Source organism: Squalius cephalus, assembly GCF_949319135.1.
Source record: "Squalius cephalus genome assembly, chromosome: 18".
NCBI classification, from domain to species: Eukaryota; Metazoa; Chordata; class Actinopteri; order Cypriniformes; family Leuciscidae; genus Squalius; species Squalius cephalus.
This window is the reverse complement of record NC_137139.1, coordinates 9993456-10065544: the sequence shown is the minus strand read 5'-3', so window position 1 is coordinate 10065544 and position 72089 is coordinate 9993456. Positions and strand designations below refer to the sequence as shown.

At 42.1% G+C, this 72089-nt stretch overlaps 1 protein-coding gene across 1 annotated transcript; it reads left to right on the top strand.

The window, feature by feature from the left end:
- The first annotated feature begins 38066 nt into the window (after positions 1-38066).
- On the top strand, positions 38067-61543 carry LOC307145681 (cadherin-like protein 26). Its single transcript, XM_079849073.1, has 17 exons — positions 38067-38155; positions 43513-43629; positions 43773-43928; positions 44038-44182; positions 44728-44921; positions 45075-45206; positions 45308-45490; positions 45771-46090; positions 46200-46342; positions 47130-47354; positions 47597-47818; positions 50991-51109; positions 57693-57797; positions 58111-58182; positions 58273-58305; positions 58399-58476; positions 59876-61543. The coding sequence occupies exons 1-17, from the start codon at positions 38120-38122 to the stop codon at positions 60074-60076; spliced, it is 2481 nt and encodes an 826-aa protein (XP_079705199.1). The 5' UTR covers positions 38067-38119; the 3' UTR covers positions 60077-61543.
- The last annotated feature ends 10546 nt before the right edge of the window (positions 61544-72089 follow it).

Sequence of the window (72089 nt, the reverse complement as noted above, 5' to 3'; positions counted from 1 at the left end):
AAAGCATAGAAACGCACAGGTGTCACGTTTCTATGCACTACATTACCCAGGATCCTCTTTGGCACACCTGCACTCACTCTCCGGATTACTAATCACCTGCACCTGTTCCCAATCAGTAACCTCATCAAGCTCTATAAAACACTCACCATTGCCCCAGTTCATTGTACAATGAGTAAAGCAGATAAACGAACATAAAATACATACATAAACAGCGACAAATTTACAGGTTAAATAAAAATTTTAACATGTTTACAGATTGAGACACACTTTGTAGCTTTCTTATTTTTCAAACCCAATATTGTGTTTAGGTATTGTAAAATTTCTGCTCTTAAAATGAGAAATAAAGGCTTGTTTCCTCCAAATTTACTCTTATGAATACTAAATTTCGCTAACAGAAGCAGCAGATTAATTAAGTAATATTCCTTATGAAAGGATTTGTCATAAGAGAAAAAAACAAATAATACATTTTTAAAGCACAGTTGAAAGCTGGGCATGACATGAGCCTTAATAAAGGAACAGGAACAGAAATCTGACCAAAAACAAATGGTATGAGGACAACTCCAAAATAAATGATAAAATGTTTCATCATGTAGATCACAAAATGTACAAACTGTATCAATATCACAATTAAATCGGTTCACAAGATAATAATTACATGGGTAATATTTATAAATGAGTTTAAGTGAAATTTCTTTGATTTTGTTTGTGATTAAATATTTGTGAGGAAGTTTCCAGATATTATTCCATAACAGATTATCAGCATAACCATTCCAAAATGATATAATAGCAGGTCTGGAGACAATATCCCTTTGGAGCAAAGCCCATACACAACAATTATTATTTTTACTACAGGAAAGAGAGAAACAGATACGGCCTACTTCAGTATCAGCAGGATCTAACGAGTATGGAGAGAGCAGAGGACAGGTGTTTTTAAAAAGCATGTTTAGACCAGAGGGAACAGCATCCATAACCACAGCAAAGTCCTTAGGAGTAACTGGAATATTATATTTAGAAAGGAATTCAGAGTAGGTCAACATAAGACCTTCATTGTTATACAGTTGTCTAACAAAAACTATATCATTACAAAACCAATTCATAAGAAATAAAGATTTAAATTTATACAGAATGTGCTTATTGTTCCAGATAAAACACCTATTTGGAGAGAAATTGTGTTTATAGATTAAATTCCAGGAAAGAAGCATTTGTTTATGAAAGTTAGACAGTTTTAAAGGAAGCTTGGTAATACTGTAGTCACAAAGCAAAATAAATTGGAGACCACCAACTTGTGAAAAGATAAAGTGAGGAATAATATTCCAGATAGAATAGCAAAACAACCACATCTCTTACAGTCGCAATTCTTAAAGGGCCAGTGCAAAATTTTAACATAATAAACATATTTCAATGTAAATATAGAGAATTATGTATCTAAATAGTACACACAAATAAAGAAAGTTTACAATCAAACACAAATATTCAAATACTGAAATGCAACACCTAATATTCAATAATTGTCACTGAACATAAGCAAATTAGGCTCCTACATTACCGGCCTCTAATTGTTCTCAAACTTTTTGAAACAATTACTTAAATTTAAACAGAAGGAGCCGTACTACTTTAACCCTCTGGGGTCTGAGCTGTTTTCTGGGCCCTGGAGGTGTTCTGACATGCTCTGACATTTGTGCTTATTTCTGTTACTTGTGACATTTTCATGGCTAAAGTCTGATTACACTGTATTCAGCACAAACTCTGCTACAATAATATATCAGCAGCAAGTATATAAAAGTTTGTAGTTTTGAGATAATAACATTTATGCGTGGTTTGTGAAAAAACAAGAAACAATTGTCACTGAAATAAGCTCATGAAACCCATAATGATTATTTCTTCATAAGACTTTTGAAAATTGTATGACGTAGCCTAGAATATTTGCTTCAAAACTATGTGAAAATCACCCTGACTGCTCATTCAGAGAAGAAAATATATTGATTTAAAAATTTTACGACGTGTTTTGTGTGAAAAAGCCTTATGCGGGAGCTCATTAATATGTAAGCTTTTCTCACCTGAGAAAGACAAAGAACCTCCCCTAACGGCCCTATTAGGAGCTATCAGGCCCTATCATTCTGAGCAACCTTGCACAAAGAATGAGGAGATTTAAAAAAGAATGGCTTTTTGATTGTTTTTAATTTATTTACAACACAACATAATCCAAAGATACACAAATGACAAAAAAAAAAAAAAAAACACATTATTTAACACACTGAACTAAAGACAGAGACTTGAACTGTCACACACCTTTGTGCCATTCCTGAAACATAGTACATACCTTTCATTTCCATGGTGTTTGATTTTTCACTTTAGCATGTTCATGTATGGAGACTTATGTGAATGTTGAAGTCAGCAGGACTTATTCAGTGGCATCTTGTTCCTCTAAAAACAACAACAACAAAACAGCTGTGAACATGCTGATATCAAGAGAAATTATGCTGCACAATTTGGGGAATACATTTTAGATTTTTCAGGTTAAAATAGCTTTTTAAAATGTACAGAATACACACACACACACACACACACACACATATATATATATATATTAGCCTACTTTTACCATGCTGTGTTTTATTATAGAATATATCAAACATCCTCGTGTCGAACATGTATACAAGCACTGAAAGGTTGCCTACCAGTTCACATTTCATGTTTCTGTCTATATATAGGCCTACATGTAGGCTACATATATGACATTAGGCTTAGCTCATGTTTTTACTCCAAACTCATTTCATAACATACATTTTAATCTGGCACGACCAGTTTAACATGTCTTACCTTAAAAGTCGTCTCATCTTCAAATCGCGTTCTTCTGAGGTAAATCCGAGGTAAATTCAAGGTAAACAGCACAGCACAGCACAGCTTACATTCGTCCAAACTCGATGAAAGCAGAGAGGAGTAAGTTACGAAGTCTCTGCTTCTTTGTTTTGAGGTGATGAGGGCGTTTACAGGTCTGCGTTTCTCCGCATGGATCATTTGCATGTCAATCGCTCGTGCGCGCGTGGGTGTGGTCACATTATAGTTAATTAGGACGCGTTTGAGAAACTGTACATGCCGCTGCTTTCGTATGGATTACTTAAAAATATAATATTTGTTTTTTATATAATTTACATACTTTAAAAATAGAGATTCCAAGCGTTGTATAGACATGCGTTTTAAGTCTGTGTGACAAACATTCGCTGAGTAACAGGTCATTTTCTGTCGCGTTTCAGAATGAGTTTCACATTGAGAGAGACGGCAGAACGCGCATCATGTTTATTTTCTTTGTTTTACGGAAAACACAACATTTTGTTTTTATTATGAGTGTACACAAATAAAAGAAGACATTTAACAGCTTTGAATGATGTACAACACAAGTATGTAAAATCAAAATCAACAGAGTATTTTGCACTGATAAAAAAAAAAACGAGCAGATCACGCCGGCGTGATTGCCGACCTCAGGGGGTTAATATCCTTAGTAAATTCTTAGTCCAAAGTAACACAAATTTGGGTTCTTAAAGATGTAATGCCTTTACTATATTCATTCTGCCTCCTGCAATAAGCAAATTTTCGTTATGGGTCTTTCCATAATGTTAGTTTTTGTCTTAATGCAGACTTGTCGGACGAGACCCTTCTTGTCAGGAATGGTTTCAATGACCCTTGCTAATACCCATGAATTCCTGGGGGCGGAGTCATCAATTACCAGAACAATATCTCCAACAGAGAAGTTTCTTGTTGTGTTATTCCACTTTTGTCTCTGTTGCAACTGCGGCAAGTATTCTCGACACCCGCGTTTCCAGAACAGATCAGAAATGTACTGAACCTGTTTCCATCTGCGTCGAGAATACATATCATCTTTGTCAAACAGTCCTGGAGGCAATGATGGCTTTGACTTGAGTAACAACAAATGGTTCGGAGTCAAAGCTTCCAAATCATTTAAATCACTTGATGCTGCTGTGATTGGACGACTATTAATTATAGCCTCTGCTTCACAGAAAACTGTTTGAAGGCATTCCTCGTCAAGAACTTGTTCTCTGATTGTAGCATTAAGGATCTTTCTTATTGAGCGTATCAATCTCTCCCATGCCCCGCCATGGTGAGATCCAGTGGGAGGATTGAAAACCCACTTAATTCCTTGTTGACTGAGATGGTCCTGAATCTTTTGGTTTTTCCATTTTCCAATGGATTGCCTTAACTCACGCTCAGCAGCTACAAAATTGGTCCCATTGTCTGACCTGAGAATTTTCACTTGTCCTCTTCTGGCTACAAACCGGCGTATAGCATTTAGACAGGAATCCGTGTCTAGTGAAGAAGCAACTTCGATGTGCACTGCACGAATTGCTAAGCAAGTGAATATAACGCCATATTTCTTGACATGGGTTCTTCCACGTTTAACCATGAATGGTCCAAAGTAATCTACACCTACTCTGGTAAAAGGTGGATCATCTGGCAACACCCTGTCTGATGGTAAGTCTGCCATTATTTGTTTTCCTGTTGAGGAATGTAAACGACGACAGATAACACATCTTGCCAGCATTTTTCTGATTGCAGATTTGGCACCAGGTATCCAGTATTTCTGTTGCAGTGTTGAAATCATGTGATTTCTACCACCGTGTCCTGTTTTCTCATGAACATTCTGGAGGATTAAGTTAGTGACATGAAGATCCTTTGGTATAAGCATAGGTCGCTTACTTTCTTCTGGCATAGCAGCATTGCTAAGTCTTCCACCAACATGTAAAACTCCATTATGCAACTGGGGGTTTAATCTGTAGATCGAACTGCCTCTCTTTGTGGCATGTCCACTTTGCAGTGCTGAAATCTCCTCAGTGAACTTCTCTCTTTGACAGTATTTCACAATTTCAAGCTCAGCCTCTTTCAAATCATCAGCAGAAATGTTGCTTCCTTTCCATTTGGCTTTAAACTCTACCATCCTTTTGTCCACAAGTTGCTTGCTTTTGCTTGAGTTGGTTAAAGTCTCTGCAGCAGTAAGAGTCTTTCTCTTTTGCGCAAGTTCCAACAGCATGGTTTTCAATTTTAGCATCCACGCTACAATGCGCTGAAGCTTTATCCAAGATGAGAAATGATTCATCAGTTGTCTAACTGAACTGTTATTTTGTTGGGCTTGTACTGAATTGACCAACACTGACCTCTTGATCTCTGGATCATCTGCAGATATCATCATTTGGTCCATGTTCTTTGGCCACTCATCTGTGAATTCGTAAAGAAATTCTGGGCCTGAGATCCATTCTTCATTTTGCAAGAAAGTGTTAACCTTCTGCCCTCTCGAGGCGCAATCTGCTGGATTTGAGGCAGTATCGACATAGTTCCATTGTTCAATCTTTGAGACTTTTAGAATATTTGTGACTCTGTTTGCCACAAATGTTCTGAACCTTGTGCTCTCGTTTCTGAGATATTTAAGCACAACTGTGCTGTCTGTCCAGTAAACTGAAGGTTTAAGTTTCAGTTGTAGTTCTCTTTGTAACATCAGATCCATTTTTGTGGCAACTGTTGCAGCTGTCAGTTCCATTCGTGGAATTGTAGATCTTTTTAGAGGGGCAACCCTAGCCTTCCCTGTCATCAATGCACAGTGCACTTGATCCTGATGATTACGTAGAAGAAGATAACTTGCTGTACCATACGCATCCTCACTCGCATCTGCGAAGTGATGTAGCTGTGCCTCAACAGCTTCTCCAAACCCTGCTGGTATAATGCATCTATTCACCTTGAACTCTTCAAGTTGATGTATCCCATTGAGCCAGTCCGTCCAACTTTGTTTTACTTGCTCTGGAAGATCATCATCCCATCCCAGGGCTCGCAAAATTTCAAAATTGCTGGTAGCCCTTCGGGCAGGCACTCTTCAGATTTTGGTAGCCCGAAATTAATTTTACTAGCCCAAATTAAAAGAGAATTTTTATTGTAGAAAATTGGTCAATTGAGTCCAAACATCAATCAAAAACTTTTTCAAAACACAAATATCAACAATCAGATATAAAATAATCAAATTTGAATCATCAATACAAATGTCTGGTTCTAACTGAACTGAAATTTATGAACAGTATGGAACATGAATCAGTCTGTGTCAGATTCTGAATCAGAGATCTCCACTGAAGTAACAGAGAAAATTCCACTCGACGTTGAGGGCATAGCATCTCCATCAGCTTTCTCCTCCTGTGCATCCATTTCCAATTCTCTGCTCTTTTTTGCTGGGGTTTTATGTTTCAGGTGTCTTGAACCAATTCCAGAAACCATCCAGTAACTAACTGCCTTGTCGGGGCAAAAAGATTCAACCTCTTCCCCGTTTATGGAGAGTTGCATGAGATCATTCAGTGTTTCAGACTGTAGAGAAGTACGATATGATGTTTTCACTCGGTTCATGCAGGAAAATCCTCTCTCACAGATGGCTGTCGATGGACTCAGTGTCAGCATTAATTTCACCAACAACAAGATATGAGAGAGGTGTTCTGGATTCTCAGTGATGAGATCTTTGTACAAGCAATCTTGCTTGATACCCCGGTGCTCTGAAAGCCACATTTTTAGATCCATCCATTCCTGTGGAATTTTCTCCTTCTCTTCCTCATTTAGCAAACTGCCAAATTATTGACTAGATAATCCACCTTTTCATCCCCATAATTTGCCAGCTCTTCTCTGGAGTGGGGGAGAGTAGAAGGGTCAAACACTTTGAAACAAGACAGAGGTTCTTCAGACAGATTTTTAAATCTGCTGTCCATGTACTTTACTGTGTTGTCAATAATCCTCTGAAACTCAGCACCAATGGTGTCTTTGTCTGAGCCCTCACCTCTTCTAGCAGGTCGCTGGCTTTTTGTGAGGTCAGTTCCACAGTAGCACATGCTACCATCATCTTTCACTGTGAACTTTGTGTCCAAGGATTTCTGGTATTCTCCTGATTTTGTTTTCAGGCTGAGTAAACGTGATGTGGTGCTCTCAACCAACTGACTGGTTCGCGTGATGTATAAGTTGTCATGTTGGAAACCAGTACTGCACATGGATAATATGTTGCTGTAGTCCAACATGAAATGTAGGAAACGAACAAATTTCTCAGTCTTCATCTCCTGCACCACCCCCTTTGCTTTGGCAGCATCCTCTGACTTAATATCACTTCCTCCTGCCATATTCTCCATATGCACAACAGTGGGAGTGTAATTTTTTTCAACAGCCTTCAGACATCTTAGCCTGCTTGGGAGCCACCTTGTGCTTTTCAGCCCACTGAAATGTGCCACTTTCTCATTAAGCAGTTCACTTATTTCAGCCAGGTCTCTTCGCTTCTTTGGGGAATAGTAGTACATCTTAAAGATGGTTTTCAGTGTATCCTCAAACTTTACCAGGTACTCACAGCCTTTCATACTATCCAGCACGGCTAGCTCTAATTTGTGTGCCACACAGTGGATTGTTATGATGTGGGGTATCCTCTGTTTCAGTCTCCCAGCTACACCTGTTTTTGCACCCATCATCACTGCAGCTCCATCAAAGTTTGCACACACTACTTTCTTCTTCCATGTGTCTTCCCTGATACCCATGGTGTTCACTGCCTCATCAATAGCTTCTAAAACACCTGCAGCATTTGAGCTCTTGACTGGCTGACATTTGATCATGTATGTGGATATGTCACCATTGTCTTTCACATACCTGACTTGAACCAACTCCTGTTCTATGATACCAGTGTCTGTACTAACACAGTCTCACCCCAAAACGTCACATACTGACGCGTCTTGACCATACGGCAACATACGACGAAAAGGGTACCCCTAAAACGTCCATATGTGACGTTTTGGGTTATGGGTAGGTTTAGGTATGCGTTAGGGTACCGCTAAGAGGCGCTGCTGGTGCGCTTATGTCTTACGTCTCATATGGACATTTTAGGGGTACCCTTTTCGTCGTATGTTGCCGTATGGTCAAGACGCGTCAGTATGTGACGTTTTGGGGTGAGACCGGGCTGTCTGTACTGCCATCTGCAAGAATTGTTAAGAACTTGCTATCTTGAATTTCCTTTTCAATCTGGTCTCTTGAGGTTTGTGCTATTGCTCCAATAAACTCTCTGCAAGCATGGTCATTATGGTAAGTGGAACCAAGGTCTAGGGCATTTGCTGTTTGAAGTTTGCAAAGAGTGCTAAATTTGGCCAACGGTAATTCATTTTTTGCAACATAGTATGCTGTTCTGAAAAGTTTTTTCAGGACTTCTTGTTGTGCTTTGCCCATTTTTAGTATGTTTTTTGCAATTGGCGTTCTTTCTGGGAAAGACACTGCAGACTGGGCACCAATGCACTTTTTGTGATGCAGGGATTTGTCATGGGTTCTGATGGGGTCTTTCCTAAAATTACTGGTTCCAGTGACAAAAACACTTGTTGAGTCAGAAATAGTGGGGAATTGATGACAAACTCGACAGAACATTGTGTCGTTTACCTTGTCATGTTCCAGCCACAGAAATTCTTTTGTCCATGACATCAAAAAGCTGCGCTTTCTTTTTGCCTCATAGGCAGATTTTTCTGAACTCTTCCGCTTTGCTGTATGTTTTTCTTTGTCTGTCTCTTCATCCTGACCTGTTTTTTTGGGCCGAGTAGAACTGAAATACTGCCGTAAATCCATGCTCCTCTTAACATCGTCACGCGCGCACACACAATGTTCGAAATGTTCTCAAGTGCGCACGCAATCTCTGTCGCTTAGCAACAATACATTGACAACAATAAAGGGGTGGAAGCACCAGTTGTCTTTCCCAAACGCTCAGAACTTGCAGTTGGATGCCGGATGGGATGGAGAAATAATTACTCTTTGAAGTTTTGATATATTTCTCTGTTTCGGTACAAGATTCTAAGCATCGGGAGTTTTGAAAACAGTGTCACCTTAATTTTTATTGATCAGGTGTTTCTCTTAAAACAGGCATGGAGATTCTTGAGAAATTGCGCTGCGAGTAAATCAGCATGATCAAAATCTTACGCGGTCATATTTTGCTTTAATTCTGTCGATTTTTGTCATACAGGCAAGTGTTAAACAGCATTTAAAACTGTTAAATGTCTTCTTTTATTTGTGTATACTCATAATAAAAACAAAATGTTGTGTTTTTCGTAAAATAAAGAAAATAAACATGATGCGCGTGCCGTCTCACTTTAGTTCATTCTGAAACGCGACAGAAAATGATCTTTCACATGTCTCAACTCTACACAGTCTACCCTAACTCAGCGGATGCTTGCCACACTGGCATAAGACATGTCTTTATTTTTAAATGATGTTAATTATATAAAAAACAAATATTCTATGTTTAAACCGTATGAAAGCAACGAGAGGTAGTTACAGTTTCTCAAGCGCGTCCTCATAATGTGACCGCCCCCACGCGCGCACGATCTGTTCAAAAGCAAAATATCCTAGTGAAGAAACCTTGTGGTTTTTATCGAGTTTGGAAGACAATAACTAGTCAATAATGTGAATAAAAGGAGGAATTTGATTTCACTATTTCAGATAGCCCGTCGGGCCGGCCGGTTATGCATTTTGGTAGCCCGACTGGATAACACAATAGCCCCGGGACGTCGGGCGGGCGATTTTGCGAGCCCTGCATCCTATTTTCAGTCTGCATAAGTCCTGCAGGATCATCTTTGCTGGTAAAACTACAGGTGCAAGAAACCCCAATGGGTCATAGATAGAACTTACAATCGAGAGCAATCCTCTTCGAGTGAGTGGACGATCTTTAATGACTATTTTGAATTGAAACGTGTCTGACTCAACATTCCAATGGATGCCCAATGCTCTTTCGATTGGCAGTGTTTCTTGGTCAAGGTCCAAGTTTTTCACTCCATCAGCTCGTTCATTCTCAGGGATAGCTGTTAAAACAGCACGACTGTTGCTTGTCCACTTAACCAAGCGGAAACCTCCTTTGGAACATATTGCTCGAAGACCATGATACAGCTCTATGGCTTGTGTCTCAGTAGCTGTGGACTTTAAACAGTCATCTACATAAACATTTCGTAAAACAGCATCAACAACGTCAGCTTTGAATAATGTGCTATGATCTTCAGCACACTTCCTCAAAGCAAAGCAGGCACAGCTGGGCGAAGAAGTAGCGCCAAACAAGTGGACAACCATTTTGTGTTCCACCAAGTCTCCATTATAATCTCCGTGAGGCCACCACAGGAACCTTAAAAGATTTTAATCCTCTTCATGGACGCGAACTTGGTGGAACATAGCTTCCACATCTGCCATAATAGCGATACTTTCCTGTCTGAATCTTGTAATGACACCGACAAGATTACTTGTGAGGTTAGGGCCTAGTAAAAGTTGTTGGTTCAACGATATCCCTTGAAAAGATGCCCCACAATCAAAAACAACTCTCAGTTTTTGTTTGACGGGATGGTACACCCCATGATGAGGTATGTACCATATGTTGTCATCTGTTTGCTTGTGATTGTCTTCTGTCAGCTTAACAGCATAGTCATTTTCGATGAGACTGTTCATGAAAGACGTATACTCTTTGTGGAACTCAGGATTTTGATGAATTTTCTTTTCAAATTCAGAGCCCGTTGTTCAGCCACCACTCGATTATTCGGCATCTGAATAGCCTTGTTCTTCAAAGGCATGCACAAGCTGTAATGACCATCTTCAAGTTTAGCTGACTCAGACATCATTTTCATAAATCGGTGGTCTTCCTTGGACATTTCCAGCTGATCATCCTTTTCTGCTTCAGGAAAATCCTGTTTGAATTGCTGTTGCCACAAGTCTTCTAATCTGGCTACTGATATGCGGTTTACAGATACTTGAACATTCCTTCCTTTTCTTGTGACATGATTACTGTTCCTGAGGGGTCCATTAACTGTCCAGCCCAACTTGGTTCTTACTGCAAAAGGTCCATTGTCTTTACTACTAATAACTTGCCAAGGCTCCATGACTTCAGGCACATTAGCTCCTATTAGCAATCCGATTTCTGCTTTGATGCTAGGTAGACAAACCTCTTTAAGATATGGCCATCTCTCCAAATCCTTTTGCTGTGGAATGTTACCCTTGTGAACTGGAATTGTTCTCTGTGTGAAAACATCTGGAAGTTGAATGAATTTATCATCATCTAGCCTACTAATCTCCAACCCGGACACTATATGAGTTTTGACTTGTTTTTCATCCCTCATTGTTCTCAGAAGTATATCAGTCTTTCTTCCATTCACATTCAGTTCAGACATCAAAGCTTCTGTACAAAAAGTATCTGAACTACCTTGGTCGAGAAAGGCATACGTTTTGACCAGATGCGTACCTTTCGTTGTCTTGACCTGTACAGGAACAATTGACAATGTACAGTCATTCTCACAAAAATCTATGCCTTCACTGGTGTCCTTTTCTGCACAGATTAATGCACTTGTGACATACTGTCTATCACAGTGATCCATTTTGTCTTTCTGAGGATGTGCAGTTTCCTTTGGTTTCATATGCAGTATGGTTGGATGAGGCAAAGAACATTCACTGCAGCTAAGTCTTTCTTTGCATTGTTTACTCATGTGACCATGCTTTAAACAGCCAAAACACAAGCCCTTGCTTCGCAAAAAGTCAATTTTCTCCTGATGTGTCTTGCTTCTCAAATTTCTATAAGATTCCAGGTTGTGTTGCAGTCCTTTACAAAGAAGACATGATTTATTCTGGCTGCTCGGATGTTTATTTTGTGATCCTTGAACTGAAAGTCTCTCGTCATCTTCAACCTTTTTGTCAATTGGTACAGCACTAGTCGTGAAGACCCTTTTTGTTACAGCCTTTTTATAAGCACTTGCTTCTGCATGTAACTTATCTTGTCCTTTAGTTGTTGAACTATCCTTTATGTCTCCAAAAACTGGATGAAGAGAAATCTTAGCTTGCTTGCTAATAAAATCAACTAAATCTTTGAACTTCACTCGAGCATTTTGCTTCTCTTGAATTTCACATGCCACAGATCGCCATTTTTCTCTTAATTTATATGGAAGCTTTAACACAATGGCTCTCAGATTTGCTGCGTTATCCATTTCTTCCATGTAAGTGTTATCTGACATTGCATTGCAGCATCCTGACAGAAACAATGAAAAGGAGTGAAATGCTTCTCCGTCTTCAGGTTTGATAGAGGGCCAATGTAGAGCTTTGTTCATATATGCTACTGCAATCTGATACTCATTTCCAAAATTCTCTCTCAGAAGCTGCTTTGCCTTAAGATAGCCTTCAGCTGGGTTCATATGTAGACAACTACGAATCAACTCCTTTGGCTTTCCAGTTGTGTACTGTTCCATGAAGTACAAACGGTCCTTATCATAATCCGTACGATCTTCAACACCGTGTTCGAAGGCCCGAATAAACAGCTTATATTCCAGAGGATCACCTTTGAAAATGGGTATGGTCAATTGAAGGAAGCATGGACATTTTTTGATGCTTCACTAAGCACTCAGTGATATTGGCTTGTCGTTCCATGGCATTACACAATGTATCAACTACATCTCCCTCTCTACTTGAAGAAAGCTCTCTTGGTATGGTGTTGTTAGTTGACTGTGGCCATAGAGGTTGAAACACATTATCAAGCAGACTTTCCTGTTTCAGTTCATCTTCATGAGATGTTAGGATTCTACCTGACTCTATTTCTTTGTTACATACAGATGATGACCGACTGCTTTCATATTGCTTAATAACTTTCATTTTTGCATCTGAAGCTGCAAGTTCTACTTCTAGCTCAAATTCCTCTCTTTTACCCTTTAGTTCTGCTTCTTCTCGTTCAATAGCTTGTTTCTTCTTCAATGCAGCATGTTTTACGAGTAGTGCAGCTCTTTCTACTTATACGTGCAGAAGAAGTTGTAGAAGCTGTAGATCTGCCATCTACTGATCCATGTTTCTTATGCTTCTTACCTGAAGTCACTGACACAGAAGAAATGCTATCTTCAGGATTCACTTCTAGATCACACTGTATCGCTTGTTTAGCATTTTCTGCAATCTGTTTCATCCACTTGTTGACTGCATTAATGAATCTTTCACATGAGAAGGCTCTTGGTTCAAACCATGTATGCTGGTCCTTTGCATAGTCTTCTTCAGACATAAATTCCTCAATTTCATGATTCAACTGACAGAAATCTTTATGCAAATCTTTGTATTCCGTTTCAAATTTAGTTTGAACAGTTTCAACATGTGCAGTATCATCCATAAGTTGTTCAATTTCCTTAGATTTACTTGTGAGCTGAAATAGTTTCGTTTTCCTTGATTGCACAAGTCTTTGCAACCTTTCGTCCTTTGCTTTCTCAGTCATTTTTACTGATCTTTTAGCACGAGTGCAATCCTCAGTTCTTTTCATAATATCACAGTCCTTGCCCTTATATTATTTATTGAACTGTTTCACGTTTCAATTTTTACCTCAGAAATCCTCCTGGAACAACGCCGTTAAATCGCGAGTAGATAATCGCGCTCCTCTGAGGTAATCCTAGCACATCCTTTTCCAACGAAACTCCACCTGGCATACACTTCAAGATCCATTGTTCCTTAAAATATCCATATATCTTCCTTTCAAACACGTCCTTATCCATCTGGAGTTAGTTTTCTTTACTAATGTGAGTGCGCATCGCAGGATTTTCAGTCAACTCGCTCCGTGTCCAATAATAACAATTCACATACACCGTTTTCTTCATGTAAAATCTTCCTTTAATCCACACTCGTTAGAAAATCAAACAAAATAAAAGAAAATAAACAAAATATAATTTTAAACCCTAAATATCACGGATGCGGTAAAGAAAACTGTGCGACTCCACTCTATTTCCTAAAGGACGAACAACCACATATCTTACAGTCGCAATTCTTAAAGGGCCAGTGCAAAATTTTAACATATTTCAATGTAAATATAGAGAATTATGTATCTAAATAGTACACACAAATAAAGAAAGTTTACAATCAAACACAAATATTCAAATACTGAAATGCAACACCTAATATTCAATAATTGTCACTGAACATACGCAAATTAGGCTCCTACAGGTATGATTAAGGGTGGTAAAATCTAAGAAGTTCAGGCCTCCATTTTCAGTTGAGTTCATAACCACATATTTTTTTATATAATGGGTTTCATTTTTCCATAAAAAGTTAAACAGTATTTTATCAATCATTTTACAAGTATTATCATTAACTGCTAAGGAGAGCGCTGCATATGTAAGTCTCGAGATGCCCTCTGCCTTTGTGATCAGTACTCTCCCCCTCAAGGATAGGTCTCTCAATAACCACTGATTTAATTTTTGTTTTGTTTTGTCTATGACTGGTGAAAAATTAAGTTTACATCGTTCCTCTTCATTCTTTACAATCTTAATACCTAAATATGTGATTTCATCTTTAATGGGGATATTACAGATTGAGAGAAGATTACTGTTTTTAAGAGACATTAATTCACACTTATTTAAATTCAGGTAAAGCCCTGAAGCTTTTGAAAATGTATGGATAATCTTGAGGGCTAAAGGTATTTCTCCTGCATCTTTTAAAAAAAGTGTGTTATCGTCGGCTAATTGACTAATAATTATTTCACTGCCAGCAGCAGTGATACCTCTTAAAGGGCTCTGTTTAATATGGTCGGCAAGAAGTTGTGAACAAAGTAAAAATAAATATGGGGAAATAGGGCATCCCTGTCTAATACCACGACTGAGATTAAATCTGGGTGAGGTGCCATTACGCAGTTTGATTGAACAATTTGCATCAGAGTATAAAGGTTTAATGGAATTAATAAAAAAATCACCAAAACCAAATTTGTTTAGGGCTGAATATATGAAATGATGTTCAACAGTGTCGAAGGCCTTATGGAAGTCTAAAAAAAAAATGAAACTCTCGTCTGGGTATAGATGTGGGTAATCAACAAGGTCTAATACCAAGTGAATATTATTCGAAATGTGTCTATTACTCATAAAACCTGACTGTGTGTCATCGATAATGAAATCCAAAGTTGTCTTAATTCTAGAAGCTAATATAGAGGCTAAAATTTTATAATCATTATTAAGTAGGGAAATTGGTCTCCAATTGTCTAAAATTAAAGTGTCTTTTTTTGGTTTGGGAATTAAGATAATTAGGCCTTGAGTCAGAGTAGGTGGAAGTTTACCATATGCAATAGACTGTAAGAAAAGATTTAAAAGGAAAGGAGCAAGTTCTTCTGAAAAGGTTTTATAGAATTCAGAGTTTAACCCATCTACACCAGGGGATTTATTTCATTTAAGCTCTGCAATAGCTTGAAGGACTTATTTTATACATATAGAACTATCACAGTGTTCTTTTTGATCTTCATTTATAGTTTTCAAATTAGTAAGACTATCTATAAAAACAGAGGAGTAATTTTCATTAAATCCTGATTTATAAAGAGTGCTATAAAAGGTTGAACAGTAATCTGCAATCATCTTTGAATCATGTGTTATCATACCATTAATATTCAAATGCAAAATTGTATTTGTTTTTGCATGAAATTTTTCTAATTGAAAAAAAATATGCCGAATTCTGCTCACCTTTTATCTCTGCTCACCGCTCATCTCTGTCTAGATCTAATGAAAGCCCCCTCTGCCTTCCTTTTATAAATATCATCTAATTGGCTTTGAAGCGTGTATAACTCAAGATATTCACTATCCGACAAATTTGGAGGAGATTTATGAGTAAAAGACGTAATTTTAGAAATGATCATCTCCTCTTCAAGTTGTTTAGCTTTAGATAATAAACTACCAAATTTTCTAAGAAATTTACAAGCTTCAAATTTAAATAACTCCCAATTGGTGCAATAGTTATTACTAATTTGAGCTATATTCCAATACTGTGCAATCAAACTGCGAATGGTCATCTTAACAAATTCATGTTCCAATAAAGACTTATTGAGCTTCCAATAAGAATTATGATAGCTGGAGGAAGGAGAGGAATGTAAAGAAATGTTGATAGACACTGCCTTATGGTCAGTTAATGGCGTGGGAAGAATATTAACAGAAATATCTTCTTTATGTAAATTGCACAGAGTTAACCAGTAGTCAATACGAGACATAACAGTACATGCCTTATTATTCCACGTGAAAGAATTAATACCAGGGAATTTCTCTCTCCAAATATCCATTATACTAAACTTCTGCATAAAGGCCTTTAGTGTGGAGTTATGATAATTTGCACTGCGAGGTGGCCATCGGTCAAGGGAGTTGTCTAAGGTGATATAAAAATCTTCTCCTATAATAACAAGTGAATTTGGGAATTTAGATAAACAGTGTGTAATGCGACTCTCTAACTTTTTGAGTAGAGCATCATTTTCAATTTTAGAATTATACCCATAATAATTTCTATAAAAATAATTATAGACACCAGATCCAGTTTAATAATTAAAATAATGAAATGGCCAAGGGAATCCCCCTCAGAAAATAAAATGTCCCCAGAAAATTAGTTTTTTAGAATTGCAACACCAGCTGTACGCTCAGACCCATGAGCAAATCAAACATCATTACCCCATTGAGCTTTCCAGAAATTTACATCTTTAGGAGTTGAATGAACTTCTTGAAAAAAACAAAAATCACATTTCTGCTGTTTAGCAAATAAAAACAAAGCTTTACGTTTAACATTAAATCTTAAACCCCTGACATTAAGAGTAACTAACGAAAACGACATGAATATATGAACAGAAGAAACAGGAACAATTTTAGATAAACTTCCATCCCCTTTGAAATAAAATAAAATAAGAATAAACCCGGTTATGAAATTATAGAAAACATTCACCCACAATTAACTTGCATTAGGCAAGTAATAAACCTTAGCGCAAATTTACAAGTTGGCTTAGAACAGGTCAGAGGGTAAAGTGTTCATATGACGCAAGATGAAAACCACTTGATTTCACGTGGGTGATTGCACCTCTTTCCCATCGATGAATACGCGCACACCGACAAAGAACGCTCGCTTTCCTTCCTTCCTAGCAGCTTCAATCAACGGCCACCTCTTCATCCTCAGCGACTTATCTGCTTGAGACAAATCTTCTGTGAATCTCAGCTTGTGATTCCTCAGATATTCAGATTGCTTGGCCTGCCGCCAGATCAGGTCCCGCGTAGATCTTCTTACGAAGCGAATGATCACTGGTCTAGGTCTATTGGCCAGCTCATTCAGCTTTCCCAGTCGATGTACAACATCTATGTCCTCTTTGAAAGAAAAGTTTGAGTCGGGAACAACTGAAACACAGACTCCGATTACTTTTGCTTTATGTTCTCCTCAGAATGTTCAGGAATACCGTAGGCTACAGACGGAGGTTCCATCTTCGCTGATAGCGCTCGTCGTTTAGTCTTTGCTCAAGTTCGTGGAGTTTGGTGCTGTTTAAGTTGGTGGTAGTTTTGCAGCTCTTCAAGTCTGTTTTTAAAGCGTTTACTTCTTCAAACACAAAGTCAATTGATTTCTTAAGTCCCTCAATGCTCACCGTGTTGCTGGTAATCATTTTGCCGAGGTCGTTTGCACTTTCTTTAATCCGGGATGTCAGTGCTTCAATGACATTATCTTGCAATTCCGTCAGGGAAATTTCACCTCGAGATTTCTTTTGTTGAGGTTTCACAGGCGTATCTAAGTCGGAGTCACGTACGATCTTGAGACTTGGGCTTTCAGATCGGGTGACAACTGGATTTTTTTGGTCATATTGATGGTCTACCTCGATGTGTGCAGCAGCGACAGGAACATCTAATTCCATCTCTAAGGAGGAAATTAAGTAACTTAAATAACAATTTACTCCGCCTAAACAAAACAGAAAATGGCCTAATGCATAAACAAACGATTTGATCCGTCCGGGTTTAAATAGAGTTAAAATATAGGGGATGGAAAGTAAAATTGAATCAGTTGCATAAAACTGCGACCGCACTGGCTGCCATCTTGGATCGCCTCCTTCACCTCTGTTGTTAAAGCACTGTCATTTTTACAATCTGCCATGTCAATACAAAATAAAAGTACCTAATTGACACAACATGCTGTTGTTTTTTTTTATTTGTTTATGTAAATCCCAAATAGAGCCAAAAAGATATAAGACCAGGCAGATAGAGGGCTAAAAAAACAATATTAATAAATAATTTATAAAAAATAATATTAAAGGTTATTTATAACACCATAAAGGTCCTATATAGCACTTTCAAAGCATGGTTCTTTATGGAACCTCATAAAAAGGGTTCTTTTTAGCACCAAAAAGGGTTCTGCTATTGTTACAAACCGAAGAACCCTCATTTGGTACTGTTTGGAACCATTTTTCTAAGAGTGTAGTTTACTTCCTTGTACTGGAAATATAGAACTATATTTATTTATTTATAGAAATATAGCCCATATAGAACTCTTATAGTTGACCCACATTCAAGTACACTGAGGGTCCTTTCACACAGAACACGATTTTGCATTCCTCTGCGCTGTGTCTCCATGGTTTTTCAATGGAATCAAGAGACTTGTCTGACTGTTGCGAGTTCCTCTTTTTGCGTAATGTTTATCAGATTTCAAATGTAACCAAAACAAATTTCTGTTCCCCACATGGTGAACACAAAACATGAACAAGTCACCTGTTAAACACTAGAGGTCAGTGTTGCCTGATTTTAACAGTCATGACCGTCTGTAATGATGTACAACGGTTTGTACTGTAATACAATTGTTAGCATGCTATAATTAGCATGCATGTTTTACATTTTAATTTAATTCGAATTTCATGAAAAAGTACATGTTGATGGCAATCATGAAAATGTCATACAACCATTCAACAGCCAACAATACAAGACCTGACAGGGAAGAAGTGAGCTGTAAAAGACACACACATTTACTTGGCAATCTAAATGGAGACATTCCATAAACGTCTAATGTTTTCATGTACAGCTATAAATACGTTAATTTAACCATAATCCTAATCCTAACAGAAGAATTTATACATTTTTACAATAAAAAAAACTTTCATTTTATCTTAATAAAATCTTACAAAACCTCTCCCATGTCACGTAGTTGGTGTGTGAAGAGCGCACAATGAAGGAAATTAGAAATAAATATATAGAGTCTTTAATATAATCCACTAACATAAACTCAGAAAAATGCGGAAGAAACAACGTTAAAATACCACATAACATTGACGTGACATATTGACATATTTTCTATCCCCTAACCCTAACACAACCCCTAAACATAACCCTCATGGAAAACTTTAGGGATTTTTTGAATTTCCATAAAGCATTCTTTGGTATGTTTTTTTTAAGATGTTTGAATTACATAGTGTGTATGTAGTATTATTACATAGTAATAATGCCATGGAATTATAGCCAACATGTAATTGAATTGTCCTTGTAAACCATGCATATGTACAAGCACACACACGCAAACACATTACATTTATATTTGAAGACTTCAGATGCAAAAGCCTCTAAGTCCGTCTAACATTTTTCTTTATTATGAACATTTTTATCAGGCTCCTATGTATAGGTTTCTACCTAAGTACAGGCATTTCTGAATGGGCTGAGGCTGGGATTTAGTGAGTTTGAAGTGAAAGTATTTGAAGAGCATATACTATGTGCGGAGAGCATTTGCTCAATATTATTATTCTCGTTTTTGACATAGGTGGCTTTTAGAGGCTTTTACAACAGAGGTCTTCATTTAGTAATTTAGCAGACACTTTTATCCAAAGCGACTTTTAAACACGGGAAGGGCTAACAATATAATGTTTCAGACATTGTTCAGAACAGTACAAGCTAGAACAGGGAGGGAATAAGAATAGTGAGAGCATATAAGATTTTTATTTTTATCAACATAGTGCAGACAGGGGTATTTAATTAAAGTTTCAAGAGGTCCGGTCTCTATATTTCCTTCCCAGTGGAGGTAGGACAATACTTTTTTGGAACAGTAATACATTTACAAAGTAGTACTTTGTAAAATAATAAAAATCTAAACACTCAAAATAGTCATCAAAGATGAGAATCCTGGGCCCAGAGAGCCAAAACAGTGACAATGTTTACCAAAAACTTACCCAAAAAGGTAACTTTTTTTTTTTTCACCTGGATATGAACACAAAAAGGTTAGATTAGATGTTTTAACAGGCTTTTTTTATTTTTTAATTTTTTTTTATTTTACATTTAGACACATTTGTGTATGGCACATAGAAGACCTTGTGACCGAGAAAACATAATAACAAAAGTATGGACCATTTTTACATTTTGCTCAAAGCAATAAACTGCTAAAACAAACAATGTACATAATCTAATAATCAAAACTCACCCTATCTCTAAATAATTTTCCAAATTCTAACATTGTTTATTATGAAATGCTCTTTATATGTTGATTAATAATGCTTAATGTATATTAACCTTAATTTGTTTCAAACCTGGTTTAGTTAAACGGTCGGAGTCATCTGTATGATTGATAAATATAATTGTATTAGCGGCATTCTCGTTTTCTGCAGTGTTTTAGAGAAAGTATCTATTTTGCTGCTCACCGCGTTTCTGCTACTGTTGTTAAAAAAGTGCGTCATCTGCAGCTCTTAAACTTTAAGACTTAAAGGGTAACTCTCTCCAAAATGCAAATCTCCAAAATCTCTCCTTTTTGTTTATCTACCTGAGGCAAACTTTTGTTTAAAAGCATAATTAGAATGGAAACGCCACTTTTAAGTTTGACCATATTTGCGTTTTCGGTCAAATTGCCTTTTGAATGGGAGTGCTTGGGGCACGACTATGATAGCATCAAAAATCATTATTTTTAAAACACTAAGAATGCTCGACAAAACATGAAACTTTTCTCGAAGTATCACCAGGGGCTCTACACATGAACTCGAGCACTGAGAACATTGTTTGTGTACACAGAGTTTACTAAAAAGAAAGATTTTGAACAACTCACTGTGTTTCTGCCCGGCGACATTTTGACAGTCAATAATAGTCGAGTACAGTACTTGGATACTGGTTATTATTATAATTATAGCAAAATCAGTCTATCACCCAGATTGTGTTATACTTAGAGGATGTTTCCAGTTCTACCAGAAAGACTCGGGAGATAAAATGATATAACAAGAGTAAATGTATTAATAGCTCAGCAAGCATACATTTTATAAGTCTTTGGCGTAGGCCCCGTCCTGAGCAAGCAATGCGAGGGTAACGGAATCTGTAAATCCCTCCTGAAGATGAAGGCAGGGGCGCAGCCAACCCCCTGGAGGTAAAGGAAGGGACCATCCTGGTGGTGGTGGGGAGGATGGAGGGAAAGGACCATCTTGGAGGTGGTTGGGGAGGATGGAGGTAATTGGCGCCGTCAGTATCTGCGAACTCAGCCGAATGTAAGTACCATTCTTTTATACTGAGAGTGTTAACACATGATTGGTTAGAAGTGAGTTAATTCATGACGCGCTGACTGAGTCTTCCTGGCAGAACTTAACGCTAAGCTTACATTTTCCAGCAGAGATTTCACCCTATCTCCGTTCAGCTATGCTACCAGATTATGGCACCCGCACCCACCTACAGAGGGTATTGGGACATAAGCTGTCAGGGCAACACCCCTCCCTAAACAGTGTTGTGTATACCCTCGCAGTGAGTCCCCTGGTCAATGCATTCAGTTGTTCCCTGCCAGCTAGCTGTTTTAGGGCACTGAATAGAGCTTTTTCCCTACGATATGCAGTCTATAATGATAATGTCTATAATTTTACAGAACGCTTGGCAGTGTGGTAACTTCTGCCATTTGTATCTGTGGAATTGGCAGGCCATGGAATGAGGTTTATCAGTTTGGCACTAGTCCACCTCATTCTATAGTGTGCTCATAAGGTAAGTATATAGTCCTTTTCAGTTCACACATACATAAAATCAGATATAGTAAATTATGCTTATTTGGCGTGCTGTCCAGGGGAGGGCTCCAAACTCTGAATTTGGCCCTAACCCAGGGTACTCCTCTTTGACTGGGATAGTTTGTAGGTTTAGGGTGTAAAAGTTTAACAGATCATCACAGGCAGTAGCAAGCAAAACAAGACATGTGGCAGTTGGGTTAACCACTGAACTGATAGTATTGAACAGCACTTTAGAATTACCACTGTACTTTTATGAGTAAATCAGCAAAATAATTTATCTTATATGTTTTAACATAAAAAAATGAGCGCTGCACAATAGTGGTAGTTTCACGTACCTTCATTTCATAACCAGTCGCACATCCACATCCACACACACAGAAGGATACCACCATGTGTCTGATGTGTCATGTTGTCATTGGTTCATTGTTTCATTGTTCACAGGTGTCCCTTGTCTAGTCATTAGTCTTGTGTGTATTTAAGCTCTCATGTTTGCCATGTGTCTTTGTCAAGTATTGTTTCCTGTAACCGTTGTTGTGAGTCCTTTTCATGTTCATGTCTTGTTTTGAGTTTTCATGCCACACCATGTTTTTGTTTCATGTTTGGTTTTGTTTATAATAAACTGCACTTGGGTTCTCATTTACAACTTGCCTCCAGTGGATACCATTTTACATTAAGATGTTCAGCAGAGATATGATCTTGACCACTTGCTTTGTTGTCAGACAATTTGCTTATAGCTTGGTACAGTACACCTCATGTGACATAATCATTATCGTATCATTACTTTCAGTGTGGTCAACATTATATAATTCATTTTGCACACAATTAAAAAGATTACAATATTGCTGTCTACATGCCTCTGCAATATTTTCTGCTCCTGTAACTCCATCTAAAGTACATGGAAGAGATATCCTGCAATTATTAACAGTTCTCACGTCTTTCCAAAAATCAACAATATTATTATTATTTAACAACTTCATGGCCATAGAATCAGCCCACAGGGTTTGCTCATTTTTACATATAAAGCGAATAGCATACTTATACCTAGCATTAGCAAGTTTCTTATACTCAAGTTCAGGCCCTTGTCTGGGTCTGTCCGCAATAATCCATAATTTGAAAGCTACCCGGGCTTCAGCTTGGTACTCTGCTACATACTTGCTCCACCCTGGCTTTGTTATTATTAACCTTATTCTTCTGTTTAAAATATGGCTTACTACAATCGTACAAAACATTTACTATATTATTATACATAGAGCAGATATCCCTCCCGTGGTTTACATCTTTACAGTTAACATTGCTACACATTATTGCATCCTCAGGTAAATAAATATTATTCAAGGATCTATCTGCCAATATAAAAAGCTAAAAGATCCTCCTTAGTAAGTTCTGACCAATCCATTTTTATGGTATTGACATTCTTTTCATTGTTACTCCACATTTATCAACATAAAAACAGGTATATGATCAGTTGTTACTGTGTTATAAAAACTCATACCCTTCAAAGAGGCATGTGCATCAGCTGTACTGATACAATGATCTAACCAAGATGTAGTATTCCAAGCCTCGCTAACATAAGTATAGCTATCTACAGGCAAAATCACTTCACTTGACAATATGAGATTAGTATCCTGACAGAATTGAACAATATGTTTAAAAAACAATATTTTTTTGTCTGAAATGTATGCATTCATATCCCCCAAAAACATATACATTAGAAGTAGAATTACTTTCAATAAAATAATAAAGGCTAACCTATTTAAATACTCTCTTCATTATGGTGACATTCATAAGGTGTATATACATTTAGTATAATTAATTCCTTGTCCTGATAGGAAATCTGTATTGCTATACCCTAGCTGACACCAAGTCTAACCAGCCAGATTTTAATTCCACAATATAGCCACACCCCCGGGTATCCTACCTCTAAATATACCAGTACCACTATCTGTTGTGGATTCACCAACACCATGAAAATTGACATTAAAAGAGTTAAATTTTTCCAACTCTTGCACAGCTAAAAATATTTCTTGCAAACATAGAATATCACAGTTCTCCAACAGCCTGTCAACAAAGTTGGCGGGCTTTATCCTCATCACTCTGGCCCACACGCAAACCACAACAGTTGTATGACACGACCCGAATGCCCATGGGAGCCACTAATGGATGATCCATTAGTGATCCATTCACTAATGTATGATCATACTAGCCGAAGGCACACGCATATCCCCGGACCTCGGTACAGTGTGAGACCTGATAACTCCCTCCCTGCGCGGCTCACAATAGCGTCTGACAAATGAACTAATGAACTATATCTGCTATATCAAGAATCAATCCTCTGACAAGCAATTTTGCGCCCAAGTTTTTCTTTCAGATACCCAGAGAAAGTCAAAGCATCTAAATCAGGTGTGAACTTGGAGGTAAAAACACTCACCAGTTTAGTCTTGATCATTTTGATGTTGCCCATAGCTCCAGTGCCAACAACAGACATAGCATTACCAACCTTATTTTTCTGTCTGAAAATGACAGCAGGTGATCTTGATTTGGTAGTATCATTCTCAAAACCTTGACAGCGAGCCTTTTCCACCATGCGACTGCACTTTGGAGATTTTGAGAACGTCTCAGGTTATGACTTGTAACCCTATTTCCCTGAGTAGGGAACAAGACGATGCGTCAATGACGCTTTGGGAACGCCCCTGCGTGATTCCGTCTGAAGCACGTGTCAACTAGTCCTATGGCGAGAATGAACGTCACGGGCGGGTGACGTCAAGACCTGGAAAGGATAAAAGCACATCCGGATAACAACCGCGCTAGCTTCAAATAAGGCCAAAGCAAGTCGATCACAGGGATGTAGGAAGTATGGCAAAGTGACACATCATCTCGTTCCCTACTCAGAGAACTAGTGTTACAGTCGTAACCTGAGACGTTCCCTTTCGAGGGAACTCGCAATGCATCAATGACGCTTTGGGAACGAGAATGCCCAAACGCCATACAGCCAAGAGCCTGTCATGTAAAACTGTCACGACATGAGAACTCTAGACCCCGCGGCATCCAAGTCTAAGTCATAAAACGTAAGTGGCGAAGAGCAGTCAGCTGCATCACAAACTTCTTGGATGGACACCCAGAAATAAGGGCCTTGGAGGCCGCCATACTCCTAGAAGAATGACAGGGCCTGGAGATCTCCAACTCTTTTAAGAGAAGAAATGGCTTGAAGGAAAACAGTTTTGAGGGTCAGAAATTGATCTGAAATGGACTCAAGAGGCTCAAAGGGAGTGACAGATAGACCTTCTAGGACCAGGGCCAGATCCCAAGCTGGAATTCTGGTACGAACTGCAGGCCTCAGCCTCAAGTTGCCATGAAGGAAACATATAATTAGAGGATCTCTTCCAATAGAACCCCCCCCCCCCCCCCCCTCACACACACAGGGGCATGGTAAGCAGCAATAACAGCAACATAGACCTTCAGAGTAGAAGGAAATAACCCTGAAGCAAAACGATCTTGCAGGAACTCAAGTATTGAACTATTGAACTGCAATTAACCCTCTGGGGTCTAACGCCTGGTTCACACCGTACGCCGAAGCGACGCGGAAGTGGCGCGGAACGGAAAATCACGCGCGGTCCGGCGCCTGCCTGTTCACACCAGACGCGTATTCTCCGCGGCGGTCGACAATCGCTTCTGCTCAGTTTTTGTTTATTCAGAGCTATTTTTTACATCATGGGTAAGTAAATAACCTCATAAAATGAATACACCATGTTTCTGTAACCAAGAAGTTTGTACACTTCTTTTATTAATCCGTTGTCGAGACACACACGCAGCCAGAGAGAGAATATGGTAGACAGTAGTAGTGTAGATATACCGTTGAAATATACATCCTCTCTTCAAATTTATTAAATCTATTTTGTTGTGTTTTTTCTTTGTTTGTTTTCATCTTTCTAGTCTGTTTAGATACACAAATATGATTGCATTTGTCACTCGCGGTATTTAAATTTTTGAAAATTGTTTATATTTTGACAATTGACCGGATTATCTCGTGTTTCCTTGTGTGACTTCCTGCCGGAATGGACGCGGATCACTCGTGGCTCGCGCAAAAAATAGACCAGACGCCGAAACTGGCGCTTCACGGCGCGGGCCGGCCGCGGAGCGCCACGACACCATAGGTTAACATGGGCGCCGAAAGGAAGCGTCCTCCGTTCCGTGCCGCTTCCTCGTCGCTTCGGCGTCCGGTGTGAACCAGGCCTAAGGTTTTTTTGGGGCCCTTGGGATGTTTTGACATGCCCTGACATTTGTGCTTTTTTCAGTTATTTATAAACATGATAATGGCAGAGGTGTAAATTCACTCTATATAGCACAAACAGGGCTACCATAATATGCGAGCAACATGTATGTAGATGTTTGTATTTTTAAGAGAATAATGTTTATGCGTGGTTATTGAAAAAAATAAAAATGAAAGTTGCTGAAATAAGACCACAAAACTCATACTAAATATGTGTCCACAAGACTTTTGACTAATGGATGTTGTCGCTTCGAGTTCTGGCTTCAAAATTATGTGAAAATAGTCTTGCTTTATCGTTCCCATAAAACAATACATTGATTTAAATTGTATAAGACAGGTTTTGCTTGGAAAGCCAATATGCGAGGGGGGCGAGAACGAGGAGTGGTTTACACCTGAGAATACAATGTCCCACCCACTCTGCATAATGAGCCATTCATTCAGGTGTGACACTGACTGAGCCAAGAATGAATGCAATGACAAAAGATATATTTAGAAGAAGACTTATATTGACCATTTAAAATTTTGCTTACATCTATCTTGTAAATATGTTTTGCTATTTTATTAAAAAGGTTACAATTACAACAATAATTACAATTTCAACAATATTTCAAGTGTACTCTTTCTTTGTAAAAAAATGATTATAGGCCTACATTTTATCATATGTATTCATTAGTTTGAATATAGCCAACATTGGAATAGCTGACATCTTAGTTGATGACTTTATTTTTGACAAAAGTAGTATTTTATATATATATATATATATATATATATATATATATATATATATATATATATATACAGTGAGAAAAATAAGTATTTGAACCTGCTATTTTGCAAGTTCTCCCACTTGGAAATCATGGAGGGGTCTGAAATTGTCATCGTAGGTGCATGTCCACTGTGAGAGACATAATCTAAAAAAAAAAAATCCAGAAATCACAATATATGATTTTTTAACTATTTATTTGTATGATACAGCTGCAAATGTGTATTTGAACACCTGTCTATCAGCTAGAATTCTGACCCTCAAAGACCTGTTAGTCTGCCTTTAAAATGTCCACCTCCACTCCATTTATTATCCTAAATTAGATGCACCTGTTTGAGGTCGTTAGCTGCATAAAGACACCTGTCCACCCCATACAATCAGTAAGAATCCAACTACTAACATGGCCAAGACCAAAGAGCTGTCTAAAGACACTAGAGACAAAATTGTACACCTCCACAAGGCTGGAAAGGGCTACGGGGAAATTGCCAAGCAGCTTGGTGAAAAAAGGTCCACTGTTGGAGCAATCCTTAGAAAATGGAAGAAGCTAAACATGACTGTCAATCTCCCTCGGACTGGGGCTTCATGCAAGATCTCACCTCGTGGGGTCTCAATGATCCTAAGAAAGGTGAGAAATCAGCCCAGAACTACATGGGAGGAGCTGGTCAATGACCTGAAAATAGCTGGGACCACCGTTTCCAAGGTTACTGTTGGTAATACACTAAGACGTCATGGTTTGAAATCATGCATGGCACGGAAGGTTCCCCTGCTTAAACCAGCACATGTCAAGGCCCGTCTTAAGTTTGCCAATGACCATTTGGATGATCCAGAGGAGTCATGGGAGAAAGTCATGTGGTCAGATGAGACCAAAATAGAACTTTTTGGTCATAATTCCACTAAACGTGTTTGGAGGAAGAAGAATGATGAGTACCATCCCAAGAACACCGTCCCTACTGTGAAGCATGGGGGTGGTAGCATCATGCTTTGGGGGTGTTTTTCTGCACATGGGACAGGGCGACTGCACTGTATTAAGGAGAGGATGACCGGGGCCATGTATTGCGAGATTTTGGGGAACAACCTCCTTCCCTCAGTTAGAGCATTGAAGATGGTTCGAGGCTGGGTCTTCCAACATGACAATGACCCGAAGCACACAGCCAGGATAATCAAGGAGTTGCTCTGAAAGAAGCATATCAAGGTTCTGGCGTGGCCTAGCCAGTCTCCAGACCTAAACCCAATAGAGAATCTTTGGAGGGAGCTCAAACTCCATGTTTCTCAGCGACAGCCCAGAAACCTGACTGATCTAGAGAAGATCTGTGTGGAGGAGTGGGCCAAAATCCCTCCTGCAGTGTGTGCAAACCTGGTGAAAAACTACAGGAAACGTTTGACCTCTGTAATTGCAAACAAAGGCTACTGTACCAAATATTAACATTGATTTTCTCAGGTGTTCAAATACTTATTTGCAGCTGTATCATACAAATAAATAGTTAAAAAATCATACATTGTGATTTCTGGATTTTTTTTTAGATTATGTCTCTCACAGTGGACATGCACCTACGATGACAATTTCAGACCCCTCCATGATTTCTAAGTGGGAGAACTTGCAAAATAGCAGGGTGTTCAAATAATTATTTTCCTCACTGTATATATATATATATATATATGACATATGAGCAGAAATTGCTAAACAAAAGCTTATTTGATGTGGCAGTATATTCTACAGTAAAAACTGTACCCAAATCTAGTCAACAAAATGTTGTCTTTCATATTTCGCCTGACTGTAACGTTGTTTTTATGAAATATTAGGGCATATAAATGTTAATTTGCAGTTTAATACGTTGCTTATACAAATAGCCTACATTTTATTTCAACATATTTCAGTCGATTTTTACTCATCTCAGTATAGCAATACAGTTAGTTAAAACATCATCATTCATTCACACACAGAAATGCGATTTAAATTTAAACTGTCTTTTTGCGAGCTGTGTTAAACAGCGCGCATCTCTGCAGTTCATTCATTCATTCATACACAGAAACGCGATTCACTTGAGAACTTACTACAGTATTCCTCAGCTCAGTCGGATCCTTGCTCCTCGAAATACCCGCACTTCTGAGGTACATTTTCCATTATTATTATTCCTCACAGCACTGCGAGACGGTGTAAATAAGTAGACTACAATGATCTGATTAAACTTGTGTTTTCTCGAGCTGATATGGGGGCGTTCACAGGTTTGCGTGGATTGCCTCAGTCATTTGCGTTTGAATAGCGCACGCTCTCCGTGGGCGGAGTCACATTAAAAATAATTAGATGAGATGAGAATGACTGACATCTCGCTCTTTTCTTACAGATTACATGAACTGAGAATATTTGTTTTTTATATAAATTACTTCATTTAAAAGAAGAGAATTCAAGCTTCATGCCTGTGTGTCTGTATGCCTGTTTGACTGAGTATTCGCTGAGTTATTGTTCATTTTCTGACGCGTTTCAGAATGGACTACACTGACACAGAGAAGGCAGAACTCGCTTCGTGTTTATTTTTCTTTATTTGGCAAAAAGCACAACACTTTGTTTTTATTGTGAGTATACACAAAAATAATACACATTTAACAGAATCGATTGATGTATGAAACTTGTTTGTAATATCAAAGTCAACAGAGCAAAATTAATCTCTTTTGAACTGATAAAAAAAAAAAGCGAGCCTATCGCACCGGCGCGATTGAACCTCAGGGGGTTAACTGGATCCCATTGTTGTAGAATACACCAAGAAGAAAAAACTCTCCATTTCAGGGCGTAAAGCTTCCTCGTAGACGGAGCTCTGGAGTTTAGGATGGTCTCTACAACCTCAGTTGAGAGACCAGAGTCTATGAGTCGGGCCCCCTCAGAGGCCAGACCCACAGATTGAGTGTTTCTGGGCAGGGATGGAGGATTGCTCCCCTCACTTGAGATAGAAGGTCCCCCCTGACCGGGAGGTCCAGGGGAGAGCCGTCTAGAAGGGATATTAGGTTCGAGAACCAAACTTGGCTTGGCCAGTACGGAGCTACTGGCAGTACACTCGCTCCGTCTTGGCGAACCTTCTCCAGAACTCCTGGGAGCAGAGCGATCGGGGGAAAAGCATATAGACATGCCTCGGCCACGTCTGTACCATGGCATCCAGACCTAACGGGGCTGGATGCGTGAGATAAAACCAAAGTGGACAGTGCGTCGTATCCTGAGACGCGAACAGATCCACCTGTGCCTGGCCATACACTCCCCAAATGTGCTCCACCACCTCGGTGTGGAGCCTCCATTCCCCGGGCCTCAGCCCCTGCCTCGACAGGATGTCTGCTCCTATATTCTGATGTCCCAGAATATAAATTGCTCTCAGGGAGAGTAACTTCCCTAGGGACCACAAGAGAATCTGGTGTGTCAGTTTTTTATAGTGGACGTGAACGCAGACCCCCTTGATGATTTATGTAGGAGACCACCGGCATGTTGTCTGTGCGAACAAGCACGTGATGGCCCCTCTGGTCTGGATGGAAATGTCTCAACGCATTGAAGACCGCCATCATCTCCTGGCAGTTTATGTGCCACGAAAGATGATGATTCCTCCACAGACCTTGAGCTGAGTGGCCTTCCATTACCGCTCCCCAGCCCTTGAGAGAAGCATCTGTCGAGAGGGAAACTCAATGGCAAAGAGCTCCTAACACTGGACCCTGGGATAGAAACCAAGGTTTCCTACATATAACCAAGGCACGGAGACACCGCCGTGTTATCTTGATCATACAGAGTGGGTTCCCCCTTGGAGAAAACCCCTTGGTCTTGAGCCACCACTGCAGGGGTCTCATGTACAGCAGGCCAAACGGAATAATGTTGGACGCGGCTGCCACCAGACCCAAAAGTCTTTGAAACTGCTTTACAGTGAGTGACTGGCCTAGATTTATCTCTTTTACAAACGTGAGGATTGAAGCGACACGAGCAGGCAAGAGCACGGCCCTCATTGTCACTGAATCCCACACGACACCAAGAAAGGTGGTCCTCTGTGCTGGAGAAAGTACACTTTTCTTGGCATTCAATCTTAACCCCAATTTCTTCATATGCGCGAGAACGACATCTCGATGCCGAACTGCCAGAAGTTCCGACACTGCTAGGATAAGCCAGTCGTCTTTGTATTTCAGAATACGTATGCCCTGCAGCCTGAGTGGGGCTAGAGCTGCATCTACGCATTTCATGAATGTGCGGGGTGATAGAGCTAGACCAAACGGAAGAACCCGATACTGGTAGACTTTGCCCCCAAAAGCGAACCTTGGGAACTTCCTGTGTTGTGGAAGGATGAAGACATGGAAGTATGCATCTTTCAGATCTATTTTGACAAACCAGTCCTCAGATCTGATTTGAGTCACAATCTGCTTCAACATCAGCATCTTGAACTTCAATTTCTTGACTGAACGATTCAGAAGACGAAGATCAAAAAATGGGACGCAACCCCCATCCTTTTTTGGAACAATGAAATACCGGCTGTAGAACCCTGAATCTCTGTTGGCCGGCGGAACCAGCTCTATAGCTTCCTTTGCTAAGAGTGCTTCCACTTCTTGTTCCATCACCAGAGCCTGGATGTACTACTGTGAGTAACATCCCGTTGTAGCGTGGTGGACGAGAACCAAACTGGATTCTGTACCCCTTTTCTACTATGTGCAGGACCCATTGAGATATATTTGGTATAGTCTTCCACTCTGACAGATAATCTACTAAGGGAACCAGCCTCTTGAGGCTGGCCTTTGGTATAATAGGAGCCATCACTTCGGTGACCTGGAACACACTGGCAGGAAATAACCGAACTGACGGACTTTCGATCCTCCTAAGAGGGCGCGAATCCAACGCAGCGTTGAGGGGGCACTGAGTCGGAAATTCGCTGGAAGCCACTGGGCCCCGAGGCACCAACGGTGGGGGGGTTGGCAGAACGGCCTCCTGAGGGCACTGGGATGCGGCAGGCACCGTATAATGAGGTGAACACTGCTCCAGCCCGGAGGGGGCTGCCTTCAGATGTCTGACGCCATAGGCGTCAGGACCTCTTCTTTGCCGAACCCTTCTTCGCCAACAGAACGGTCCTCAGATCGGTCTGCTGCTTAGAAGAATTCGTCTGAGAGTCTCGTCCCGCACCCCATGGCTTTTGCGGTGGGGCACGAGAAGCGACACTCTCCTTCTGCTGCGGCTCACGCCCAGCAGCCCCAGAGGCCTGTTGACGGCGAGGGAGGTATCGTTTGAACACCTCCGCTTGCTTTTTCGCTTCTTGAAATCTGTCTACCACGGTGTTAACTGCTTCACCGAATAGACCACGAGGCGAAAGCAGGACGTCCAACAGAAAATATTTATCTTTGTCTTTGATATCTGATAAATTCAACCAAAGATGTCTCTCTACAGCCACATTACCTGCCATCGACCGCCCAATAGCACGAGCGGTCTCTTTAGTGGCTCGAAGAGACAGATCGGTGGCCCGACGCAGTTCTCGAACTATGTCAGGCCCCGTCCCCTCGCCATTCTCGAGGTCCCTCAGCAGGTCAGCCTGATACGCTTATAATATAGCCATGGTATGAAGACATGCACCGGCCTGACCTGCTGCCATATATGCTTTACCCACTAACATAGAAGAAGTTTTTAAAGGTTTAGGGGGCAGCATTGGGGACTTCAAGGATGATGCCGATGCTGGAGAGAGATATGATGCAAGTGGCTGTTCTACTTTCGGCATCGTTCTATAACCATATTCATTCAATCCTTTAATCTCAGAATAAAACATGAACTTGAGGGCTAAACACTCTAAAAGGTTTATTCCATGTTCTAGATAACTCTTTGTGAAGATCTGGAAAAAATGGAAGTCCCCTAGCTGGAGGTATTGTGCTTTGTGTAAGGAAACGTTCATCTAAAAGGCTCTTAGGACGGGCACCTTGTTTCTCGGCTGGCCATTCAATATATAACTTACACAGCTCGAGACAACAGCTCCACCAGCTCCTCATGCGCTGGGGAAGAAGCTGGCGTTTCTTCTTCCCCCATTTCGATGCTCAGCACATCTAGTTCCTCAGAACTAGACAGCTGAAGCACCGGTGCCTCTTCCGGAGTGGAAGAAACTGCGGGACGGGCTTCCAACTCCGGAGAGAGAGCACTGGATCTCACGGGTAAAGGTTTAGAAAGGGCGGGGCCCATCTCAATCCCCTCCGTGAGATCCATTTGTGATCCCCATGATAAGAGTTTACGTGCTGCCTCGGCAGCAGTGCGGCCCGAACCGCAGGGAACGCTCACCTGAACACCCTCCTCAAAGAGTGAAAGGCGAGAGCGGAGCGTGCGAAGCGGCAGCCTCTCACAATGCTCACAGTCAGCCCCCTCGAAGGCTGACAGAGCATGCTCCGCTCCCAAACACATCACACAAACTTTGTGTGTATCCCCACCCATGAGATAACGAGGGCAGAGAGAAGCACACAACTTGAATGATTGTTTGGACGCCATAATACATAGATTGAAGCTGTATCATTTTCGTGACAGACAACAATAAATATGACAGATAGTTTGACATAGAGCGCTTGCTGAGGCACAGAAGCTAGCGAGGTCGTAATCTGGATGTGCTTTTATCCTTTCCTGGTCATAACATCACCCGCCCGTGACGTTCATTCTTGCCATAGGACTAGTTGACACATGTGCTTCAGACGCAATCACGCAGGAAGGTTCCCAAAGCATAATTGAAGCATCGCGAGTTCCCTCAAAAGGGAACAACGTTAATCCAAATCCATCTGTAGTTGCGGAACTTTCCACACTCCGGGCATTCAAAGCAGATGTCACAGGCGCGGCTCTCCCGCCGGTGCCCACATCCAAGGCCTCCACCGACACCGCTGCCGACTCCTTCTAGTGTGAACCTACCGCACTAATTCCCGAATGTACATTTTGCATAAGTATTGGTTTCCTCTGAAGAAGCCCTTCCTTCTACCACTGACAGCACAACAATACTGTGTCATGTATTACAACACATTCAAGTGCTGTGGGTTTATCCACATTAGTCAGGTAACATTTTGAAATATATAATATTTTTGCTTAAGCAAAAACAATTCAAAAACATCTGCAATCAGGTGATGTTACAATGTGGTTGTAGCAGCGCATGAAGAAGATGAATAAGTAAATAAACACTCAGGAGAACACAAGAATAATCACAGGAACAAAAACCACCCAAGAATCGACTAACGAAACTGAGGCTACATACCCACAGTATGTATATACAAAATATACACACAGGCATACAAGGAAATAAACAAGACACAGGTGAAAATCACAGGTTACTATGGAGACAAACAAGGGCATAATCAGTCACTATGACAACTTAAAAAGGAACAAATGAAAAATATTCAACAACCTAAGAGGCTGTTTACACAACACCATTTCCAACAAAAACGGAAAACTTTTTGCAGTTTGGCCATTCATTTACTGGACAGGGGCATTTTGGGGGCCTTTTTTGAAAATGATACTGCTATTGTCTCCATGTAAATTACAAAAACATGAATTTGTGAAAACAGTGACATCATGCGCATGTGTATGACGTGTTCAGTCTATAGGCACGTAGTGTTTCTTTACAAAGTGATATCGCAATCTACTGGCCTGGCATGAGTAACACAGCATTTTTATTTGTTTTTGTGGATCCGTGTGAACGGGGATCATTTTGACAACATTATTGTCTGTACATGAAAAAGGAAAAATGCTAAAGAAAAACTTTTCCATTTTTAGTCCAATGGAGGTCTCCAATAATATGAGTGAACATCTGACATCTTTTTCTCGTAATAATGAGATGTTATGTCGTTAAAACGACAAATGTTCTAGGCCTTATAAGGACATGTGTAGTCATGTACAAAATATGCCTTTAGTTTATAAACCATAAAATGTATAGCCTATCATGTATTTATCATACTTCTACGTTCAAAAAGCTGAAGCAGCAGCCCCCAATGGACATTCATGTTAAAAGATCAAATTCTGTACACACCTTATTAATAAAGCATGTGTAGCCTACAGATTAGCAGATGAGCCCAGAATACAAACATTGCGTTTAATTGCACATTAGAATAAGCGTTTTCCTCCCATAGAAAACCCTTATTATAAAGAAAAAGCTCAATGTGGCTTAATAGGCTACTACAGTGATAAATATCAAATGCTGTACACACCTTATTAATAAACCATACTATCCTACAGAAAAGCAGATGAGCCCAATTATTCTGGTCAAATAGAAAAGAATAATACATCATTCAACTACCTTTATTTGTGTAAACAAGCTCTTAGACATGAGAAATATAGCTTACGAATTAAAATGCTTCGTTATTTTTTCAGACATATCATCATTAGCCAACTTTTGCCGGTGCTTTGTGGCAAGATTTATGCATGCGCTTGAGCGCAGAATAGGCTGTAGCCAACATACACCTAGGATTGAATATAAACAATGATTGAATATAAATGTGCGATAAGTCCTAATGAATGACTAGCCTACCAGTCTAGTAAAATTTCTTTATTTTTTCAGACATATTTATCATCATTAGCCAACTTTTGCCGGTGCTTTGTGGCAAGATTTATGCATGCGCTTGAGCGCAGAATAAGCTGTAGCCAACATGCACTTAGGATTGAATATAAACAATGATTGATAAGTCCTAATTGCTTAAATGAATGACTAGCCTACTAGTCTAGAAAAATCGCTTAATGCATATTGAAATGTCCCCTTATTATGTTGAAATAACGAGTAATGTCGAAATAACGAGATATTTTGACGAAATAAGATATTTATGTCGAAATAACGACTTATGTCGAAATAACGAGTTATTATGTCAAAATAACGAAATATGTCAAAATAACTAATATTATGTCAAAATAACGAGATATGTCGAAATAACGACTTATTATTTCGAAATAGCAAGATATTATGTCGATATAATGACTTAATATCTTGAAATAACGAGATATTTATTTCGAAATAACGAGATATTATGTTGAAATAACGACTTATGTCAAAATAATGAGAAATTCTGTCGATATAACAACTTAATATCTCGAAATAACGAGAGAAGTTTTCTTTTTCTTTTTTTTCTTACCTTGCGTTTCAGGGCTTCCGTAAATTTTCACTTCAGTGAAAAGTCTACTTTCATATTATAGCTAATTTAGCTTTTGTTTATTGTGAAATTAAGAAATTAAGACCTCCACACTAAGGGGTAAAACATTAATATAGGCATTTGTAATTGTTGCTTTGCTTTAGTAATTGTTGCTAGATTGATGTTGGATTACGAAGCATGAACTATGAATTTGTAATCAGCCACATTGTACTAATTTTTCTTCTAATTTTAATTTAATTAAACTGTGTCCATTATTGTTGTTGTTGTTGTTGTTTTTTAAATTTAAGCAAAATTAAAATGAGGGAATGAATTAGTACAATATGGCAATGATTCAACTTGAAATTTATTTAAATCAACTTGGAATTCTTAATAGGCTTTATGCCCAGCTCCACTACTTCCTGAACTTCAGCCAGCTCCTTTGTTTCCTGTCTGCCATTATTGGACAAACTGATTAATCCAGGTGTGTCTGATTATTGTTACTGAGGTCAGGCACACCTGGATTAATCAGTTTGTCCAATAATGGAAGACAGGAAACAAAGGAGCTGGCTGAAGTTCAGGAAGTAGTGGAGCTGGGCATAAAGCCTATTTATGGCTATGACGTTGTCAGGGATCGGTCAGGCTCCATCACCATTCAATCACAACGATCACTATCAGCTGAGTATTAATCACCAGCACCTGCATGCCATCTGCTCATCACCACCTACACTTATAAACACACACCTCACTCTGGCACTTTGTCTGGTCTCATATATGAGTAAGGACTCATCTTATTGTCTTGTCCTACCTTCCATGCATCTTTGGCAAAGTCTCCTAGTCTCACCGGCGTGTGCTTCCACCATCCTCCGCTCCATCATCCATGACCTCCTCAACCATCTAAACAGAAAAGACTGTCAGTATCTCCGTTCGTCATTACTCATAGACATTTACCTTTAAAGGTTCCCGCTACTGCTATATTTGCTTCATATTGTCAATAAACTAGGGCTGTCAAACGATTAATCGCGATTAATCGCATCCAAAATAAAAGTTTGTTTTTACATAATATATGTGTGTGTACGGTGTATAATTATTTTCTATATATAAATACACATGCATGTATATATTTAAGAAATATTTGCATATATATATATATATATATATATATATATATATATATATATATATATATATATATATATATATATATATATATATATATATATATATATATATATATTTTATATATAAATAACACATTTTTCTTAAATATATATGCATGTGTGTATATTTATATATAGAAAATAATTATACTCCATACACACACATATATTATGTAAACACAAACTTTTATTTTGGATGCGATTAATCATTTGACAGCCCTACAATAAACCTGTTTCTCATCTCTACCATTATTGTTTGGAGTTTCTGATCCGTAACCGATGTGTGTTGTTGTTTTTTCTTCCACATATCAAGTGCGGGGCTCCGTATTGGATAATCAGTATGACAAATAATTGATCTCTTTATTTGGTCGAATTTGCTTTTAATTAAGTCATTATTCATACTTTTCTGACTAAGGGACAGTAGTTAGTTCCTTAGTTCTCAGTCTTTTCTGTTTAGATGGTGTGTGTTTCAGGGGGCAGTCATGGTCTAATGGTTACAGAGTTGGACTGGTGATTCAAAGGTTGCTGGTTTGATTCCAGTACCGGCAGGAAATGACTGAGGTAACCCTCAATGACTGCCCGCTGAACGGGTGTGTGTTCACTACTCCCTACTCACTACTTTGCTCCCAATGTGTGTGCACTAACTTGGATGGGTTAAATGCAGAGGTCAAATTCCAAATAAGGGTTACCATACTTGGCCATCACATGTCACTTTCAATTCAAATGTTGATTATTGTATAAAGTATAAAATATTTGCTGAATGTTTTAAACATATTTAATTTCAGCTATAGTTGCCAAAGTAATATTTCTCATTTTGGTTTAGTTTAAGTTAAAATAGCCTACAAAAATAACTAAAACTAAATAAACTAAAACTCAATAAAACTATAGACATATAAAACACACACACAAATAATTCAAATTATGAACTAAAACTATAATAGTATATCAATGATAGTAAAATGGCACTGAGCCAGTCCCTGCCCTCCCTGATTTGAATATCCCCTCCCCTCTCCCATCAGCTATATGTGCAGCGGTGAACACTATTGCTCTATGAGAAAGAAGGAAACTCCGACTCATTCACACTGGATTGCTTGACGATCTGCTTCAGCATGAAGACCCTTCCTGTCAGTTTGCTCCTAGTGCTGGTGAGTTCAAGGTCTGTGTGATGTGTTACAGATATAGCCATGTGTTTATGTTGCAGAAACTAAGTCTAGCACACTGTATAAAGTCAGGTGAAATCCAGGTTTATGTACAATGAGCTGAATAATGTTTGATTTCCATCGAATGATTAGCTGATGTGATTATTTGTCATGTGTCTTATAGTAAAAACTGTAGGTAGAGCATGCTTATTTAATTAGTTCTGTTGACTTGGACACATGTTACCACTATTGGATGTGGATGAAAAGTGTCTTTCATTCCTGAACGTCTTTGAGATCATGACACATGAACATGAGCTTGCACTTTAAGTGGTTTGAATTGTAAGTTCATGCCTTGAGGTACTCTCAAATATACTTATTAGTAAAACCAATAATATGTGAATTCAGTCAAATGTGCATTGGCTGTATCTGTTAAATATAGAATTCTATATAATCCAGTGGCGAGCTTAATTTTGAAGGTTTGACATGTCATTAAGGGAATGTCAAGCAGTGCAAGCGTATATGTCCTCAAGCAATGTTAGAAAGGGAAACATCACAGAAAGTTTAATTTATTAATGTAAATGCTGGCCAAAAAAAAGTGATATTAATAAATGTTATTATAAATAACATCCCTGCCAAACTATATGAAGGGACTTTCAACTGGACATACTAAAGAATCCTTTATGCAACATCATTTACTCTTCACAAGTTCTCCTTTGGTGCAAATTATATTTTAATTACCCTGACTATGGCAATAAATTAAATGATTTTAATAAGCTTGTCAAAATCTTCTCAGCAAAATGTTTATTTAAATTAGTCAAAGCGATTTGGGGACTGCATTACAAATTTAAAACCATCTACAGTTTACAAAAAATCTAAGTTGTAAATAAAACAGATTATTGGAGAACGTTTTACAAGAACATACTATTTCAGTATTCTTAACTTAAATTCACATTTAATTCAATGTTACTTGCCATTTCTTGGTAATTATTTGTGAAATTTACTAGCAATTTTGGAGTCGTCACCTTTATTTATATAGCGCTTTTTACAATACAGATTGTATCAAAGCAGCTTCACATTGATAACATGAAAATAATAAAACAAAGTTTGTTTCTAGAAGAAAATTGCGTCATTGGCCACCCTAAGTAAGGCAGATCAGTAATATCGTTGAATATTAAATGTCCCCAACTAAGCAAGCCAAAAGTCAAGGCAACAGTGGCAAGGAACCAAAACTTCATCAGGTGACAGAATGGAGAAAAAAACCTTGGGAGAACTCAGGCTCAATCGGGGGCCATTTCTCCTCTGGGCAACGAGCGAACAATGTATGATTATGAGTGAATATTGTTGCAAAGTAAATCCTCACCAATTTATTACAGTGTTTCTACTCCACAAAAACATTTGAATTAGTTTCTTTGACTTTCACACGACATTACGACCTTAAGTCACAGGAACAATCCTCCTCAAGCAACCTTGGGTTATTGGCTCTTTTCAAGGAGAAGAATGTGGTAGTTCAAGGTTTGTTTCTTGAGGCCTTTAAACCTTTTCAAACTAAGCCATTTTTGGGCAATAACCCACATTTTTAGCTGCTAGAAATCACCCCTCTTTTAAGAATCACACTGACTTACTACTAAAATGAGAATCTCCTACATGTAAAATAACAATAATGTCTAGTCTGGTGAAGATGAAAAAGATTCCCAAAAGGTTGAAATTACAATGTGGATTACCAGAGTTTGTTTTATTTTATAATTAATAAAGGAAACCGATAACTGAAGAAAGACAAACTAAGGCCCTGTCCCAAATGGCACACTTCATATGCACTTTCGGTCTTGTGGACTTAATGGCTGCCACGTGCGCGTGTCCTTTAAGTCCGCGAGACCGTAGTGTCCCATTTGTCATTTTAGGTCTCAGAAGGGTTCTCGTGAGCACAAGCACTTTTGCCGAGCCCGCACGTATCCTTTTCACAACACAAAATATCTGTTTCATCTAAATGTTTCATTCACAGTAGCTGCCTTTCATAAAGCCATTACTATCAAACTTTTTAGAACTTTTTACTTACACTATAAGTTATGAGGTGTAATTTTCTAATGTGGCAACTGTAGCCTGTATTACTGTAATTATTTCAGCAACAAGGGTGAATGGAAACATGCATCAACAAGGGTGAATGGAAACATGCATCTTGAATTGTTTGCTGTTGAATGAACTGATTGTTAAAAGTACTAAACTGAAAGAAGATCATACTGTTGTCTTTTGGTGATTAAGCCAAATGTTCTCATTACATATTAAATAATCTTGTGTTTGAAACTACAGTTATAGACTTTTCAGTCCACATAACCGTAATGAAAGCATTGGATCAGGTTATGAAAGAATGACTAGATGTTACAAGTGTTATCAGTTTGGATTTTTGTACTAAGAGTTTTGAAAATGTACACCTTACTGAATAAAAAAAAAAAACCTGATCAGATTCCAAAATTGAAATCCTTGTAGAGGATTAGATTATATGGCATTTTAAAATACTAGTTACTTTTTTATTGATTACATGATTACTTAATATTCACAAAATGGCAGTAAATTATTAAAAATGCATTATTCTTAATTATTCTTTTTATCTTTTAACCCTCTGAGGTCGACAAACGCGCCGGCGCGTTTTGCTGGATTTTCTCCACATTGTAGCACTATAAACTTAAATTTCTCCGTCATTTATGGTCATACAGAAAAAAGAAATATAAAAAAAGAATCTGTGGTATTTCTACTTTTGTATGTGTCCACTTCCAATCAAATCAAAACATTGTGCTTTTGTAAAATAAAGAAAATAAACAGTGTGTGCGTTCTGCCTCTCCGTCGCGGTGAACTTTTTTTTCTTGAGCACGTCTATAAACTGAAACAAAACTCAGCGAATATTTGTCACACATTTATGAGCCATACACCTTTATAAACATTTAAGTGTGTACTTTTAAATGATCGGATTCAAAACGAAAACAAATATTCTCTGTTTAAGTAATTTGTATAAAACCAACAAGATGTCCAGCTTCTCAAACGCTTCCTAATTATTTTTAATTCGGCCACGCCCACTCGCGCAAAAGATATTCACATGCAAATCTCCACATGGAACGCGATCGCCCTCATTACCTCAACAACAAAACACTTCTCTTCACTTTTCGTCGAGTTTGAAAGACGGCACGTCTCAGGCACTGAGCTTACATTGGATTTACATCAGAAGAAGAAGAACGATATTTGAAGACAAGAAAGATAAGGTAAGAAATTCTTACATATTAGTTTGCTATTGTTGCATAAATTTCACATTGCAGTTGAACTGTTGCTAGATGGTGAATATTATAATATTTAGACCCGTGTTTACTGTTACTGTGTTTGTGGATATCTGCTCAAACGTAGATATGTATATGGTAGGCCTAACCATAATGTTTTATATTTGATCGCGATCGCGTTTTAATGTATCATATTCTTGATCGCGATCGCGTTTTAATGTATCATATTTTTGATCGCGATCGCGTTTGAATGTATCATATTTTGGAAAAGCAAAACGCTCCAAACGGCTTCATGTTTTTACTATTATCTCATTTCATATCATCATAACGAATGGAAACATTAGAAGTAACATGATAATCAATATATTTTTCTCTAGCTTAGTTGTTACTGAAATCTTTTTGAAAATATATATAGGCTGCTATATTGTTATTATTTTATGCAGCACTGCGCATAGCCTATACCTACAAGGCACAACAAACCTGGTGTTCATTATATATTGTTGGAAACATTTGTGTGAGTGTGTGTGTGTATTCTGTGAATTTTAAAAAGCAATTTTAACAAGAAAAATCTAAAATGTATTCCCAAAATCGTGCAGGCCTTTCTCTTGATATCAGTATGTGCACTTTTTTTTTTTTTTTTTTCAGGGCCCAGATGCCACTGAGTCCTGCTGACTTCAACATTCACAGTACATGTCTCTGTACATGAACATGGTAAAGTGAAAATCAAACACCTTAGAAAATGAAAGGTATGTACAATGTTTTTAGGAATGGCACAAAGGTCTCTTTCTTCAATAAGTGCTTTTTTGTTGTGCATCTTTGGATTATGTTGTGTTGTAAATAAATCCAAACAATTTTAAAAGCCATTCTTTTTTAAATCTCCTCATTCTTTGTGCAAGGTTGGTCAGAATGATGGGCCCTGATAAGCTCCTAATAGGGCCATTAGGGAGGTTCTTTGTCTTTCTCAGGTGTGGAAAGCTTTCATATTAATGAGGTGATCCGCCCCTTCGCATATTGCTTTCTAACACAAAACACGTCGTAAAATTTTTAAATCAATATATTGTCTTCTCTGAATGAGCAGTCAGGGTGATTCTCACATAGTTTTAGAGCAAATATTCTAGGCTACGTGATACAATTTTCAAAAGTCTTGTGAAGAAATAATCAGTATGGGTTTCATGACCTTATTTCAGTGAGAATTTATTTTTGTATTTTCACAAACCACGCATAAATGTCATTATCTCAAAACTACAAACTTTTACATACATGCTGCTGATATATTATTGTAGCAGAGTTTGTGCTGAATACAGTGTAATCAGACTTTAGCCATGAAAATGTCACAAGTAACAGAAATAACCACAAATGTCAGAGCATGTCAGAACACCTCCAGGGCCCAGAAAACAGCTCAGACCCCAGAGGGTTAATTTTTCCTATCCAAAAAAGCCTATATATATGTTTAGAAAGTCTTCCAGTTTTACAGAATAAACACAGACCGGCCACTAGTCAGGCGAGTATAATTAAATGGACTTTTGAGAGACCGAAAATATATATATATAAATAAATAAAAATAAAATATACTTTTTTTTAGTTATTGCTTTATTTTGATCGTTTTAATTTTAAAAATGTTTTTATTTCTTTTCATTTGTTTAAATTTAATTTGTTATTAACTTTTCATCAGTTTACGAACCCCCTGCATTTTCTTCACAAATAGTTTGGAAAACCCTGCAATAATGTAATGTTTCATCCACTTAATGTTGTTGAAAACAGAAAATGTAATAATTTTTCTTTCTCTTTGTATTTTTTTTTTTATCAGCATGATAAAGGATTTTACTCAAATCAATGTGATAAACGAGTTAGGTCCAAAGTAATCTAAGAGTAATCAGATTATATTGCATGTAATGTGATAGATTATGTTACTAACTAAAAAACAAATTTCATGTAATTTGCATTTAGTGATGGACTACAGTTTGTAAGTAATCTACCCAGCACTGAAGGTAATGAAAATATAGGTAAATTAGGACATGTTATGGCCGGAATTCGTGAGATTCACTTATTGACCTTTATAACAAATTTCATAACATTATTTATGACGACTTCTTTTTAACTCAGTTTACCTGGACCGTGTGTGCGTGGGCTGACAGGGGAAGACAGAAGCGCGCATGGATCATTGAATCTTTCACTATTGAGGAAGAAAACCCTGGACCATTTCCATATAAACTAGGCAAGGTGAGCGGAGTTAGAAAGAGTTATTTTTTTTGTCATTCAATTCCATTTCATTTTTATAGCGTTTTTCACATTACATATGTGTACAAGTACTGGACTAGCATGATTATGTGAACACTTAAGTGTGCATGTTGTTTGTGTTTCAGATTGAACTTGAAAGCTCTTATTTAGTCAGATACCAGCTAAAAGGTCAGGGTGTGGAATTAGAGCCAACGGATATTCTCAGTATTGATAAAGAAGGTTATGTTTTAGTACATGGAAAGGTGGACTTTGAAAATAAACAAGGAATTAAAGTTCTCAGAGTAAGTACTCCCTAATAAACAAATCAATCATTGCATAATAGCATTGAAATTCATGTAAATACACTTCAAAAAAGGCTTGTATATTGACATGCGCTGGCCTCAATTTCAGTTGACATTTGAAGCAAAAGACAAATCAACCAATGAAGTGGATACAAGGCTCGGGGTTCATATCCAAATATTGGACGTAAATGATCACGCTCCAAAATTTCATGAGTCGGTCTATGAAGTGACTGTGGATGAGTCACATTCTCAAGGTAACCCAGTTTAGTTTGCCCTTCACTAATTTATTTATAAAATTGTAAAATTAAATGATTAGTTCATTCATAAGGCATTTGACAATTTTTTTTTTAATGTCGTTGCAGACCACTGTATAATATTTTCTCACAACACAAAAGCAAACATTTATAAATTATTAGAATTGTTACACACGACACATTTTTTTTTGTATATACAATCAAAGTTCAAATTAATTTGAGGCATTATAACTTATTAAAGTTATTACAAGATATGAGAGCAAGATTTTAATGAATAGCCTAAACAACTTATTTTTGTCGGTTTCTCACGCCCAGCTATTGTTAAAGATACTTATTATAAAGTGTAAAGATCTATTTCCTAAGTGCAATGACCATGGTTATTAAACAGATAGGATTGGATTCTGTAATACAGCAGTAAAAACAGCATACAGGTTTGAAACAACATAAGGGTGAATAAATAAGGACTGGGTGAAATATTAAATATTGAATAAATTCTTTGAGGGTGAAGAAATTACTTTACATTCATCTAGCACTTTTTTTTCTAGGTAAAACAGTAATGACAGTACTGGCATCTGATGAAGATGATTCAAGAACAAACAATGGAACATTTGATTTAACAATCAAGTCTGTCACACCAACACCAGATAATGTTAAATTTTATATTCAGCAGCAAAAAGATGCAAATCAGCAACAGCAGCAATTCGGGGCAATTTATTTTAATGGGTGTTTGAACTATGAGGTAAGAAACTAATTTCTTTCATTGGTAATAATAAGCTACTTTTGTACCTTTACCTGTTATTCCTTTCAGATGAAATATGCATTGCTTTTTGTGCTTTATAAATATTTCACCATTCCTACACAAGAAATCTTCTACTAAATTAATATTTTCCAGAAAGCTCAGAAATATACAATCCTGGTTGAAGCAAAGGACAAAGGGGAAAAGATACAATTATCAAGTACAAGTACAGTGATAATCAATATTTTGGACAAAAACAACAATCTTCCAGAGTTCTCTGGCAAAACAGTAGGTTTCATATTGGACTGGAAGTTTCCAAGTTTTGATGCTTTTTAATGGTAGGCATATTGTTCTATAAAACCCAACCAAATATTTGACTTGTGTTTCAGGGATCTGGGAAGGTCAAGGAGCGTGAAACTGGGGTTGAAGTTCTGCGACTGCAAGTAACAGACAAAGACACCCGTGGTTCAGAAGCCTGGAAAGCCAAATACACTATCCATGGAGATAAAAAAGAGCAGTTCAAAATTGAAACAGACCCTGATACAAACGATGGGATTTTAACAGTTGTTAAGGTAGGCATATGGTTGACGTTTGTATTGTGTAAGTCAGCGTGCCCAAAGGTTGAGTCAGTGTTGCTGGTTTAGGCTGGTTATGATGCTCAAACAAACAGAGAAAATGTTTTGATTGTGCCAGAACCAGTTTGCACTGAAATACCTTGTCGTTATATTGTTGCCTCTGCTGGGATTGGAGCTATTTTGACATTAAAAAAAAGATATGAAAATATGTATGCATACATTCATGTTGACACTTCTCTGATCTCTCTTTATTTTTCGGCTCATTCCAAACACCTAGCAAATGGACTACGAGGAGCAAACATACCAAAATCTATCCATCAGTGTGCAGAACGAACTTCCTTACTTTTCATGTAAGGTCAAAAAGCAAGTAGAGAATGCCAAGTGGGAGGTCGACGTTATACCCCAAAACTCTGGCATGAGTGTTGAAAACCTCTATAATACCATTCCAGTGACCATTTATGTTGAAGATGTCAACGACCCTCCAGTATTTATACCCCCTGTTAAACATGTTCACATAATGGAGAACATAGCAGCAGGAACAAGTCTCACAACCTTCACTGCTAAAGACATGGATGGAAGCCATATAAACACATTTAAGTATGAGATGCTTATAATATGTGTAAAACTAATGCCACTGTAGTTTATTGGAGGTACAGGATCACATATAAACACAGGTGAATTCATCTGGTGTTTGTTTGGTTCTCAGATTTGTTAAAGGTGAAGATATTGATGGATGGATAACTGTTGATGCAAAGACTGGACGAGTATCCACGAATAAAATTCTGGACAGAGAGTCGCTGTTTGGGATAAACAGCACCTATAGAGCAACCCTATATGCTGTGGATGATGGTAAGATGATGGTTTTTAAAGAAATTAATACTTTTATTCAGCAAAGATGCATTCAATTGATCCAAAGTGACAGTAAATACATTTTTGTTACAAAAGATTTCTATTTCAAATAAATGTTGTTCTTTTGAACTTTTCATCAAATAATCCTGAAAAGGTTATCATTGTTTCCACAAAAATATTTGGCAGCACAACGGTTTTCAACATCGATAATAATCAGAAATGTTTCATATTAGAATGATTTCTGAAGGATCATGTGACACTGAAGACTGGAGTAATGATGCTGCAATTACAGCTTTGCATCACAGGGATAAATTGGAATATTATTGCACAATGCTACTGCTTTTACTGTATTTCTGATCGAATAAACGTAGCCTTGGTGAACATAACATACTTAAGAGAAATCTGACTGACCACAAACTTTTGAAGAGTAGTGTACTTCTAACTATTTTAGATATTCTCATATTCTGAAGTATACCTGGACAAAGAAGTTATTTTATTTACAAAATTATTTACAAATTAAATTGAATTAAGTAATTAATCATACAGGGCCCAACATTAACATATGTCTAGCGGAAAATGCATAAAAAAATAAATAAATAGCTAGCCAGTTAGTCTTGTGTAACCAGACTTACGATAATGGCATAAAGTCAGTGTCAGAAATGTTAGGGTAATAAAACTGTCCTCTTATCATAATGAAGAAAGCTAAACTCATGAATGATCATGGATTGCATTATCATGTTTTGTACTCCAAATTAATTTCTGTTTACCCCATGTCTCCGATTGGCAGGTGTCCCACCGCTGACAGGCACTGGAACTCTATTTATTCACCTGAATGATCAAAATGATAACGTACCAATGCTGGAAGTGAACACAGTCAACATGTGTCTGGATACAGACCCAACAGAGGCCATTATCACAGCTGTAGACCTGGACCTTCCTCCATACAGTTCACCTTTCAACTATGAGCTTTTAGGAGATGTTAAGGACAAATGGAGAGTTGAACCAACCCATGGTAATGTCACCTTCTACTTCACTCATCCCAGTCCACCCTACACAATTCCTCACTTAATGTCCTGTTTCAATCTGGAAAACACATCACAGAAGAAAAATAAGTTATGAACAGTGTTATGTTATGTTACTCTAGGCAAATAATGCCAGAGATCTCTTAGAAAGACAGCACTCTTCCACCACCTCTTTGAGGTTGTGTTTCTGTATCTTTTAGCAGTAATACTAACACATCTTTTTCTCTTGAAGGCACAACGGTGAGTCTTGTAAAAGAACACAGTGTGTATTCAGGTCATCACCTCCTCCAGATCAAAATATCAGACCAGCAGGGATTGTCCTCCATCCAAAACCTGTCGGTCACAGTGTGTGACTGCTCTATCGCTCACAACTGCCATGTCAGGATGACTCGGATGGCTCAAATGGGACCTGCTGCAGCCTGGATCGTTGTTCTTACAGTTCTGATCTTCATAGGTAATGCAGTGATTTACAATGTTTTGATGGTATTAACAGTCCTAATAGATGATGAAGGATTATGCAAACAGTTTCATAATACTAAAAACCCATCCTTCTTTACAAGTCAATCCAACCATTAAAGGTGTGGTAAAACAACAACAAAAAATTCTGTGGGAACCTATTGAAACCGGTTTTTGAATGACATGTTTTTGAGAATTACATTTTTATTTTATTGTTCCAGACCGCCAAAGATGGTGAATCATAGTGGAAAAGTTTGTGCACTAGCGTACACTTATGATAATCTCATGTTGATCCAGTCATACGTGACTCTAATCAATGACATACCTGTCACGCTTTGGCTGACGAAGCAGACAGACAAAGCTTGATTGCAAAATATGACAAGGCTTTAATGTACACAGGCAGGTGAACAGGACGCAACAGCGTTTATAACATAGACACGAACAATAACCGACAAGGGACTAAACTGAACGGGGAGAATATAAACACAGGGTAAACGAGGGAACTAACTTCACAGGTGAATGAAGGTTAACTAATCAGGGACTAACAAGAACAGGTGCAGACATGATAGAACATAATTGTGACATCACGACCCCCCTCGGAAAGGCGCATCCTCGTGCCGTGATGATGACAGAAGTTGATTGGTGTGTTCGACATCGGCTGCGGCTGGATGTAACCGATCGGCGAAAGTTGCCGCGTACAGGCGGGGAGCAGCTGCAAACGGACAGGTGAAGTCGGACACTTTCTGGTTCCCGTAGTGACCGCTCACGTGGTGTTTGCGTACTTTACCACTGCTGAAGTGAAATAAATGCAATATTTGCCAAATACACAGATGTTTCAGAGACATTTTCATTCAATACTTAATGTAATTATGTAATACTTAGTTCAACTAAGTATAGCTATAGCCTATAGCTACTATCAATGAAGTGGAGTCAACGTTTTTTAATCAGTTTTATTTTGATAAACACAACACAATATAACATTGCAACTACATGATCATTGTCATGCGGTGAATCCGGCCAATCGTGGAACAGCTGTGTCGTCATCAGCCCTCCTGCAGCCCAGTGCAGCCGCTCTTGAGAAGCTGCACTGGCTGAGTTCTCGGGCTACTCTCGATTCGCTCTCGCGGTACTTTGATGGTATATGTCACAGTCACGTGGGATCTGCGCTGTATCAAGTCGGACAAAACATCTAACCAGCATGCACTGCTTCAAGTCAGCCGCCGATCGGTCTGTGCAGAGCTGCATGAAGTTGAACAATCCTGATAAAAATAGAAAAGGGGCGGAGGTTTCGACGGAGGGTGTGGAGCTGGGGATGGACGGGGCCCTGGGGGCGTCGGCCACGGGCACCAAGGTGGCTCAGACTGTGAGAGGATAGAGTACATATAGGGGGCGGACAGAACCCTGGAGCCGATCGGCGGAGGCGGAACCATGGTGAGAGGTGGAGGAACCGGTGGAACCAAGCAGCTGACGGTCCAAGGCGACACTGTAGAACCGGAAGACGGGAACTGAGCCGCTGACCTGCGGGACTGAGGCGGTGACATGGGCACGGATGACCGGGGTGAAAAGGTGGTGAGGGAGGCCGACGGGGAGGTCAGAGGAAGGGAGGAGTCCAGGGGTGCCAAAGAGGTGCAGGTTGAAGGCCGACCTGGAATGTCGAGCAAGCCCAGCGGAGCTTCCGGGCAGACGGACCACGGAGGCGATGAAGGAGTGGTGGGTCGAGGTGAGGGCTACAGGCTGACTGGACGAGGTGGTGGTTTGGGCCTGGAGGCCCGAGGTGTAGTCGGGGACTCGGCCTTTAGCCGAGCTGGTGGCACGAGAGCCCGAGGCGCGGAGGATGAGCTGCACAGAGTGCCGGTTTACCGTCGTAACCTAAATAATGCATATTTGCACATCCAGATTACATTCAGACATTCCAGGACAGAACATACCAATACTGTGTCCTTCCCTTTGGACTTTCTCTCTCCCCATGTGTGATCACACAATGTATTCAGGTGGCATTGGAAGTTAGCAATGCAGTGGGACAGCCTGTTGATTCTACACATCGACAAGCAGCCAACAACAACACACTGCACCTACTAAAACATGTTGTAGCCTCAGGGCTGAAGACGAATCTTAATAAGACAGAGCTGTTTGTTCTTCATCAGTCAATGTGTTTTCTGGGTATGCACCTGGATTCAATATCAATGAGGGCAACTCACACAGTGAACAAAAGGTGGTAGCAAGGTTCCAAGTTTCCAGAAACCCTACATCGAATTCCCGTGACTGAACTGCTGCCTCAGCAGTCTTTCATCTACTGTGGTTACACCTGCAGCCATTTCAATGCTGGTTTATAGCCAGGTGATTGTCAGCCGTTCACAGTTGCTGTTTCTCTGGCATGGTGTGTAGATCGGGCTGCCTCCCACATGCAGAAAAGTGGAAAGCACGGATGCTTTTCTGACAGGATGGGGAGAACTGTGGCAGAATTGTGGCATACAGGGGAGGTTTAGTTCATGGCTGAGGGTATGTATCAATCTGTTTGAGTTATGGGTGGTATTTCTTACCCTTCATCTTTTCAGACAGGCATTTGCAGGAGGCAGATACTAGTGAAAACAGACAATACCACATTAGTGTTTCTCATCAAGCGTCAGCATTGTTGCTTCTTGCAGACAGACACCTCCTGTCAATTAGAGCAATGCACAATCCTGGTCAGAGCAAGAGTGTGGCAGATTCCCTATTCTCGCTGCAGCCTGAGCTCAGTGGATGGGTGTCTCCACAGACCAGTGGTTGATCAATTTGGGAGAGATATGGGATGGTGTCAGTGGACCTCTTTGCTAGCAGGACATTAACACATTGTTCCCTTTGGTTGAGCAGAATCAAGTACTAGTTCAAGTACAAGCCCTAGCTCACGTGTGGCCAGATCTCCTGCTATATGCTTATCCTCCTCTTCCACCGATCTGGGCGGTCCTGAGACGTGTGCAGGAGAGACAACACAAGCTAATATCCATTTCCGGAGACAATGAAGTTGTGTGTCTGGACCCTGGAGCTCCAGTACTGACTGAATCAATGCAAGATTCTCTCTATGGTACATAAACACTCAACCTTTCCACTATGACTAACCATTTCTGGCGGTCTTCCACTGTTAATTGAACCACGGTTGCACCAAGGTAGACATAAATTCTCTCTTTTTTCAGCAATGTGCTTAATGGTCCTTCTGATCTCCTGCAAGGCACCAAAAAAAAAGATTGAAATGGACGATGACATTGGTCGTCTCATCAAAACGAATACGGAAAATCCAGGAACAGACTGCGTGGTAATTTCATCACACAACCCACAGTAGCGGCCCTTCAGTAATATTTGAATTGGTGCATTTTATTCAGTTTTAGGCAACACTTTACAACAAGGTTCGATATGTCAACATTATGTAATAACATTAAATAATGAACAGTTCTTTTACAGCATTTGTTCATTTAATGGTATTTTTTCTTGGCTATTGTTATATACTTTACAATGTATTTTTTTCCTGTGATCAAAGCTGAATTTTCAGCATCATTACTCCAGTCTTCAGTGTCACATGATCCTTCAGAAATCATTCTAATATGCTGATTTGATGCTCAAGAAACATCAATCCATTGTGAGACATGTTTTCTTTTCATTAATAAATAAAATGTAAATATTTATTTGAAATAGAAAGATTTTGTAACATTGTAAAGGTCTTTGTCACTTTTTGTCAATTTAATATGTTCTTGCTGAATAAAAGTAGTAATTTCTTTAAAATTAACCCAAAACTTTTGAAAAGTACATGTACTTGATGTGACATTTTTTGACAAGATTGAAATGATGCATGGTTCTTGTTATTTGAAGAACATAATAACAGTAACGTGATGTGTAAGAAACACTGTAAAATAACATGTTACCACATTAACTTTATAGATTTGTAAATGCTATAAAAACTATTGTTTATAGTGCATGTGTCACATGCCTGTCCTGTCTTGTGCTGCACATGGGTGTTTTGTTATTTTGGGCCATGTGCTCGTGTCTATTGTCTAGCCCCTCCCATCTTGTTATCTGATTATTGGTTAATTTGTCCCACCTGTCTGTCTCGTTACCCTCCTTTGTTTGTTCCCCTATTTAGCCTCCTTGTGTTTGTAGTTTGGTGCTGGTTCGTTGTCTGAATTTCTTGTTCCTGGAGTCTCTGAATTTTTAGTGTGTTACCCTGTCTGCATGTCATCAATAAATTTCCTCTGCATCTGTATCCTTGTCTCATGATCATCTATTCCGTGACAGAACGAACCAGCCTACTATGTGGATACAGCGGAGTGAGATTTTTTCCTCAGGGAGAGGAGAAAGGATCTTCTATTTCCTTATTGGAATACTTCGCCAGGTGCGCTCAAAGGACTTTGGAGGAGGAGAGGACCACGGCTGACGACAGTCAGCTGAAAGGAGAGCCTTCACCGCTGATCCCGAAACGGAGGAGAGGGAAGAACCCCCTCCGTGACAGTTCCGGTGGTCCCAGTTCCGGTGGCCCCGAAACGGAGGAGGAGAAGGAAGACTTCCTCCATGCCTATTCCGGTGGTCCCGAGTCCGGTGGTCCCAGTTCCGGTGGTCCCAGTTCCGGTGGTGCCAGTTCCGGTGGTGCCAGTCGGTGGTTCCAGTTCCAGTGCCTGAGTCGGTGGTGCCAGTTCCAGTTCCAGTGCCAGTTCCAGTGCCTGAGTCGGTGGTGCCAGTTCCAGTGCCTGAGTCGGTGGTGCCAGTTCCTGTTCCTGAGTCGGTGGTGCCAGTTCCTGTTCCTGAGTCGGTGGTGCCAGTTCCAGTGCCTGAGTCGGTGGTGCCAGTTCCTGTTCCTGAGTCGGTGGTGCCAGTTCCTGTTCCTGAGTCGGTGGTGCCATTTACATTTACATTTATTCATTTAGCTGACGCTTTTATCCAAAGCGATTTACAATTGCTATACATGTCAGAGGTCGCACGCCTCTGGAGCAACTAGGGGTTAAGTGTCTTGCTCAGGGACACATTGGTGTCTCACAGTGGATTCGAACCCGGGTCTCTCACACCAAAGGCATGTGTCTTATCCACTGCGCCATCACCACCCCCTACCACCCCCACCACCCTGCCAGTTCCTGTTCCTGAGTCGGTGGTGCCAGTTCCTGTTCCTGAGTCGGTGGTGCCAGTTCCTGTTCCTGAGTCGGTGGTGCCAGTTCCTGTTCCTGAGTCGGTGGTGCCAGTTCCTGTTCCTGAGTCGGTGGTGCCAGTTCCTGTTCCTGAGTCGGTGGTGCCAGTTCCTGTTCCTGAGTCGGTGGTGCCAGTTCCTGTTCCTGAGTCGGTGGTGCCAGTTCCTGTTCCTGAGTCGGTGGTGCCAGTTCCTGTTCCTGAGTCGGTGGTGCCAGTTCCTGTTCCTGAGTCGGTGGTGCCAGTTCCTGTTCCTGAGTCGGTGGTGCCAGTTCCTGTTCCTGAGTCGGTGGTGCCAGTTCCTGTTCCTGAGTCGGTGGTGCCAGTTCCTGTTCCTGAGTCGGTGGTGCCAGTTCCTGTTCCTGAGTCGGTGGTGCCAGTTCCTGTTCCTGAGTCGGTGGTGCCAGTTCCTGTTCCTGAGTCGGTGGTGCCAGTTCCTGTTCCTGAGTCGGTGGTGCCAGTTCCTGTTCCTGAGTCGGTGGTGCCAGTTCCTGTTCCTGAGTCGGTGGTGCCAGTTCCTGTTCCTGAGTCGGTGGTGCCAGTTCCTGTTCCTGAGTCGGTGGTGCCAGTTCCTGTTCCTGAGTCGGTGGTGCCAGTTCCTGTTCCTGAGTCGGTGGTGCCAGTTCCTGTTCCTGAGTCGGTGGTGCCAGTTCCTGTTCCTGAGTCGGTGGTGCCAGTTCCTGTTCCTGAGTCGGTGGTGCCAGTTCCTGTTCCTGAGTCGGTGGTGCCAGTTCCTGTTCCTGAGTCGGTGGTGCCAGTTCCTGTTCCTGAGTCGGTGGTGCCAGTTCCTGTTCCTGAGTCGGTGGTGCCAGTTCCTGTTCCTGAGTCGGTGGTGCCAGTTCCTGTTCCTGAGTCGGTGGTGCCAGTTCCTGTTCCTGAGTCGGTGGTGCCAGTTCCTGTTCCTGAGTCGGTGGTGCCAGTTCCTGTTCCTGAGTCGGTGGTGCCAGTTCCTGTTCCTGAGTCGGTGGTGCCAGTTCCTGTTCCTGAGTCGGTGGTGCCAGTTCCTGTTCCTGAGTCGGTGGTGCCAGTTCCTGTTCCTGAGTCGGTGGTGCCAGTTCCTGTTCCTGAGTCGGTGGTGCCAGTTCCTGTTCCTGAGTCGGTGGTGCCAGTTCCTGTTCCTGAGTCGGTGGTGCCAGTTCCTGTTCCTGAGTCGGTGGTGCCAGTTCCTGTTCCTGAGTCGGTGGTGCCAGTTCCTGTTCCTGAGTCGGTGGTGCCAGTTCCTGTTCCTGAGTCGGTGGTGCCAGTTCCTGTTCCTGAGTCGGTGGTGCCAGTTCCTGTTCCTGAGTCGGTGGTGCCAGTTCCTGTTCCTGAGTCGGTGGTGCCAGTTCCTGTTCCTGAGTCGGTGGTGCCAGTTCCTGTTCCTGAGTCGGTGGTGCCAGTTCCTGTTCCTGAGTCGGTGGTGCCAGTTCCTGTTCCTGAGTCGGTGGTGCCAGTTCCTGTTCCTGAGTCGGTGGTGCCAGTTCCTGTTCCTGAGTCGGTGGTGCCAGTTCCTGTTCCTGAGTCGGTGGTGCCAGTTCCTGTTCCTGAGTCGGTGGTGCCAGTTCCTGTTCCTGAGTCGGTGGTGCCAGTTCCTGTTCCTGAGTCGGTGGTGCCAGTTCCTGTTCCTGAGTCGGTGGTGCCAGTTCCTGTTCCTGAGTCGGTGGTGCCAGTTCCTGTTCCTGAGTCGGTGGTGCCAGTTCCTGTTCCTGAGTCGGTGGTGCCAGTTCCTGTTCCTGAGTCGGTGGTGCCAGTTCCTGTTCCTGAGTCGGTGGTGCCAGTTCCTGTTCCTGAGTCGGTGGTGCCAGTTCCTGTTCCTGAGTCGGTGGTGCCAGTTCCTGTTCCTGAGTCGGTGGTGCCAGTTCCTGTTCCTGAGTCGGTGGTGCCAGTTCCTGTTCCTGAGTCGGTGGTGCCAGTTCCTGTTCCTGAGTCGGTGGTGCCAGTTCCTGTTCCTGAGTCGGTGGTGCCAGTTCCTGTTCCTGAGTCGGTGGTGCCAGTTCCTGTTCCTGAGTCGGTGGTGCCAGTTCCTGTTCCTGAGTCGGTGGTGCCAGTTCCTGTTCCTGAGTCGGTGGTGCCAGTTCCTGTTCCTGAGTCGGTGGTGCCAGTTCCTGTTCCTGAGTCGGTGGTGCCAGTTCCTGTTCCTGAGTCGGTGGTGCCAGTTCCTGTTCCTGAGTCGGTGGTGCCAGTTCCTGTTCCTGAGTCGGTGGTGCCAGTTCCTGTTCCTGAGTCGGTGGTGCCAGTTCCTGTTCCTGAGTCGGTGGTGCCAGTTCCTGTTCCTGAGTCGGTGGTGCCAGTTCCTGTTCCTGAGTCGGTGGTGCCAGTTCCTGTTCCTGAGTCGGTGGTGCCAGTTCCTGTTCCTGAGTCGGTGGTGCCAGTTCCTGTTCCTGAGTCGGTGGTGCCAGTTCCTGTTCCTGAGTCGGTGGTGCCAGTTCCTGTTCCTGAGTCGGTGGTGCCAGTTCCTGTTCCTGAGTCGGTGGTGCCAGTTCCTGTTCCTGAGTCGGTGGTGCCAGTTCCTGTTCCTGAGTCGGTGGTGCCAGTTCCTGTTCCTGAGTCGGTGGTGCCAGTTCCTGTTCCTGAGTCGGTGGTGCCAGTTCCTGTTCCTGAGTCGGTGGTGCCAGTTCCTGTTCCTGAGTCGGTGGTGCCAGTTCCTGTTCCTGAGTCGGTGGTGCCAGTTCCTGTTCCTGAGTCGGTGGTGCCAGTTCCTGTTCCTGAGTCGGTGGTGCCAGTTCCTGTTCCTGAGTCGGTGGTGCCAGTTCCTGTTCCTGAGTCGGTGGTGCCAGTTCCTGTTCCTGAGTCGGTGGTGCCAGTTCCTGTTCCTGAGTCGGTGGTGCCAGTTCCTGTTCCTGAGTCGGTGGTGCCAGTTCCTGTTCCTGAGTCGGTGGTGCCAGTTCCTGTTCCTGAGTCGGTGGTGCCAGTTCCTGTTCCTGAGTCGGTGGTGCCAGTTCCTGTTCCTGAGTCGGTGGTGCCAGTTCCTGTTCCTGAGTCGGTGGTGCCAGTTCCCTGGCCGCCCGATGGACTGTCGTCTCCGCCCTGGACTCCCGATGGACTGTCGTCTCCGCCCTGGACTCCCGATGGACTGTCGTCTCCGTCCTGGACTCCCGATGGACTGTCGTCTCCGTCCTGGACTCCCGATGGACTGTCGTCTCCGCCCTGGACTCCCGATGGACTGTCGTCTCCGTCCTGGACTCCCGATGGACTGTCGTCTCCGTCCTGGACTCCCGATGGACTGTCGTCTCCGTCCTGGACTCCCGAACTTTGTGTGCCTCCCTGGCCTTCTGAACTTTGTGTGCCTCCCTGGCCTTCTGAACTTTGTGTGCCTCCCTGGCCTTCTGAACTTTGTGTGCCTCCCTGGCCTTCTGAACTTTGTGTGCCTCCCTGTTCCTGAGTCGGTGGTGCCAGTTCCCTGGCCGCCCGATGGACTGTCGTCTCCGCCCTGGACTCCCGATGGACTGTCGTCTCCGCCCTGGACTCCCGATGGACTGTCGTCTCCGTCCTGGACTCCCGATGGACTGTCGTCTCCGCCCTGGACTCCCGATGGACTGTCGTCTCCGCCCTGGACTCCCGATGGACTGTCGTCTCCGTCCTGGACTCCCGATGGACTGTCGTCTCCGTCCTGGACTCCCGATGGACTGTCGTCTCCGTCCTGGACTCCCGAACTTTGTGTGCCTCCCTGGCCTTCTGAACTTTGTGTGCCTCCCTGGCCTTCTGAACTTTGTGTGCCTCCCTGGCCTTCTGAACTTTGTGTGCCTCCCTGTTCCTGAGTCGGTGGTGCCAGTTCCCTGGCCGCCCGATGGACTGTCGTCTCCGCCCTGGACTCCCGATGGACTGTCGTCTCCGCCCTGGACTCCCGATGGACTGTCGTCTCCGTCCTGGACTCCCGATGGACTGTCGTCTCCGCCCTGGACTCCCGATGGACTGTCGTCTCCGCCCTGGACTCCCGATGGACTGTCGTCTCCGTCCTGGACTCCCGATGGACTGTCGTCTCCGTCCTGGACTCCCGATGGACTGTCGTCTCCGTCCTGGACTCCCGAACTTTGTGTGCCTCCCTGGCCTTCTGAACTTTGTGTGCCTCCCTGGCCTTCTGAACTTTGTGTGCCTCCCTGGCCTTCTGAACTTTGTGTGCCTCCCTGGCCTTCTGAACTTTGTGTGCCTCCCTGGCCTTCTGAACTTTGTGTGCCTCCCTGGCCTTCTGAACTGTCCATTCCCCTTGTCCCGCCCTGGTCTGTCCCTCCCGTCCCGCCCTGCCCTGGTCTTATGGAGCGTCTGGTAGCCGCTCCGTAGGGAGGGGGTAATGTCACATGCCTGTCCTGTCTTGTGCTGCACATGGGTGTTTTGTTATTTTGGGCCATGTGCTCGTGTCTATTGTCTAGCCCCTCCCATCTTATCTGATTATTGGTTAATTTGTCCCACCTGTCTGTCTCGTTACCCTCCTTTGTTTGTTCCCCTATTTAGCCTCCTTGTGTTTGTAGTCTGGTGCTGGTTCGTTGTCTGAGATTCTTGTTCCTGGAGTCTCTGAGTTTTGAGTTTGTTACCCTGTCTGCATGTCATCAATAAATTTCCTCTGCATCTGTATCCTCGTTTCATGATCATCTATTCCGTGACAGAATGCTACCTAATTCATTAACAAATAATAATTAACCAAACCTTATTGTTAAGTGTAAAGTATTGATAAGTGTAACTCATATTTATATAAAACATTCATTGTTGCCTTGAATGATTGTTTTAATTTAAATCATCAGGTTGTCTTCAGAAAGGTTCCTTCCAGTATAGGCATTCAGAAAACAGATTCTTTTAACGTAAATACCAGCTTTAAGTTGTCTACAAATGTAAATTCAAGCCACGAGCTCACATCACGAACCGTGAGTAACAATAAAACTCTTCATGTTTGTCTTTGGGGTTAAAGAGCATTCTGGGAAATAATCTTTGTTTCAAAATCATTTCAAACATAAATAATATCATCTAACATTTCTGGAAATGTTTCTGTATGTTATGTGTATGAGTAATTGTTCATGAGTAATTCAAGCTGAATAATTAAATGTTTTATTTAAAAAATAGTTAAAAGCAGTTCAATTTTATTTCTACTCCTTTCAAGCGAAATTCTGCATCCTGTTTGCTATCATATACAGGAGATGTAACTTTTTTTTAATTATCTTTTTGCTTCAAAATATCCAGGTGATGCATAAAACACGGGAGGCTCCACAGCTAGTCTTCCCCAACCAGATGTTCATACGCTCAATAGATAGGGTGAGTATTACAACCACAGCAAGTTTCCAATGTTTTGGTCATTTCATTGGTTTTGTGATGGACTGTTTCTGCTATGTGTGTGTTTTCTAGAGTTCCACAAGATCATACAGAGACAATTTCAAAGTAAGAATGAAGTGACAGTAATATTTAATAACATATGCAAACATCAGCTCAGCTCAGCCTCAATTACATCATAATCTGTGTTTTTTTAAGCAGCGTTCGAGTATCAGATCAAGTGCTTTTTACGGCAATGCGGCTTACGTGAGCAACAGCCTTGCTGTTATCATCAACATGGTGATTTTATGCTTCTTTCAACATAAACTACTAATCAGAGGATTGGACATGATCTACTCATTCTTTATCATTAATCATTTAGAAGCATTTAGAACCTTTAGATCAGTGGTTCTCAACTCCAGTCCTCGGGACACGCTGCTCTGCACATTTTGTATGTCTCCCTTATTTAAAGGGGTCATATAATGGTACATGCACTTTTACAAGTTGATTGTACTGAAATGTGTGTTGGCAGTGCCTGCACACAACCATCATAAAATGATAAAAATCCATCCAGTGTTTTTTTTTAAATCTTCTTATATGTTTGACCCCCTCTGAAATCAAGCCGTTCGATTTTGTGACGTCACAAAATCGACGCCCCTCCCACGATTGGTGATTGACAGCAGCGTTTCAACACAGACCCGCCCTCGCTCGTGAGCGAGCTGTCTGTCATCATAGTCCGCACGTCATTGTTGATACCCTCACTGGAGCACTGTCTATGAGCAGAATGGCGTCTGCGATTGTGGTGTTCTGTAATAAGGAACACAGCAGTCATTTTGATGTTCCTAAATCCGAACCGTTGAAGACGCAGTGGCTGAGTTTTGTTTTTGAAGGGATATGCCCAAAGGATTGACGCGGGGATTCCCTCACGGGGATTCCCCACGATCAACATGCATTCATGTTTGCGCGAATCATTTCACACCAGACAGCTTTACAAACGAATAAAAACGGATCGGTAGCAACGTGTTCCTGCTGAACCTCCAGAAGAAGTGAGTGTAATGTTTTATTAACCTTTATATTAATATTTGTATTAATCTTTACAAATTTGCAAACCTTGCTGCACGCTTCACGATGAATGCATCTTAGGTTTACACTCAGGGTACATTACAGCATGTTTTCTATGTATGACGTTCTCAATATAATTCATAATCCCACGTTTATAATGAACAACGCGTTATGGTTATTGCATTATTATTTCAAACGGTGTACGCACAGAACAGAGGGGCGGGGTGAGCAAAGCTCATTATCATTTAAAGAGACATGCACTGAAACGGCGTGCTGAAAACAGAGCTGTTTTTGACCAGGTAAAATTAGTGTTTTCTTACAATACTAATGATAATTTTTAATTAAAGTATATTACAAACTTTTAATTTAGACCCTAAAGAATCATATTAGCTTGTACAAAAATGGCATTATATGACCCCTTTAACACACCTGAATCAGATCATCAGCTCGTTAAGAGAGACTCCATGAACTGAACTGAGTGTGTCAGATAAGAGAGACATACAAAATGTGCAGAGCAATGGGTCCTGAAGACTGGAGTTGGGAACCACTGCTTTAGATCATAAGAAACATGTTCAAATGTTTGACAGGATGGTCAACCATTTTCATTGCGCTTTCCTTCCCCCCTTCTTCTCTATAGAAACTACTTGCTCTCCAAACCCGTGATGAGGAGTTTGTTGTTTATGAGCCTCACTGCTACATGGATGAAGGACAAGCTATGGAAAATGCCGAACTGGATGCACTCTCTATTCCAGAGAATGACTTTCATCCAGAGATGCTTAGCAATCTGGACAACAGGTTCTGTCATCTAGCAATAATTTCCAGACCTGACCTGATGTAAAGGTAACAGTTATCTCAAGAAGTGCAGCAGATTTTTTGAAAACGAGATACTGAATGAAAACTTGAAATCAAAAATATTGATACAGAATATTGGATGATCAGCGATGCTGAGTCAAACATTCAGGACAAATGGAACGAGGGTCTTCAAAGATTTTTCTACTGTTTAATAGTGTTAATGTTAATGTAAGCTCAGGTTTTTGGTTTTGGGTCAGTGTAAATACATTTTTTGTTATGACTCTCAGCGCCACGTCTTGTTTTCTGTTGGCTGCAGGAGAAAATATATAATTCAGAAAGAAATATTATGTACCATATTATGTAGATCAGGCCTTTCCTAACTGAGCATGCAACACAACTTCTCATCCAGGCCCTGGTCATTTCTAGGCTTGACTACAGCAATGCTTTTCTGGCTGGACTTCCATCATGTGCAACTAAACCTCTACAAATGATTCAGAACGCTGCAGCTCGTCTTGTCTTCAACGAGCCCAAGAGGGCCCATGTCACTCCTCTGTTCATCTCTCTGCACTGGCTACCACTCGCTGCTTGCATCAAGTTCAAGGCATTGACGCTTACTTACAGATCTATCACAGGCTCAGCTCCCTCCTACTTTCACTCACTTCTTCGAGTCTACATCCCTATCAGAAGTCTACGATCGGTCAACGAGCGACGTCTCGTGGTTCCATCACAGAAAGCCACAAAATCACTTTCCAGAACATTCTCATTCACAGTTCCATGCTGATGGAATGCTCTCCCCGCCCTCGTCCGGAATGCAGAATCCCTGGCAACATTCAAAAGTCAGCTGAAAACACATCTCTTCCGTGAGCACTTAACCTAAAAAAAAAAAAAAAAACCTTTTCCCTTAAACCCTCGCTTATCGGGCTTATGCTACTCTGAACAATGCCTGAACTTCGTATTTTGAGCACTTCTTGCGTTGTTTTTTTTGCCTCTTCACGATGACTCGCTTAATTTAGTCCTAATTTGTAAGTCGCTTTGGACAAAAGCGTCTGCTACATGACTAAATGTACATGTACCGAAATATTATGATGTCATCGCTGTTTTTAAATGTTGTACATTCTATGTTGTATTTTTTTTAAACTTGAACTTTATAGTATAAATCATACATTTGAATGGAGTCTGTAAGTTAAATGTGTTTAAATAATTGCAGACATTTAACCTAAAAATAAAAAAAATCAATAATGCTTTTATCTGAAAAAAAGCTCTAAAAATGCATGGGCGGATGGTGATAATCAGTTTTTGTTTCTGATAAGCATGTTTGAAGAGAATATCTACTGTGACTGTGTTATGCAAAAACCTGTGACATATCTGGGTCTGTTGTTCCCTTGAGTGCAACATTTGTCAGCTAGAAAACTAGCGCTGCTGGTTTAGGTGTTTTTGGTGTGGTTTATTTTTATATGTACATTGACATATGCAAATCAATAAATCCTTAATAAAACTCAGTATTTCATCTACTAAAAGCAGAATGAATGGTTTCATTCTTTGGGAACTGCAAAAGTTATGTTTTATTTTGACAAGTCCCTTGACCTGTTAAACCTGTTTTTCAACCTATTTATTCCCAACATGCAGCACTTTTACTTGCTGCACTTTTACTTGCCACACAGTCACCGCTTCATATTTGTACGTCTCATCGCTGTCCCACAGCTAGTTTCCTACCGGTCACTGTATTAACCACTAAGTGTCACAGTTGTGTTCTGTTTAGTTTGTTTTCATTGGACTTGTCTGCCTGTCTTCATGTCATGTATCATCATCGTCATTATCAGTTCATCTGTATCCACCTGGGTTTAGTTCATCATCATCATCTACATCACCTGTGTTCTGTTAATCAGTGTTCATCTGTGTTAGTATTTAAAGGCAGGGTAGGCAGGATTTTTCTAAAAAACTTTTTCCCAAATTTGTTTAAACTGTCTTTATATACCAATACATAATTAAAGCTGCAGTCAGCAACCCTGGAAGATAGAGTGGACTTAGCCAAATTTTTTGAATGTTTACAACTCTCATGCCCCTCCCTCACTATCAACGAATACCCTCCCATCGAGTTTGTGCTCGTCAGTGCATGTGCACCAGATTTTCTGTGAACGCGCCCGTCTCATCAGCATCGATCAACACCATGTATCTTAGTGTTATGTTACTAAGATACGAGTGTTGTTACTAAGAAATTAAGTAAATGGTTGATAAAGCACAATTACCTGTCGAGAAGAAATGTTGCAAGCTCTGCATCCATCTTGAACCCAATAAAATCACATAAATCCCTCCACCTTTCAAATGCCGATCCGATGTTGATCCTGGTTTTATTACGGGCACGGTCGCTTTCTTTCTTTACTTCTTTCTTTTCAACAGGTGTTCTCTTTTCCTGGGTTGTTTTTGACCTTCTACCTCTTGAGGTTAACTGAATCTTTTCCGCCATCACTCTTCGTTACTGCGAGAACTTCAGGCGTGTGCATGTGATTGTAACATGTGTAAGGGGGGAGTGGGATCTGTGGCGTGTGCACGACCTGTGATTGACAGTCAGATCTCACACCCCCCTGCGTTGATTGGACCCGATGATCCGGGAGCAGGGGATTTTTGCTAAACAAATAACATGGTCCAGGTGGAGTTAGAAGCTGGACTGGAAGCGAAACTCAGACCGAACCGATGACGTATCCACACAAACCGAGGCCTCGTTTGTCATTAGTCACGTGATTTTCACGTTAACAACACAAGACTCGAATCACGGCTTCATCTGGCACACCCATTTTTTCTCGACACAAGCTCCGACACCTTGGTTCAAATGTAACATCACTACTTCTGCCTGCACCGCACCTTGACAGAAGAACGGACTGTCCAAAATGGACGATAGGGTCAGACTGATCGTCCTTGCTCAGGAGAGCCAAATTTTTTTTACATTTGCCCTGGATTTTTGCTGCCTTGCCATCACGGATCGGGTCCACATTTAACCATCAAATCGACCTCCCAGACACCACCAGACTGGAGGGAGAACATCATCCAATATCTGGAGAGCGTTGTGCCTTGATCCGGAGCACAGCTAGACCCAGGGAATCCTCATGTCATGCCTGACCAGCCTGATCTTCACGTCATGCCTGCCGAACCAGAGTCTCGTCCCGCCGAGACCGCCCATCCAGAGTCCCGGAACTATCCATCAGTCCTGCCAAGCCTGAGTTCCTTCCTGCCATGTCTGCCAAGCCTGAGCTTCTTCACGTCATGCCCGCCGAGCCAGAGACTGTTCATGTCATGCCCGTCGAGCCAGAGACTGTTCACATCATGCCCACCGAGCGAGAGACTGTTCACGTCATGCCTACAGCTCCAGCCTCTCCTGGGGATTTATTAGACTGAAGTGAATTTAAGGCTTTTGTAATTTCTGCCAGAGTAAAAGGAAAGTCACGACTTTTTTGGTCCTCTTCACAAATTTTCTGTAATTCGATTTTAGACAAAGTTGTCAATATGGGTCAAATCGCTGGGCAATTCTGATTTTTACAAATTTGAATAGAAGTGTTTAAATGTATAATTTATTTCTCTTGGGTTATATGAGATAGAGCCTGCTTCAGTTTGAATGGCATTAATACTCCTAGGGCCCTATTTTAACAATCTGAAACGCAAGTAACTGTGTGGGCGGGTCTTGGGCGCTGTTGCTATTATACCCGGTGGGATAAATGACTCTTGCGCCCAACGCAAATCTAAAATGGGTTGGTCTGAAGTAGCTTCATTATTCATAGGTGTGGTTTGGGCGTAACGTGAAATAAAGCAATCAGAGCGACATCTCACATTCCCTTTAAGAGCAGGCGCGCTTGTTTCATGGCGGATTGTAATTATAACGTCAAATTTGCCAGGCACACACCAGGAGCGGTTCACAGCCGAGGAGACCGACGTTCTCGTCAGGGCCGTAAAACACAGAGAAGTGACATTGGGGATGGGAGAAACCCACCCAAATTAGCTTCAGTTTGTCACGATAGGTCAAAAAGTGAAGCGAGGATCCAAGTGCAGGTAAGGAATTTATTAAATAATAAACAAAATAAAACTACAAACAAAAACTCCCCGTTGGGGAAAACGAGGCAGGCATAAGTCAGGAACATAACACAAGGGAAACATCGACAACGAACCGACACAGACTGCAAACAAGAGGGGACTTAAAAAGGGAAAATAATCAGGAGGGAACAGGTGGAAGAACGTCTCGGTTACGGATGTAACCCTCGTTCCCTGAGTGGGAACGGAGACGTTACGTCGGATGACGACGATTGGGGTTTCGCTTAGAAAGCCTCTCACCTTCGAGTATATAAAACGAGCCAATGGCAATGAAATGCCATGGGTCTGCGGAATTTGCATAGCGTATCTCCGCCCACCGCAGGGGGTATAAAGGAAGTACGCTGGCAACATGCAGATATGTCTTCGCTGAGGAGCCGAGACTGAACTCAGGCGTTTTTCAGCGATACAGCGGAAGTGGCAGGAAGACGTAACGTCTCCGTTCCCACTCAGGGAACGAGGGTTACATCCGTAACCGAGACGTTCCCTTTCGTGGTCACTCCGAGTTACGTCGGATGACGACGATTGGGGTTCCAGTCTAATCACGCCACCTCGGCTGTCATCCAGTGCCCTGCGTAAGTCTGAGCTCCCTGTTGTGAGACTAGCACGAACGAAGGAGTCCTACTTAACACAGGAATACCAAGGTACACTGGGAAGCATATCTCAGGAGAAATATGCAATTATGCCCAACCATTAAGGGGGGGGGGGACTTGAGAGACACATATGACCCAGAGGGATGCATATGGGGTATCACTGAGGTGTCCAGCCGCAGATGGAATATTTAAACCCCAGGGGTGGCAAGGTGGCTTGCCAAGGGAAAGACACACGCTCAAAAGAGACTTACAGTGGAATAAACATGTGGGGGTCGCCCAAAGGGGGGACCATGCACATGGAGGCACCTAGTCAAGCGCAAAAGCTGTGTTATGGCAGATTGGCATAAGTCAGGCGTTGACGTAACCAGTGCTGGAGGAACTCAGAGCTTATCAGACTCACCTGAGAAGACGATCGCACGTATCCCATCCGTGGAGAGGAATGGCGAGCAAGCGAAGACACCTGAGCAGAATCTAGTACCGGCTGGTTGAAGCGAGTACATGGGAAGAAACTGGCTCTACTCGGAGATTATAGAATCTCGCGAATGTGTTGGGTGTCGCCCAGCCTGCAGCTCTACAAATGTCTGTTAGCGAGGCGCCATGCGCTAGAGCCCAAGAGGAAGCCACACTACGAGTGGAGTGAGCTTTCACACCAAGGGGGCATTGACGACCTTGCTGCTGGTATGCCAAAGCAATGGTATCCACTATCCAGTGAGATAACCTTTGCTTTGAGAGAGCCTTTCCCTTCAGCTTCCCACCATAACAGACAAAGAGCTGGTCTGAGGTCCTGAAACACCGCGTTCTGTCTACATAAGCACGGAGTGCGCGTACTGGACAGAGCAGTGTCAAGGCTGGGTCTGCCTCCTCCAAGGGCAGCGCTTGCAGGTTCACTACCTGGTCTCGAAAGGGTGTGGTAGGAACCTTGGGCACGTATCCAAGCCGGGGTCTCAGGATCACGTGAGAGTTAGCCGGCCCGAATTCCAGGCACGCTTCGTCAACCGAAAATGCCTGCAGGTCCCCTACCCTCTTGATGGAGGCCAATGCAACCAGGAGCGCTGTCTTCATAGACAGGAACTTAAGCTCTGCTGATTGTAAAGGCTCAAATGGAGCACTCTGCAGGGCAGTTAGAACCACTGAGAGGTCCCAAGAGGGTACGAGGGGAGGACGAGGAGGATTCAGTCTTCTCGCTCCCCTCAGGAACCTGACAATCAGGTCGTGCTTCCCCAGAGACTTACCATCAACTGCTGCGTGATGTGCGGCAATGGCGGCAACATACACTTTCAGGGTGGAGGGAGACAGCCTTCGCTCCAACCCTTCTTGCAGGAAGGAAAGCACGACACTGATGGGGCAATTCGTGGGTTCTTGATGTTTAGAAGAACACCAGTTGACGAAGAGGTTCCACTTCAACGCATAGGCATGTCTCGTGGACGATGCTCTAGCGCAGGGGTGGGGAACGTTGATCCTGGAGGGCCATTGTCCTGCAGAGTTTAGCTCCAACCCTGAAAAAAACATTCAGCTGCCTGTAACTTTAGTAATCCTGAAGACACTGATTAACTTCAGGTGTGTTTGATTAGGGTTGGAGCTAAACTCTGCAGGACAATGGCCCTCCAGGATCAACGTTCCCCACCCCTGCTCTAGCGGAAGTGATGGTAGCCACCACCGCTGGTGGTAGGGTACTCAAACCTGCCTCGTCCCGTCCAGGAGCCACACGTGGAGGTTCCAAAGATCGGGACGAGGGTGCCAAAGGGTGCCCCGTCCCTGAGAAAGGAGGTCCTTCCTCAGAGGAATTGGCCAGGGAGGTGCTGTCGCGTAGACCACCTTGATGGTTGATGTACGCTACTGTCGCGGTATTGTCTGATCGGACTAGTACGTGCTGGCCCCTGAGCAGCGCACGGAAGCGGTGCAGGGCGAGACGTACAGCCAGCAACTCGAGGCAATTGACATGCCAAAGGCGCTGGGGTCCTGTCCAGGAGCCCGCGGCAGCATGACCATAGCACATGGCGCCCCAGCCCGTGGCAGAGGCATCTGTCGAAACAACAACATGCCGGGAAACTCGTTCTAAGGGCACTCCGGCCCGTAGAAAATTGAGGTTCGACCACGGGGTGAAGGTCTGACGGCAGGCTGGAGTCACTGGGACTCGGAGCGTGCCGTGTTGCCATGCCCACCTCGGGACTCGATCGCGAAGCCAAAGCTGAAGCGGTCTCATATGAAGCAATCCCAGCGGCGTTACTGCGGCTGCGGATGCCATATGCCCCAGGAGCCTCTGAAATAATTTCAGTGGAACCGCACTCTTGCCCTCGAACTGACGAAGACAAGTCAGCAGTGACTGCGCGCGCTCGCTCGTAAGCTGCGCGCACATGGCGACCGAGTCGATCTCCATACCGAGAAAAGAGATCCTCTGCACGGGGCAGAGTTTGCTCTTCTCCCAGTTGACCCGAAGGCCCAGACGAACTAGGTGCTGAAGCAATAGGTCCCTGTGTTCGCAAACCTGGTCTCGAGAGTGAGCTAGGATTAGCCAGTCGTCGAGATAGTTCAGGATGCGAACCCCGTGTTCCCGGAGGGGAACAAGGGCTGCCTCGACGACCTTCGTGAAGACGCGAGGAGACAGGGCTAGCCCGAAAGGGAGAACCGCGTACTGGTATGCCTGCCCCTCGAAAGCAAACCGTAGAAACGGTCTGTGTCGAGGTAAAATGGAGACATGGAAGTAGGCGTCCTTCAGGTCGATAGCTGCAAACCAATCCTGCGGCCGCACACACTGGAGGATGTGTTTGGCCGTTAGCATCTTGAACGGCAGCCTGTAAAGGGAGCGGTTCAAGACGCGCAGGTCGAGGATTGGCCGTAACCCACCGGACTTCTTGGGTACAATGAAGTAAGGGCTGTAGAAGCCGGACTTCATCTCGGCTGGAGGGACAATCTCGATCGCACCCTTCGCCAGTAGGGTGGCGACCTCCGCTCTCATGACAGGGGCATTGCCACCGACCATAGTGAATCGGACTCCCCTGAAGCGGGGAGGAGATATCGCGAACTGAATCGCGTAGCCGAATCTGATGGTTCTCGCGACCCAGCGGGACAGTCTGGGAAGCTCTAGCCAGGCCTCCAGAAAGTGCACCAGAGGGGTCATACGAACCACAGACGCACCGTCGGTGGGGCAGCGAGGCGGAATGACCGGCACCGGCGAGGGTGGCATAGCGGCCGCGTCCTGCCAGAGGAGGCCAGGGGAGGGCGCGCGTCCCACGGGGGCGTGCTCTGGCAGGGGTCTGGCGACAGAGGGGGATGAGAGGAGCGTGGCCCGTGGGCGGCGCGTGCTGTCATCCACAGCCTCTTGGGGCTTGGAGGAAGGGACATCTGTTCTTGAAACAAGAATTTCCCCCCGGCCCTCCACCGGGGAAAGGAGTGGCCCTGCTACCAGCTCCTGAGAAGAACTGAGCCCTAACCCCAAGCTGCCCGTCTCAGAAGTGCTGCTTAGCATGGCGGAGACAGGCGGTGCCACCCTCCTGCGACCTCCTCTGCTGTGGGCCAGTGAAGGCTCGAGGGGAGGAACGCAGAGGGGTGGTGTCGGCGGGAAGCAGGCTAAGGACACCGCACGGACAGATGACCGTCGGTACAGAAGGTCCTGCGCCTGCTTATAGAGTGATCGAAGACTGTTGGGCGCAATCCTCAACCACACCGCCGACTAGGCTGCCCGTCTCAAGAGTGCTGCTTAGGCTGGCATGGCAGTCTAAGGGGCGGAGACGGGCAGCGCCGCCCTCCTGCGACTTGCTCCTGCTCAGGGCCGGTGAAGACCCGAGGGGAGCAACCGCATGGAGGGGGCATTGGCGGGAAGCAGACTAAGGAGACCACACGGATGGATGACCATCGGTGCAGGACCCGAGTCTACTTCAGGTGGTCGAAGCCACACCGCCAAAGAGCCCAGCCCGGGACATGGGGGAGCTTAGAAAATAAACTCTCAGACACCCCCACATCAACCTGGCTAAGCCCATGTCTGGACCACACTAGTGGACATCACCTGACCTAGGATCACGCAGGTGCTGATGTCGCCTGAGCGAGGTCGGCAGTGTGCGTGGCGGAACAAACCAGGCCGGGCATGGGAGGCATAGCGTCCCAGCATAGGGGCGTGGTTAGAATTTCCGCGTTCTGCCAGGGTTGGCCAGGGAAGGACTAGCGTTCCACTGCGGCCGGTTCGACAGAACTCCCGGGACAGCACTGCATCGAAGGCGCAGGCGACACACAGCACTGCATGACCGTGCCACGATAGTGACAGGGAACATGCAGACCATGATCGCCGTGCGATCGAAAGCAGCGAAGGCGGAGGACACCCGCGGGCCACGAAAGTCACGTGGAGTCTCGCGCAGCGCAGGCGTCCTGATGCACGTCCGGGAGAAGCTTACAGCGCTCGGGGGGAGGGCGGGGCCACTCCAGCCGATGCTTTCAGCTGCCCGGGAAAGCATGGCTGACAGCTCTGGATCGGTCCCGGCAACGATGGCACTCCCGTGGGAGGCAACGCAGTCGAAACTTCATTTCCAGAGGAATCAAGCCCGCCTTGTGATGCTGTGAGTGCATGGTCTGCGATGTGGAGGGGGGTGTGGCCCGAGGAATTGACTCGTCGGTTGTTGTGCCACACCAAACCCTCAGATCACCCTGGCCACCAGCCAAAGTATCCCTTCTCGAGGAAGAGATAAATTGGGGTGTGGCAGAGGGGACTCTACTCACATGGAGATCATTGAGTCTTGATCTATAAACATCGCGATGGCCATGTTCCCGCAATGAAAACATGACTCATCAACGAGCGCTGCCGAGCGTGATTAAGCCCAACACGCAAAACAGCGCTCGCGACCGTTAGGCAGAGATGACTCACGCACACACATCCAGAAAATACACGGGCGAACCGTCTTGAAAAAGACGTGCCGCGTGCAGCTCTTTTAGAGAGTGGAAAAGCTCAGCAGAGTGCTGAAACGCCCAGGGAGAAACACACTCACTGTCGGCAGAGTACTGCACAAATCAGCAGCAGGAAATGCGATCTCGCTGGAAAGCGCCGTCACACCAACACACTGAAGAGCCGCTCGTCTCGAAGAGATTTGAGATGACACTCAAAAGGCTTGTGGAGTGAAGTACTGAACTTGGCTCCGAAGCGAAAACATATCTGCATGTTGCCAGCGTACTTCCTTTATACCCCCTGTGGTGGGCGGAGATACGCTATGCAAATTCCGCAGACCCATGGCATTTCATTGCCATTGGCTCGTTTTATATACTCGAAGGTGAGAGGCTTTCTAAGCGAAACCCCAATCGTCGTCATCCGACGTAACTCGGAGTGACCACGAAAGGGAACTCAAACAATAATCAGATAACAAGTGGGAGGGATCAGACAATGACATGAGCACATGGCCCAAAATAACAAAACACCCATGTGCAGCACAAGACAGGACAGGCATGTGACACAGTTAAACAGGAGTATAATAATTTGGGTAAATGTGTAAACTAGATTTATGCCTATTTTTTCACATCTTCATGGACACAACAATGATTTCCCTCGTGTGTTAATATTTTTCCTTGTAATAATGTATGATTTGCAAAAATGAAAACTGCCGCTTCTGTGTAGATGAGAGAATCAAAGTGTATGCGTTTTATGCACACGCTACATTGATTATGGCCAAGCATGCGCCCTTAAAATAGCATATGAATAACATGCGCAATGCGCCACTGACTTTGGACTAGGTTTTTCCTGGTCACTGGCGGAATTGTTTTCTAAACCTGCAAAATAGCATCAGGGAACGTTTGTGCCGAAACACGCCTCCTCTTTTCATTGTACCGCCCCCGGGAACGCAAGTTCATTCCCTAGTTTACCGGCGTGCGTCTGTGGAGGGAAAAGTCCGCTGTGCGCGGGTACAAAATAGGAATGATACATGCATCGGTGTACAAAGTCAATTGCGCTGGGTGCAAGATAGGGCCCCTAGTGTTTTCCTCTGCCTTCAGTTGCCAGGACAAGATTTTATGTGCTTTCTCTCCCAATTCATAATACTTCTGTTTAGTTGTTAAAATAGCTCTTTCAATTTTGTAGGTATTTAATGTATTGTATGTTTTGTATAGGAGATTATCTGTCCCCTCAGATAGGCCTTTGACCTACCCCATAAAACAAAACTGTTGGGAGAGGAGGCACAGTTTGTTTCACAAAACAACTTAATCTGGTCCCTTATGAATGTGCAGAAATCAGCTCTCTGAAGGAGAGTGGGATTAAGGCGCCACCTACTGTATAGGGTGTTTTAGGCTTATCTGGGAACAAAATGGACAAGGTCAATGGTTAGTGATCAGATAAAGTTCTAGATAAATATTCTGCATCTATACTGAAATAGCTGGGTGGATGCTGGAAGGTGATGCCAGTTGGTCCTGTGGGCTCTGCTCCTTCGCTTCAAGCCATTTCCCCAGCATGCCCATTACACTAAGGATTTTTGGCATTTCTAGGAAGCAAAACAGTTAAAAAATTGAGATTTTCAGTAGGGCAAACTTATATGGATTGCTAAATGTTAATATTCATCATCAACCTTTAAAACTAGTTTATAAATATTTTGATTTTTTTTTTAAATAAACACTGACTGAAAGTTCAAACATTCATCAGTGGACCACTCCCAGCAAGAGGAACAAACAGGTTTTCACGGTTGCTTGGGCTTAATACATGGCTGCAAAAAACCTGCAATAAAAGAGGAGTAAACTTCATTGACAACTTCAATCTTTTCTGGAGTCAGAGACAACCGTTTCATCGGGATGGCCATCACCCAAACAAACTTGGTTCAAGAGTGTTAAAGGACCATATCTACTTCTCCCTCAATCATCCTTCTGCAGGTGTGCCAATCTGAACGACACACACACACACCTGGAAACAGTATGAATGACCACGGGACTTCACTTCAGCAGCAAAATGGACATGCGGTTGACATATCACACAAGGACAATGATAACACCACTCCGCCACAACAACCTCTGCTCACAGACACAATCTCAGCTGAGCCCTGCCCACAGAGCTCACCACAGACAGACATATTGGATTCATCCAAGATTCAGCACCCAAGGACGAAGTCCTGGAAAACAGCCAGGGAAGCCAGGACAGCATATTACAGCCTCCGATAACACCTGAGCAACAGCCCCTTTCACCAGACACGTTATCCTTCTCTCCAGCATCCCCACTTCTGTGCTTCTCACAGAAAATGGAAGAACTGGTGTACGCTGAAACCAAACTATCCCACTCTTTTGCTGCAAGCCCCCAGATACCAACCAAAAAACGGCAGGCCACTCAACCACCAAAGCCTGCGGGCCCAGCTCGCCCTCCCCCTTCTGTGAGAGCTCTTCGGCCTCTGCCAAAATGCCAGGGCCCACACCCTCCTCCATCTGCTCGAGGTGAACCAA

Coding starts and splice junctions, on each gene's coding strand:
- LOC307145681 (XM_079849073.1), top strand. CDS start 38,120: ATGAAGACCCTTCCTGTCAGTTTGCTCCTAGTGCTG. Junction 43,929..44,037: donor AAGGAATTAAAGTTCTCAGA/GTAAGTACTCCC, acceptor CCTCAATTTCAG/TTGACATTTGAAGCAAAAGA. Junction 45,491..45,770: donor GGATTTTAACAGTTGTTAAG/GTAGGCATATGG, acceptor CCAAACACCTAG/CAAATGGACTACGAGGAGCA.